This window comes from Panthera tigris, chromosome E1 (assembly GCF_018350195.1).
Source record: "Panthera tigris isolate Pti1 chromosome E1, P.tigris_Pti1_mat1.1, whole genome shotgun sequence".
NCBI lineage: Eukaryota > Metazoa > Chordata > Mammalia > Carnivora > Felidae > Panthera > Panthera tigris.
In genome coordinates, this window is record NC_056673.1 from 22,969,952 (window position 1) to 23,040,278 (window position 70,327).

At 44.8% G+C, this 70,327-nt stretch overlaps 3 protein-coding genes and 1 pseudogene across 3 annotated transcripts; all 4 read right to left on the reverse strand.

Moving 5' to 3' along the window:
• Positions 1–31,486: 31,486 nt before the first annotated feature.
• On the reverse strand, positions 31,487–35,004 carry CCL16 (C-C motif chemokine ligand 16). The gene is made up of 3 exons (XM_007096042.3): positions 34,847–35,004; positions 32,440–32,560; positions 31,487–31,786 (listed from the first exon to the last, which is right to left on the reverse strand). Exons 1-3 carry the CDS (start codon positions 34,914–34,916, stop codon positions 31,654–31,656), a joined length of 324 nt encoding a protein of 107 aa, XP_007096104.2. The 5' UTR covers positions 34,917–35,004; the 3' UTR covers positions 31,487–31,653.
• Positions 35,005–37,141: 2,137 nt separating this feature from the next.
• On the reverse strand, positions 37,142–39,795 carry LOC102960496 (C-C motif chemokine 14). The gene is made up of 3 exons (XM_007096043.3): positions 39,642–39,795; positions 37,769–37,883; positions 37,142–37,334 (listed from the first exon to the last, which is right to left on the reverse strand). Exons 1-3 carry the CDS (start codon positions 39,724–39,726, stop codon positions 37,247–37,249), a joined length of 288 nt encoding a protein of 95 aa, XP_007096105.1. The 5' UTR covers positions 39,727–39,795; the 3' UTR covers positions 37,142–37,246.
• A 4,060-nt stretch (positions 39,796–43,855) lies between these two features.
• LOC102969915 lies at positions 43,856–44,248 on the reverse strand (annotated as a pseudogene).
• Positions 44,249–50,049: 5,801 nt separating this feature from the next.
• Positions 50,050–54,275, reverse strand: LOC102959918 (C-C motif chemokine 15). Its single transcript, XM_007096041.3, has 4 exons — positions 54,036–54,275; positions 51,374–51,421; positions 50,778–50,889; positions 50,050–50,377 (listed from the first exon to the last, which is right to left on the reverse strand). Exons 1-4 carry the CDS (start codon positions 54,109–54,111, stop codon positions 50,290–50,292), a joined length of 324 nt encoding a protein of 107 aa, XP_007096103.1. The 5' UTR covers positions 54,112–54,275; the 3' UTR covers positions 50,050–50,289.
• Positions 54,276–70,327: the final 16,052 nt, after the last annotated feature.

The following is a 70,327-nucleotide window of genomic DNA, read 5'->3' on the forward strand; positions in this document are numbered from 1 at the left end:
GTCATAGGAAGCCTCTCCTTCCTTCCTCATGACTCATGAACTAGGTTATAATAGAAACACAGTTTTGAAAAATGTGGCCATCTCATTTAAAGAAATCCATTGCAAGTACTTTGGAAACATTCATCTATCTACATACAAATGGTCTGCTTGTTTGTTTGTTTTTTTTAAATTTTTTTAATGTTTATTTATTTTTGAGACAGAGAGAGAGCATGAACAGGGGAGGAGCAGAGAGAGAGGGAGACACAGAATCTGAAACAGGCTCCAGGCTCTGAGCTGTCAGCACAGAGCCCGACGCGGGGCTCGAACTCATGGACCGTGAGATCATGACCTGAGCCAAAGTCGGACGCTTAACCGACCAAGCCACCCAGGCGCCCCTGGTCTGCCTGTTTTAATTGTTCCCCTCACATAGTTCCCTTAGTTACCAAACATGTGGGGGGGGGGGGGGCTGTGTAGCCTGGTGGCCAAGAGCAGGGGCTTTGGTATTTTTCCCATTTTTTAGACAGTCTTTGGCAAATTACGTTATCTCTCTGGTTTTAGTTTCCTCATCTATAAACCAGGGATGATAATTATGGTCCCTCCACAGCTGTTGAGACAGTTAAGTTCCCATAAATGTGTTCATGCTTGTAAAGCTCTTAGTACAATGCCTGACACATTAAGTACTTAATAACATTAGCTATTATTATCAGGTTATTATTAAGAGTAAGAAAATGGCAGTCCCTTTGGGATATTCTATACTTCAGGCTTTTTAAAGTGTAGATCAGGCTCCCAAGTGATATGATTAGTGAGCTTTATCACAGAAACTGTGTATTTTGAAGCAGATGGGTCAATGGAGGCTTAGAGAGGTTAAGTGACGTGCTTAAGGTCACATAGTCTGAAGTGGTAGAACTCGACATTGAACCCAAGTCTTAGACTTTCTATCACACTGCACTATTTCTAGAGAAATCCTAAAACTTCTGCTAAGGTTCAGTTTTTCCATGTGAGTTCCATTTCTGTTTCCTTTTTCTGATCTCAGTTTCCCTTTTTGAGGAAGAAAGCAAAGTATTTTCCTGGATACCAAATATGCTGAGTTGGGACACTAGCTGAGGTAAGAAGTGAGGGGAAACCAGAGATGGACTAATATGATCCTCATCTTTATATCCTGATGACCCTTTCTGGTTGTGTGTGTGTGTGTGTGTGTGTGTGTGTGTGTGTGTTTGTGTGTAAAAGGTAGTGGGAATGGGTGGGTGGGTGGGTAGGGTGTTGTGTTGCTGAGCAGGAATAGGCAATGTGTATGTCAGGAGTATGTTTCTTTCCTTTTGGTGGTTCCAGTGGATTGTGGGGACCAGAGAGGGGGAAGACCTTAATTACAATTCTATTTCTACCCCTCACTACCTCCTGTGCAAAATCACATCTGGACTCATGGAATCAGTATATTCTTTGGTTCTGAGGTACTGATTCCATGAGGAAATCAAAGTGCCTATGGAAAGTAAATGGTGTGGTACCTGGTGCAGGGTGCGTATTCAACGAATGGCAACTATCCTTATGATTCACCCAGCATTTTATGTTCCTGAAAACTAGGGACGCCTGTCTGTGTAACCCACACACGGGTGGTTGAGAGGATCAAGGAGAGTAATGACTGTGGACGTGCTTAGGAGACTGTAAGGTGAGATACAAACATCACGAAGCCCTCTCTGCCCTTCCCCCACCTTCCGCCGGTATGTCTGGTCTACACCTGCTCAGTCAGTCCTTCTTCACCTGTAAACTGTTCCTGTGAACTGCTGTGAGCCAGGCACTGTTGTAGATGCTGCAGACAGCATGGTGAGCAAGTCAAACACCTGCCCTCTGGAGTGTGTGTGTGTGTGTGTGTGTGTGTGTGTCTGTGTGTGTGTGTGTGTGTGAAAATAACAAGTAAAAATATCCTCCTTTATTGTAAGTCACCTTGGCACTGGTCTTTTCTTAACTCCCTGGACACAGTAACATCTTACGATTTTTGATTTCTAGTCATTTTTGTATTCTCCCCCTGCTTTCCACCAAACTCTAGGACGTGATAGACGCTGAATTCATGCTGGTTTAGTCTTAATAACCTCTTGTAGCATCTTAAGTGAGTACCTGTGCTCTTTAGAGTCGGATTGCTAGATTCACACACAGTGCTATTGCTAATCAGGGCCGACCTCGAGCAGATTGCTTACCTTCTCTGGGCCTCAGTTTCTTCATGTGTGAAGTGAAAGATTGGTTCCAACCTGTGTTGGGCGATGGGGCCCTTTAAGAATCTGGTGAGTGGGGCGCCGGGGTGGCTCAGTCGGTTAAGTGTCCGACTTCAGCTCAGGTCATGATCTCATGGTTCATGGGTTGGAGCCCTGCCTCAGGCTCTGTGCTGACGGCTCAGAGTCTGGAGCCTGCTTCGTATTCTGTTTCCCTCGCTCTCTGCCCCTCCCCCACTCGTGTGTATGTGTGTGTATGTGTGTGCGGGTGCTCTCTCTCTCTCTCTCTGAAAAATGAATAAACATAAACATTAGGGGTGCCTGGGTGGCTCAGTCGGTTGTGTCCGACTTCGGCTCAGGTCATGATCTCACGGTTCATGGGTTTGAGCCCCGCATTGGGCTCTGTGCTGACAGCTCAGAGCCTGGAGTCTGCTTTGGATTCTGTCTCCCTCCCTCTCTCTGCCCCTCCCCAGCTCGCGCTCTGTCTCTCTCTTAAAAATAAACAACATTTTAAAAAAATGAATCAACATTTAAAAAAATGTTCAAAGAATCTGGTGAGAGCTGTGAATGCTTTCCATAAACATGTGGAGGCCTACGCAGACACACACACCTGATTTTGCATGAATGAGGTTCACAGACCCAACAGGCTCATTGACGGGCCTCTCGAGTCCACGGAGCTGGTTGTCATCAGCCCCCACTCCTCCTGCATGTGAGCACATTCCTCGCTACAGCTAGACACATGCTGTCTTCTGCCTAGCACAGCCCTCCCTCCCCCTCCTGGCCCAGTCTCCCTTTTCCTCTTTCATTCCCTCTTTCCCTGAGCTCAGCTGGCTGCTTGCCCAGCTTCACACGGTGACAGTGACGTTAGGAAACCAAAGGCAGGCAAAGAAAGTGAAACCTCATTCCCTCTGGATTCCAAAGTTTTTCTCAGACCTGGAATTCCCCTCACAACACAACCATGTGTGTGTGTGTGTGTGGGGGGGTGGTGCGGGGCGCAGCTCTGGTTTTTCTGGCTGCTTTAAAAAAAAAAAAAATGTCCAAAGCAGGGAATCCCAGGGAAGCCTGAGGCCAAGTCATTTCCTTTGATTATTTCCATCTGCAAATTGGAGAGTTGCTCCCTGGCTGCATCCCTCCTGTGTCCTTGTTTACAAATACAAATCCCAGTTTCCTCACAGGAGCCAGGTAGCTGCTCCCTCAGCCCTGTCTCCACAGGGCGCTGCCTGGGGGAGCTGCTCCGGCAGTGCTGTTGGAGGGTCTGTAGGGCAACATGGAGGACTTGCCCAGCTGGAGGCTGGATTCCAGCCCCTATCCAGGACTCTTTCTGCTGCACCTTGCCCTTGCTTTGGGTCTGGCTCTGGTTGGTTCTGTGTGATTCTATTCTACACCTCCCCCTCCTCTCCCCGTCACCTCCTGTGCATTTCACCAGGTCAGGGGTACTAACCGTGACAACTGTTTTATAGTTTCAACCACATTCAGGCTGGAGGGCTGCAGCTTGGCCTCCCCCCATGCTTCTCACCTCCACCACACAGAACAGTGTCTGTGTGCACCTGCTTGTTTTCTGCGAGCCGGAGACCGCGTGTGGTGTGATCGTTGATGTGCTCATCGCCTCAGGTCACTGGAAGAGCCCACCGCAAGATGCCTCGGGGATGGGGCAGCCCGGGGAGTGGGGCCCAGGGAGAAACACTGGTTCTTACAGAGTTGCTGAGTGACAGGTGATCTCAAGTCCTAATCCTCCTGATGCTTTCAAGTCGGCTTTTTGTTTTTGTCTTCCTCTGCTCATTTGTCAGAAGGGGCCCCTTTCTTTGCGCCTACTCCCAGAGTATAACTGCCTCCTCCTTTCCACTGTCCCCACCTCCAGGGGAAAGCCTGGTGGAGAAGGACAAACCTGGGGTAGAAGTCAGACAGATCACCTCCTCTCTGTATGGCTTTGGACAAGCTATTAACTGTTCTACAACCTCGGTTTCCTCTCTGGAAGTGGGGCAAAGAATGCCCAGCTCCAGGGACACCTCAGAGGATTAAACGTGCCAATCAGTTAACTGTCCAGCCCCGTTCCTGGCACAAGAAGAACGGGGGTAACCGTTCCTTCTGTTTCTTCCTCCAAATGTCCAGGCTCCAGTGCTTCTCCCCTCCACGTCTCCCCCTCCCAGTAGGGGTGTTCAGCTCAGTTCAGCGTTAAGGGACATGGGGGTGGGTGAGGGGGAGTTGACGGTGTTTTCCGTTAGTCATTAGGCACTGTGCTGGACACTGTAGGCATTATTTCACTTATTAGGAAGAAAACGTGTAGAAATCGGTGATGACTCAGGCCTGCCCTAAGCTTTCCCACCTTCTGTGCATTGGACTTCAGAGACTTCGCCTCCACAGTCTGTCCCTCACTGGAACTCTTTCTTGCGCCGGGCTTGGCTGTGGAGTGAGATACGCCCCACTCCCCTCCTTTTCCCTTGCTGGCTGTGTCCGCAGCCATCATGCAGACCCGTTTTCCAAAGAGTGTCACAGACAGGCTTACAAAGGAAGTGACACAAGTTTCAGAATCTTACAGGACTCTTGTGGTTGTGGTCTGAATTCTGCCCCTTTTTTGAGCTGGCCTTGGGAAGCCCCTTCTTGCCTGCTGCATCCATTCTCAGGGATGAGGGTCCCCAGTCTCTTGCTTCTCCTGTGTGCCACTTCCCTCAGTCCCTCCACCGGCCCCCCTCAGAACAGATGCCTGTACAACATTCAGGTTACTATAGGGACCTGAGAACTTCCTGAGGCATTGACATTTTTGAGGACCTCCAGCCTGGGTGAGGAAGTTCCCTTGGGGAATTTCCTTGAAATGGAATTTGGAAATTCTGCACCTTAGTCATTCCTTGTAGAGGCAGTTTTCAGCAGTGAAAACAGAAGGGACTGGGAATTAGGACCTCGAGTTTTAGTCCTAGCTCACTTGAAACCTAGTGAGATTTTTGGGAATCATTTTCCCTTTGTGGGCCTTGGTTTCCTCATGTAGGAAATGGAAGGCTTTCTCAGTTAAAAGATACAAGGCTAAAGGAAATCTAGTGTACCGGAGGAGATTTGGGGGTGGGTGTCCTGTTGCCCCTAATTCAGTTCACATCACTCCTCTCGCGGTGAAGCTGAAGGGTTATCGTGCCTTCTCTCCCTCCCATCCTTCCAAGGCCCGGGACTCAATACTTAGTTCATAAAGTCCTTCCTGAGGCAGAGCTGCATTTATCCACTTCTGTTCCACCCTACCATTCCTCCACCATCCATCTGTTGTTCATCCACTCATTCATCTTGGTGTCTGTGCCATTTAAGATTCATTGTTTATAAATACAGAAAACAACTTTGGCTAACATAAGCAGGAAGGTAATGTACTGGTGGGGGGAAGTTGAGTAGCTTGTGGAGTGGATAAGACATTGGAGAACCTGACTTAGAACAAGAGTGGTAAGAAACCAGAGAAGCTCTGGGTGTTGGGGCAGCAGGTAATACCTGCCAGTCTCATCAGGGTACCACTGTTGAAATCATCGTACTCCAGCCATTCTTCCTACCCACTTCTCAACCTTCACAGTCCTGGGGAGGCAGATGACCAGCCAGACTTGTGTCATTTGCTTGCTTTTTGGCTGGGGGAGGATAGGGCACCTGGTCTTCAGTACCACTGAGACTGTATACCATGGGGGAGAAGCAGTTCTGCTAAAGGTGATATTTGGAAGGCGTAATGGATGCTGTGTAGAAAAATTAAAACATAAAACAAATAATCAAAGAAACAAACTAAACCGATACTCCACCTACCCATTCACCCACTATTCATCCATCCATCTACTCATCCATCCACCTACCTATCCATCACCCTTCTCCCAACTCCCCATCCATCCACCCATCCATCCTTTCAGCCACCTTTATTGAGCATTCCTGAGGTCATGCCAGGCACTTAGATATACTACAAAGCCACCCATCTGAAACACCCCAAGAGTCTCCTTAAAAAGACTTCTCTGTGGAGCTGAAACAAAGCTAAGGATCTAGGGAAAGGAATTTATGTATATCCATGTATCACAGGGTCCCGAACAACATTGCTAGGGACAGGGTGACTCAGTCTAGATGTGGGCAGATAAGGGATGGTTTTTGTGGGTGCCTCATCCTGCCAGGAGATTGCTTATCATGGGGGCAGAACAGACTGTGGCCAGATTAGACACCAGAGAACCTGGATCAACCTCTAGTCCTTGCTCCTCTGGAGCAGTGGGCAAGTCATACCTCCCTTTCCTTATCTATGAAGTGGGAGGAATTAATGTAAGAGTCCCTACCTTGCCTAACTCAGAGCACTGCTGTGGAGGTAAAATGAATTAATGGATGTGAAAGCACTTTCCAAGTACAAAGACAGAGAACTGTTTTCACCATGCTTGCTTCTATTTCCAGAGTGGCTGATGATAACACCCACGGCTCATGTGTTACCCTCACTGTGTTCACGCCCTCACTGTCCACCACCGAGCGGTAACCATGGAGAGGGTCTGTTGAGTTTTTCAGTTCCTTAGGCTGGTGGATGAATGTCCACCCCAGAGAAGTGGAAGATCAAGGCTCCATGGGCCCCAAGTAGGCTGGAAAGAGCAGCTGGTGAGTGTGTATGTGTGGGAACAGGTCCTGGTTTCCTGTGGGTGGGAATGAAATGACAAGTGGAAGCCCAAACCATGTGGGTGGCCCAATTATTTTCGGCTCACAATAGGAAGGAACTGGGTTCTCCAAGTGTGGCGGAGTCAGTGCAGGAGGCTACAGCTGAAATCAGAGGGTGAAGCATGCATGGTCTGAGGGAATTGGCTCCAGACTGACAGGGTTCCAGGCCGTGACCCTGGGTGAGGCATGTCAGCTCTCTGAGCCTGTTTTCTCATCTGTGAAATGGGTGGCTTGCCCGCAGGGAGCCGCCTGTTGGGCGGGCCTGCCTGTCTGCCCCTCAGCCAATCTCCTCCAGCTAAAGAACTTTCCTCATTTAAAAAGCACTCCCTGTGCTGCATTTCATTGGTGGTGGATGACACGTTGCTGCAACCTCAATGGAGGGAGGGCAGTTTGGCAAAATCTATTAAAAACCTAAAAACATATTGTATTTAATAAGCCCTAGCAATCCTACATCTAGGAATTTATCTTACACATATACTCACATGTTTAAGGGACTGATTAATCCTGGCACTTCCGTATAATGGAGTATCAGGCAGCTACTAAAAAGAGTGAAGCTGGTCCCTACATGCAGCTATGGAATGATCTGTAAGATACACTAAGAAGCAAGGGACAGAATGGCTTGTGTAGTGTGTTACACATATAAAAAAAAAATAGAGTCAACTATGCTTATAAATGCATAGATTCTCTTTTGGAGGCTCCTAAGAAATTGGTAACAGTTACTTTCCTTCCTGGCTAGGAAGGGTAGTGGGAGGAGGGACAGGAGTAGGAGGGAGACCTTATTTTCATTGTATATTTTTTTGTATCTTTAGAATTTTATATCACGTTCATTTCTAATGTATTTATAGAGAGTCATCTGGCAGGCTGTGCCCAGATGTCTGGGGGAGAATTACCATGGAGTGTCCTTCCCAGTCGTAGTCTCTTTTATCCCTCAGTCCAGTGAGAGAACCAGTCCGTGGGGTTCTCTGAGATGGGTTGACTCACCCAGGGGCTCATCTTGGCACCTCTCTTACCCCACCCCTAATGACACCCTTCATCCCATCAGGGAAGTGGGTTTTAGAATCACATTTTGACACTTAGGTGCCTTCCCCAAAGAAGAGTGACATTTGATCATTATCTCCTCTGACAGAGGGTGTTTCATAGTGGAAACTCACGAGCCTTGGAGTTGCTCAAGCTTCGGTCCAAATTCTAGCTTCTGCTGCTTACACTGTGAAAGTTCAAGAGATTGCCACGATCTTGCTAGATGGTTCCCTCCTCTGCTACTGAACTCAAGGTGGGGCAGGGGGCACCATGAGATGAAGTCATTGTATACAATGTCTGGCACGTTATGAGTGCTCAGGAAATGGTAGCAGTTGTGTCTCACTGTCACTGAGGTCATTTCAGCCAGCTGGGCCCTTTACCATGAAGGAGGGAAGAAATAGTAGTGATTGGAACCGCACCCAGCTGGGCAAACACTGATGGCCCCTCTGGGCTTGGCCCCTTGCCCAGTGATGGTGGAAAAGGCACCGTGCCAGGGGTGCCTGTCAATCAGATGGTCTGGGAGGGCCTCAAGTTTGCAGTTAGAGAGAGAGAGAGAGAGAGAGAGAGAGAGAGAGAGAGAGAGAGAGCCTCTCTGCAGGTCTGTGGTCTGGAGACAGTGAGGGTAGCCCCAAGGTGACTGTTTTGCAGGATGGATTTGGCACTGGGGTTCTCTGTGGAGGCTCTCTTGTCAGAGAAGAGGCTGACTTGGGAAGGAGCAAAGGTCCTGGAGGATGGGATCTGGGACCAGTAGGGACCCTGGAAGCAGGGGTTCTTATCTTCTGTCTCCAGAGATGACCTCACAGTGTGGGGATCATTCTCTCCTGCCACATAGGAGTTGTTCGAGAAATGGATTCGCCTCCTTAGCTATGGAAACACAGTTCCTTCTCCCAGGATGAGCAGTGGTGGGGAGCTGAATTCTCGCCTGGTTGTTGATTCACTCAGTGACTGTTATTGAACTTTGCTAGGCCTTGGTTTCCTTGTTTGTGAAATGGGGATAATAATATTACCCACTTCACTGTGAGGATTCAAAGAAACATGTGAGGTGTCACAACAATGCTGTTTTAGTAGAGCTGGCTGGTCTAAAATGAGGGCAAAAATCTTAGTGAGGGTATGACTCTTTGGCTTCGGGGGAAGAATGTTCAGATGCATGTTTCATTATAAAAGGAGAGATGCGGGAGACCCCCTAATTCACCCCACCCTCCCCTGCATTGCTTAGAGAGGGCTAAATTGTTCTGCACAAGAAGGAAATAGGATTGGGAGTTGCTCCTGGTCAGTGTGAGAGCCGTTGTGGGGTTTTGAGGGAGAAGAGGGGAGATGTGCAGGGCCCCAGCCTTGGGAAGAAAAATCAGGCCGGGGGAGAGGAAGTCCTTCTGGCAGGGAATGGCCAAGGAATTTTAAGGCAGGGATCTTTATGGCTAATATCCTAGTTCAAGTTCTCACCTAAATTATTCTGTGCTACATTCATGCTACATCATATTTTGAACCCATCCTATTTCCAAATGTCCAGTAAACATCTTTTGATATCCAATAGCCTTACATCAGTGCTGTTCTGGGAGAATGAAGGAATGAGGGCGCCGGCCCATGTGGGGAGAAACAGCAGGTGAGGAAATGGAGGGTCAGTGGAGGTGGAAGTTGGAGAAAGGGGTGCCAGGTTAGAACGTGAGACTTCGGTTCTCCTTGGAGTGTGGATGGGGTCTGACTCATGACTGCTTGCAGCATCTGAGGTGGGGGATGGAACAAAGGTTTCTGATATTCTGGTGAGGCTCCGGATGGTCCCATAGTAGAGGCTGCCAAATGGATGCTTCAAGAAGGTGGAGGACATGCTGGGATGCAGGCACATGTGGGCTAGATGGGGCCGAGGCAGCAAGGGAGGAGCCACAGGCCCTGCCACACCCAGAGAACAGACCACAGGTTCCCCCAGCTGTGGCACTGTGGCAGTCAGGAGGGCTCAGGGGCAAGGCAACATGAGCCATACCTCAGCACAACATCAACTGAAGCCGGCAGGACGGGAACCACGTTCCTCACCCTCAGCCAGGGCCACGAGGCAGCTTAAGTGCACCCTGAAGCCATCTTGGGAGGTAAGCAACAGCCCCGATGAGAAGTCTGCTACTCCACACTGGCTGTGAATATTTCCCTGAAGTGCCACTGCTTTATTCCAGGGGAGATGGCTTCCCTTAATTGTCATTGTTGGTTTCGTCCACCATTCCAGTGTGATCATTTACTGAAAATAAAGAGAACAGCTTCTTCAATGTATGTAAGTTGTAACCCACACATTTTGACACGGCCACGTGATTGATGCTGAAGAAGCACCCCCTGCTGCCACATAGACCCACACCGCCCAGCGAGAAACCACTCTTTCATCTTACAGGCTCTGGCTGCTTTCTAGCCTCAGCACTGCAGACATTCAGACCACTAGGGTCTCTCTTCAAAGCCCCAGTTAACACTTCTGAAAACAAGGGGGACTCTCCTTTTTGTGTCCTGCAGCTGTCCTTAGGTTGCCTCAAACCCCTTGAGGAGACTTGATTTCCCCCCAGGGACCAGGCAGGAAATACTCAGAAAGTAGGGTGTGGAACTGTTTTCTCAAGAAGAGAAAGAAGAGAAATGGCAAACATGGAGGCTGAGGCTGAGGCTGAGTCGCAGTGAGGAAGGGCTGGAGTCCGGCGTTTGCTCTTTATTGTTCTGTAGTACTGGTCCTTCTATACTTCTGGTAAGTGGGCATAATATTAGATATTCTTCCCACAAGGCTCTTTGGGAGGTTTAAGTGAGTTGACAAAGAATTTAACAGTGCCCTGCACACTGGAAGCACTCCATACAACTATTGTGATTATTTTGATTATTCCCTCCCACCTTCGTCCTTTTGGTCCATTCTTTTCCCCTCTGCCCTCCACTTTCTCTATGAGTGCCGTTTTCTATGAGTGCTGTTTGTGAGGAAAGGGGAACTCTCCAGTTGGAAGTGAGGGGCTGGTATTGGAGGTAGAGAGCCTCGTGAGTAACACATCAGGGGCAGCCAAGTCAAAGCATCGTGGACTTTCTACCTCCCTCACCTCCTCTGCTCCTTGGAAACCAGCTCGACCTGTCTGATCCCGGGAAGATGGCTTAACTTTTCTGAGCCTGTTTCCTTGTGGGTATTATGGGGATGGTTCTGTACTACAAACTGTGGCTGGGATAATTAATTGGCAAGCTCTGTGTAATGGGCCCTGCAGAATGCCTGGACACGGCAAGCGCTCAATACGTGTAGCTGCTTCAGCTAAAATCAGTATTGAAGCTTGACTGGTCAGGCCAGCAGCCTGGGAGTCACTCTTGACTTTTCTTTCTCTTGCACCTTTCTTAGGTTAGGATTCCCCAGAAGTGACCATGAAATAAGGGTTTTAGTGCACGTACTTTATTGGGAGGTGATCCCAGGAAGTTCCAGTAGGAAAAGTGATAGCCAGGGAGGACTCTCAGGCAGAGTGGCACGTGCTTGCAATAGAGGGGTTGGCCAGGTGTTGCATGGCCTAGATTAAAAAAGATGAGCTGTGCCAGTAAGATTCCTCTGTTGGGGCCTTGGCAGTCAGGAATCAGAGAGACTGGGCAGTGGGGGGCATGGTACCCCTAGAAGCTGAGCCCGGAGTGTAGATTTTAGAAAGATAGCCCACAGGGCCCACAGGGAGGGCTGGGTCAGGCACGGACAGGTCCCATCTGGGGGCCTGGACTCAGACACAGATTTGGATTCTGGCTTGTTCACTTGCTAGTTGTGTGAGCCAGAGCAAGTTGCTTATACTCCCTGAACTCCGCGTGGTTTTCTCATATGGCTGTAAGATGCACCTGGCCTGCAAGGTGGAAAGTAGGATCAAGGTGGCATGTGTAGAGTGCCACTGATACATAAAATATAGCCAGTGAGTGTTTTCCCCCTTTTCATTTCTATCTGCCCCCACCTCTTGCTGCTTGGAGCTGGACAGTGACAGGGTTGCAGGGTCAGAAATGAGTTTGGGAACAGATGTTCCTCAGGAAGTGACAGGGAGAACTCCAGCTAGAAAAGGGGAAGCGGAAGCCCTTTCATGACTCAGAACTTCCACTTTCAGGGTCCAAGGCAGGGTTGAGAGGAGAGTTCCCTGCCATTGTGAGCTGTAGGCAGACAAGCCCAGAGTTTGTCACTCAGTGGGGGATTTCTGGAGAGGAAAAGTCCCCCAAGAGGCTGGCAGGGAGTCTGATCTGCAAGTAGGTGAGAAAGGAGGTGGGTGGGTACTCTACCAGTCCTACAGCCACAGACTGCCTGCTGAGCCCAGGAAGGAGGCGGCTAGAGGTCCCACTCTGGTTCAGCCTCAGGATTGTGTGTGGGATGTCTGTGGTCAGACCAGAGTCACAGGGAAGCCACAGTGGGAACACCCTCAAGCTGACTCCTGCTTCTTTCATAGGTTTCCATGCCAGGGACACGGGGTAAGAAAAACGTAATGATGATTATGCAAGTAAAACACTAACATAGAAAAGATACAAATCATTATAACAGATTCGATTAATGCAGAAATACCCAGAGTTGTAGCTGGAATCTTCTAAGTCTACAAAGTCAGGTTTATAGGAAAGAAAACTTTGCTCCTATAACTTAATTTGATGTGTTTGCATCCTGCCCTTCTGCTGGCCTGATGGGAAACTTTAACCTCAGCCTTTCTGGGGTGTGCCTGGGTGTTTGGAGGGCCCCTATGATGATCTGTCCCCACAGGTTACTGCTGAGCCTTCCTACCTGGGGTTACTATGGCCTATGGGTCTGATGACATTCTGAGAGTTTGGGGTCACACTTGAGGACATGGAGACCTTCCCCAGGGCTGCTTTGCCCCACCTGCCTGGACATTGTCCACAGCTCTTTCTTTGGGGTCCCCCTGCTCCCTGGCCATCCTGCTGGGATACCCGCCTCTCTCCAAACCAAACCAGGACTCTCTGGCTTGGAAGAAATCCACACTCCTTACTAAGTCTGGTGAAGACATTAAAAAAGATTACTTTGAATACTCTTTGGCCTTTCTGTAGAGGACTTAGGCTTTTAGAACACACAAGGCAAAGAGACTCATAGTTTTAGTCACTGCCCTATGTCATGTCTCCCCTGAGACATGTGGAGGAACTGCGTGGTGTGGATCACCTGTCTGAATGACGAAAGGGAAGAGGTGATAAAAATAGGAAAATACCTGAAAAATGTCCAACCAGAGAATGAAACTTGGAAGGCTGTCTTCCAGCAGCCCTCCCTTATCCAGAGGAAATGTCTGAGTAGTTTGAGCTGCATTTCTGCGCATGCGTATTTGGTACTCAGAATTAGTCTCTCGGAGTGCAATGCCCTCTATGTAGACCTAGTGGTATTTCTCTACCTCCTCCCCAGTGCCCTCCCACGATGCCCTTTAAAAAATGCCATGTTAGGGGGGCCCGTGGGTGGCTCATTTGGTTAAGCCTCTGACTTTGGCTCAGGTCACAATCTCATGGTTTGTGGGTTCGAGCCCCGCATTGGGCTCTGTGTTGACAGCTCAGAACCTGAAGCCTGCTTCAGATTCTGTGTCTCCCTCTCTCTCTACCCCTCCCCCCGCTTGCGCTCTGTCTCTGTCTCTCTCAAAAATAAAACATTAAAAAAAATTTTTTAAATGCCATGCTAGGGAGCAGTAGAGTATAGCCCAATAGTCAGGTCTGGTTGCATCAGCTCCCTCTGCACAATCATGGCTTTTTCCTGATAGATACATTGTTCTCAAAGGAGCAGCATAAAATTGCTGTCTCTGCTTTGCCAATGCTCTCAGTCTTCCAAACCTAAAGTCCTTATTTAAACAACAACAACAACAACAACAACAACAACAACTCTTCAGGGATAACTTCTATAAAGTGTACACAACTTACAGCTTGATGGGTTTTTAACAAACATGTATATCCTCATGTAGCTATCACCCAGATGCAGATAAAGAACATGTTTGGCTCCCCAGAAGTTTTCTTCATGTCTGTTGTGAATATCCCCCAAAGGTGACCACTGTCTGACTTCTAGGACTGTCCTGACTATCCCTGAACTTCATATAAATGGACATATATAGTATGTGCTCTTACAGGTATGACTCTGTTGCTCCAAATCATGTCTGTGCAATTCACTCACACTGTGTTTACTGGTGGTTTGCTCTTTTTCATTGCTGTGTAATATTCCACCGCATGGGCTACACCACAGTTACTAAAGCTGAACGCAAACTTCTCTGCTTTCAAGTTTCCCTTCCAGTCTGTGCTGAAGACAGAACTTCACAACACAGTTTGACTTGAGCCCTGCTCTCTGCTCCTCTGCTCACTCTTCTGGGAGTGAAAGGGGCAGGGTTTCCAGTTTCTCTACCTGGCTACATTAGACATTTCTCCTTCTGAGGAGGTGTTCATTGGCTCTGCCTTCTTTCCTGGGGCTATCTAACAAGGGGCAGGTTTACTGGGGAGGAGCTGTAGCAAGGTAAGCATTGCTGCGGAGTTTCTTTGGGACTCCTGATTGGTCAAGGAGGTTGGAGAGAGAGGATCTGGAGGAAATCTTGGGAGGGGCTCTGGACTTTCACAATGCTGTGGTATTGGGGTTATACCAAGTTTAATCAGATCTTCTAAGGGCTGGGGTCTTGGTTATATATAAGGATACCCAAAGACAGGAGTCCCCCTGGTTCTTAGCTCAGTTCAAAGCAGGGCAAGCTGGATTCACTTGGAAAGGACATGGAAAGGGCCGGCTGGACTAGTAGGGGAAGCAGGCCTGGGCTGCTGGACTGGAGAATAGGATTTCACTTGGGAGGTCCCTGTCCCTAGGAGGCCCTAGCCAGAGGGTACCTGACAGGCTGGGTGGCCTTCTGGGGACATTAGGGAGCTTCTGACGGTCCTAGAGCGGCAGACAACTATTTCTGGACCCCACTTACCAGTGGGACATACCCTACTGATACCTTCTAGAAGATACTGGGGAGGGAGGAGTTTGTCTGCAGAGGCTGGGATAACTGGACTGTGGTGGGTGTGGATACCTCTCCTCTCCAAAACTTTCTGCTTCTAGGCTTCTTCATTCAAGTGTCCAATTCAAGCCTGACCTCTCCAGGCAGTCCCCCACAATCCATACGTACTCTTACCTATTTTTCAAAACTTTCCTTTTCTTAGGATGGTATGAATGAACAATACAGCAAATGTATTAGCTTCCTAAACTTGCTTGCATTTCAAAACTGAATGCTTGGCCCCAAAATTGAAGCACCAATAGATGGATGATTGGCACATGACAAGTTGATATGACCCTGGTGAGGGATGGGTGGGAGGGCTCCTTATCATGACCACAGTTTCTTGATAACTCCCCCCCCATTCTCCCATGCAATCCCCCTGTAGCCCAGATTACATGATGACACTTTAACCTAGGTCACTATTTGCCTGAGTAAATGACTTAGCCTTGTCAATCCCAACTCAGCCTTTTCTCTGATTAATCTTCCTGTATATATTTGGGAAAGGTGGTTTGTTCAATATCTGCCCTTGTGTCATCTCCAAAAGAGGCTGCATCTCTGTGCTTTCAGCAATATGAAGGGTCATCAATCATTTTGCTGCTAGTCAAGGCTGTGATTCTTGTCCTCCTCCTCTCTCTTGAGGATCCTGTTACCTCCACTTGGGCATCAGTGGAAGGGCTTATTGATTTTTGGTTGAAAGAGGCAGAGATCCAATTCATATGAGCTTAATCAAAAAGGAGACTTAATGATTCATGTAACTGGAAAGTGCATGAAAGCTTCAGGTCTAGCTTGATCCAGAAGCTTAAACAATGTCATCAAGGGTTTCTCGCATTCCACTTTTCATCTCTCCTTCTGTGTGTTGCCCAATTTTCTACTCCTGAAGATGGGCTTCCTTTATGCAGAGGTGGGACAAAGCCTAGGTGGTTCAAGCTTTTCATCATCCTAGCTCAGCCAACCCCAGTAAAGAGTGTGCTTCTTTCTTCAAGTGTTTGTTACTAATCTTAGGTAGGGACTTGGTCTGGCCCTGTGTGGGTTGTGTACCCACCTCTTGGTCAAATCTTTATGGTTGGGTGTGGGAGATGTAGTGGAGACAGACAATCCCATTAATACCATGCAGTGGGTAGACAAAACTGTCCACATTTACTGTGAGGTGTGAATATGGGTAGGGCACACTTCTATCTACTACCCTGACCCTCTATTTCCCCTAATACTACTGTAACCAAACTAATGTGAGATCACTCCTTGGTGAGTCACAGATGAAAACTACACCAGGTAGACTTGTTGCACAAAGTAAACTTTATTTGTAGCAAATCAGAAAGTCGAAGAGTAACTTCCAAAGCTGTGACTCTCCAAGCAAGGGCGAATGGGTTCCTTTGATTTAGGAATGAACATTGAAATAGAGGAGCCTTGTCATTGCATGTGGACGTAGGGCATGAGGTGGCGCACGTGCCTTAAGGACACGTGTCTATACATTCATTACGTGTTATGTAAATGAGGCCTATGCTCCTCCTTGGGCAGAGATTTTAGTATTCTAATTAGGTGAAGGTAACCGTGGGTCACTTCTGACTTCTGAGTATAAGTCTGCCTGACAAATTGTATGATCTTTGATATTTGAGCTTGGCCTGAAGGGGTCAATGGCTTAGTCTTTGTTTTCCCTGAAAAGGTTTTCAGAATGAGCAGTTGCACTTGACCTCAAACCCACACCACAAAAATTAGGAACTCAATCCATGCCTGTTGCCAACTCCAACTTTTTAAAAAATTATTTTAAAACTTTTTGAACGTTTATTATTTTTGAGAGAAAGAGAGAGCAAGCAGGGGAGGGGTAGAGAGAGAGGGAGACACAGAATCTGATGCAGGCTTCAGGTTTTGAGCTGTCAGCACAGAGCCTGACAAGGGGCTTGAATTCACAGACTGCGAGATCCTGACCTGAGCTGAAGTCAGCTGCTTAACTGACTGAGCCACCCAGGCAGCCCTACCAACTCCCAACTTTTAATGCCCCTCCAAAACCTGCCTGCTTGTGTACGGTCTCTTGTGCTCTCTGCTGCATTTAAAAAATATTTTCTGGAGATTCTAGCTTTTATTTGTAGGACGATCAGCTTATTGGATGTGTTTGGTGCACATTTGGTGTGTTTGGTGTATCTGTTCTGCCTTGGTGTGGATTGAAAGCCTCAGCTCCCTGGAAAAGGGGAGAAATCAGGGAGGTGGAAAGGCGTGGGCACCAGGAGGAGCCATCTCAGCAGCTGGGTTTATGCATTATGCACCAGCTGATCTTGCTTCATAGACACAACCACGTGTCTCAGTGAGCCCTTGAAGGAAATCAGAGTCTAGTCATTGTCGTTCTCAACCACTGGGTGGCTCTGCCCACTAATTTTCCTAACACCAAGTCAGGCTAGAATTGCTTTGCAGTGGCTGCAAACCCTTACCCTCCAGGACCCAGCTTAAAATGCCATCTCCATGGTGGCTCTTCCTGTCCTGACTCACTGCCAGAAGGACTCATCACATTGACTTCTGAACACACCTTCTGCCCAGCCAGCCCAAGGCCTTTGTGTGAATTTTCACAAATAGACATTTAGTGAAGGCTACTAGGTGCAAAGGGTAAATCCAAAGTGGTGGCTCACGCCTCCAAGGCAGCCTTTTTCAACTGACTGCAAAGATATGTGTTGGATGTAATGGATTAACTTCTCTCCTTTGCATCTAGGGTGGTGCTAGTTATGCATCATCCTTGGGAGAATTGAGAAAATAGTCTCACAAATCATTTGTGTTCTGTGGTTCAGATGAGAAACCCTATGTTATAGAGTCTGTGGGGGGAAGGCTCCTTTTCTGGGAAGAACATGAGGGAGAGAGAAAGGGAAGCTCTGCGTATGTGCTTTAGGGTGAAAGCAACTGTCCTCACAAACCACTTCTTGGTCCTGCCATTCACAACATGGTTCCTTTCCCACCAACTCTTCCTCTGCCACAAGGGGCAGTGTGGGAACTGAGAGCCGTCATCTTTCCTTTACCAGCGAGAACCTCTGGATGCAAGCATTCTTTCTCTGGCAGAGGAGCCCTAAAGTACTGACCCTGCTATGAGCCAGATGTGAGACTGGACCCTCTGTGTATGTTAACTGGTGTGATTTGCATAATAACCTGAAATTGTGGGTGTTTTGGTCTCGGTTTTACAGCACAAAACCGATGCTCAGAGCAGTTGAATACTTTGCACATCAACACACAGACACGCTCTAAATTCTCACATTAAAAAAAATTCTCCCTTGAGCCCATACCCGTTTCTGGCTCCAACCCTGAATTTTGTTTCCTTTCACAAAAAAGTTCTTAGTAGAGTTCCTTATGGAGCATCCTAGTCCCTACTTCTACAGCCCCATTCTCTCACCCCCTTTGGTAGGGCTTCTGTCACTGCTCATCCAGGTCACCGGATATTCCTGAGTTGAACACAGTGGCCATCTCTCTATTCTTCTTTTATCTCTTGGTAGCACTCATCATGTTTGACCACTCACTCTTTCTTGAATTATTTTCTTCTCTTGGCTGCCAGATGACCACACTCTCCTGGACTTCCTGCTATCTTACTGGCTTCTCCTCCCTCCCATTTATGTGAGACTCCTGCTCTGTTCTACCTCTAAATGTCTGAGGGCCCTGGAGCCCACTGCTCATCACCTTCCTGCATGACCCCATGTGGTCCCATGGCTTTATATCTCCAGCTTGGCCTTTCCCTGATGTTCCAGACTTACACAGCCAGTCCCTTGCTCAGCGTGGCCACATGGATGGATAACTAACAAGTGTCTAAAAATTGTCATGTCCCTATCCTGATTCCACTCCTAACTTGCTTTTCCCCCAGACTTCCTCATTTCTAGAAATTGTGCCAACATCCACCTAGTTGCTCAAGCCCTAATCTTTCTCAGTATTTCTTTTTAATTCTGTCCCCCAAGCAGTTCTCTAATTTGCTCATTTTCCTCTACCTCCACCACTTCCTGCCTGGCCCCAGCCACCGTCATCTGTAGCCTGGGCTGCTGTGGGGCTGTGCTGACTGGTTTCCCTTGCCTCCAGTAATCCTTGTCTGCATAGCAGCCAGTTTTCTTTAAATAGGTGGATCAGATGATGCTACTTGGCTGCTTAGAAGCATCCCCAATGGCTTCCCACCTCCCAGTGTAAGTCGCACACTCCTTAATCTGGCTGACAAAGTACTCCTGACATGCTCTGCTTTCCTCGTTCCTCATCCCACTCTCCCGGCTGTATGCTCCAGACATACTGCTCTCGCGGACCAAGCTAGTTCCTGCCCAGCGTTTTGCACTGGTTCTGTCCCCTGCCCAGGAAGTTTTCTTCCTCACGCGGCTGATTCACTTTAGTCATTTAGCTGTTGGGTTACACACATAACCTCCTCGGAGAGGCCTTTCCTCACCACCGAGTCTGAAGTAGCCAGCCTGGCGTGTCCCTGGATCTTGAGAACTGCTTGGATCTTTCCACCCCCCACCCCAAGTTCTACTGTCTAGGGGAATCCAAAGTTTTTGCAAGACTTCTGTGACTCTCCAAGGACTTACTTCACACTTCTCAGTCTTTAATTCCTTGTTCTAGGGCCCTGGCCCTTTCTCACATCTATGTTAATCTTGACGGGGAGTTATCCCCCTTTGTAATTTCCTCCCAAACCACTCACATCAAGTATTCTGAGAGCTACATAATTGATGGGACTCTTGAGAGTGCCAAGGAGGAGAGGGGGCCCACTGTTCATTGCTCTGGATCCAGCCCCTCCCCCCAGGGCCCTCTCCCCACCACTCTCTGGCTCTCAAAGGTAAAACAGTCCCTCCCCTTGGTTTACTCCTTCCCCTGAAGTCTTGGCCCCAGTCTGTAGTCCTGTCCTGGGGGAGTTTCCTGCCTTACCTGGGCTTACTGACACATTCTCTTAACAGAGGTTGTTTCCTCCATGAAAGGGATTCTTGTTCTTGCTGCTAAGAGAATAACAACATTTCCATTTTATTATAGTGCTTGTTCCAGACCCTGTAGTTGGGGATTGTCACAACAGCCCTATAAGGTATCAGTTCCACTTTGCAGATGAGGAATCTCAGCTCAACGAATTAGAGGCTGATTAACACCAGGCTCCGGAGAGATTCAGTATCCCTCCCTGCATCTGCCTGTTGCTTCCTCAAAATCTTGGCGGGAGTCAAGGGGTAGGTGGATGGAGGCCAGGCTCTCAGGAGCCCAGACCATGGAAAAGGAGGCCCTCAGGCCTTGAGCTGTGGCTCTTTTTGTGGGATGGATCCATTTTTCCCTACACTTACACAATCCTCAACCTCACCTAGATCAGAAGTTTCTTCTGTTTAAAATATGGCTCTCAGTTCTAACGCCAGATCTGCCAATGACTTGTAGTGCAGCCTTGGGCAAGTCACTGTTCCTCCTCTGAACTTTAGTTCACTTATCTCACAGTGAGAGAAAGCTCCTTTCTGTCCTACGTCCTATGGTCTTAAAGAAAAGTCAGATGCTGGAATATATGACTCATCTACTGAACACTTGCTGTGTGCTATGTATTCTTTTAATCCTCTCAGCATCTGGAGGGAGGTCCTGTAATTGACCTATTTTTACAAACATCGAAACTGAGGGTTAGAAGGATTTAGTTGTCCCAAGGTCTGCCCCAAGTGGCAGAATTGGGTTTTGAACCTAGACTTACCTTTCTGAACTTGGAGCCAAAGCTTTTAAACCATTGCATCAGTTAGGTCCTGCTAATACTAGTTCAGGCTGCTGATGACTCTCAATGGTTGCTCACACACATGCATACACATATGTACTCTCTTGTGGGGAAACATGTGTACATCTGGCCTATCTTTGGAGGCCTCTCTGAAGGCCAAATACCATTTCTTTTTTTTTTTTTAATTTTTAAATTACTTAAATTATTTAAATTAAAAACATTTAATTATTTTTATTTTTTATTTAAGTCCAAGTTAGTTAACATATAGTGTAATAATGATTTCAGGAATAGAATATAAATATTTCAGGAATATGTAGTGATTCATTACTTACATATAACACCCAGTGCTCATCTCCACAAGTGCCATCCTTAATGTTCATCACCCATTTAGCCCATCCCCCCACCCAGCATCCCGCCAGCAACCCTCAGTTTGTTCTCTGTATTTAGGAGTCTATTATAGTTTGCCTCCCTCTCTGTTTTTATTTTATTTTTGCTTCTCTTCCCCTATGTTCATCTGTTTTGTTTCTTAAATTCCACATGAATGAAATCATATGACATTTGTCTTTCTCTGAGTTATTTCACTTAGCATAATACCCTCTAGTTGCATTCACGTTGTTGCAAATGTCAAGATTTCATTCTTTTTGATCGTTGAGTAATATTCCATTGTGTATATATATACCACATCTTCTTTATCCATTCACCAGTCAATGGACATTTGGGCTCTTTCCATACTTTGGCTATTGTCGATAGTGCTGCTGTAATCATTGGGGTGCATGTGCCCCTTCAAATCAGCACTCCTGTATCCTTTGGATAAATACATAGTAGTGTAATTGCTGAGTCATAAGGTAGTTCTATTTTTAATTTTTGAGGAACCTCCATACTGTTTTCCAGAGTAGCTGCCCCAGTTTGCATTCCCACCAGCAGTGCAAAAGGGTTCTTTTTTCTCTGCATCCTTGTCAACATCTGTCGTTTCCTGATTGTTTCCTTCCTTGCCAACATCTGTCATTTCTAGTTGTTAATGTTAGCCATTCTGACAGGTGTGAGGTGGTATCTCACTGTGGTTTTTATTTGTATTTCCCTGATGATGAGTGATGTTGAGCATCTTTTCATGTGTCATCTGGATGTCTTCTTTTGGAATCCTTTTATGCCTTTTGCCCATTTCTTTACAGGATCATTTGTCTTTTGGGTGTGGAGTTTGATAAGTTCTTTATAGATTTTGGATACTAACCCTTTATCTAACAGGTCATTTGCAAATATCTTCTCCCATTCTGTTGGTTGCCTTTTAGTTTTGCTGATTGTTTCCTTTGCTGTGCAGAAGCTTTTTATTTTGATGAGGTCCCAGTAGTTCATTTTTGCTTTTGTTTCCCTTGCCTCTGGAGACATGTCAAGTAAGAAGTTGCTATGGCCGAGGTAAAAGAGGTTGTTGCCTGTTTTTTCCTCTAGGATTTTGATGGCTTCCTGCCTTATGTTTAGGTCTTTCATCCATTTTGAGTTTATTTTTGTGTATGGTGTACAAGTGTTCCAGGTTCATTCTTCTGCATGTCACTGTCCAGTTTTCCCAACACCATTTGCTGAAGAGACTATCTTTTTTCCACTGGATATTTTTTCCTGCTTTGTCAAAGACTAGTTGGACATAGGTTTGTGGGCCCATTTCTGGGTTCTCTATTCTGTTCTATTGATCTATGTGTCTCTTTTTTGTGTGTGTGTGCCAGTACCATACTGTCTTGATGATTACAACTTTGTAATGCAGCTTGAAGTCTGGAATTATGATGCCTCCAGACTTGGTTTTCTTTTTCAACATTGCTTTGGCTATTCGGGGTCTTTTCTGGTTCCATACAAATTTTAGAATTGTTTGTTCTGTGAAGAATGCTGGTGTTATTTTGATAGGGATTGCACTGAATATGTAGATTGTTTTGGGTAGTATCGACATTTTAACAATATTTGTTCTTCCAATCCATGAGAATGGAATGTTTTTCCATTTTTTTTGGTGTCTTTAATTTCTTTCATCAGCTTTCTATAGTTTTCAGTGTATGGATTTTTCACCTCCTTGGTTAGGTTTATTCTTAGGTATTTTATGATTTTTGGTGCAATTGTAAATAGGATTGATTCATTGATTTGTCTTTCTGCTGCTTCATTATTGGTGTATAGCAATGCAACCAACTTCTGTGCATTGATTTTATATCCTGTGACTTTGCTGAATTCATGTTTCAGTTCTAGCTGTTTTTGCTGAAGTCTTTTGGGTTTTCCACATAGAATATCATGTCATCTGTGAAGAATGAAAGTTTGACTTCCTCCTTGCCAATTTGGATGCCTTTTATTTCTTTTTGTTGTCTGATTGGCGAGGCTAGGACTTCCAATGCTATGTTGAACAACAGTAGTGAGAGTGGACATCCCTGTCGTGTTCCTGACTTCAGGATTCCCTGTTTTTCCCCATTGAGGATGATATTAGCTGTGGGTCTTTCGTATATGGCCTTTATGATCTTGAAGTATGTTCCTTTTATCCGTACTTTCTTGAGGGTTTTTGTCAAGAAAGGATACTGTATTTTGTCAAATGCGTTTTCTGCATCTGTCGAGAGGATCATGTAGTTCTTATTCTTTCTTTTATAAATGTGATGTATCACAGTGATTGATTTACAGATATTGAACCAGCTCTGCATCCCAGGAATAAATCCCACTTGGTCGTGGTGAATAATTGTTTAAATGTGTTGTTGGATCTTGTTTGCTAGTATCTTGTTAAGAATTTTTGCATCCATGTTCATCAGGGAAATTGGTCTGTATTTCTCCTTTTTAGTGGGGTCTTTGTCTGGTTTTGGAATCAAGGTAATGCTGGCCTCATAGAAAGAGTTTGGAAGTTTTCCTTCCATTTCTATTTTTTTGGAACAGCTTCAAGAGAATAGGTGTTAACTCTTCCTTAAGTGTTTGGTAGAATTCTCCTGGAAAGCCATCTGGCCCTGGACTCTTGTTTTTTGGGAGATTTTTGATTACTGATTCAATTTCTTTACTGGTTATAGGTCTGGTCAGATTTTCTATTTCTTCCTGTTTCAGTTTTGGTAGTGTATATGTTTCTAGGAATTTGTCCTTTTCTTCCAGATTACCCATTTTATTGGCATATAATTGCTCATAATATTCTCTTATTATAGTTTTTATTTCTGTGATGTTGGTTGTGATCTCTCCTCTTTCATTCTTGACTTTATTTATTTGGGTCCTTTCCTTTTCTTTTTGATCAAACTGGCTAGTGGTTTATCAATTTTGTTAATTCTTTCAAAGAACCAGCTTCTGGTTTCTTTGATCTGTTCTACTGTTTTGTTTTGTTTTTGTTTTTTGTTTTTTGTTTTTGTTTCGATAGCATTAATTTCTGCTCTAATCTTTATTATTTCCTGTCTTCTGCTGCTTTTTGCTTTTTATTTGCTGTTCTTTTTCCAGCTCTTTAAGGTATAAGGTTAGGTTGTGTATCTGAGCTCTTTCTTCCTTCTTTAGGAAGGCCTGGAAGGATATATACTTTCCTCTTATGATTGCCTTTGCTGCATCCCAGAAGTTTTGGGTTGTAATGTTATCATTTTCATTGGCTTCCATATATTTTTAATTTCCTTTTTAACTTCGTGGTTGGCCCATTCATTCTTTAGTAGGATGTTCTTTAGTCTCCAAGTATTTGTTGTCTTTCCAAATTTTTTCTTGTGGTTGATTTCGAGTTTCATAGCATTATGGTCTGAAAATATGCACAGTATGATCTCGATCTTTTTGTACTTGCTAAGGGCTGATTTGTGTCCCAGTGTGTGGTCTATTCTGGAGAACATTCCATGTACACTGAAGAAGAATGTATATCCCACTGCTTTAGGAGGAAATGTTCTGAATATATCTGTTAAGTCCATCTGGTCCAATGTGTCATTCAAAGCTATTGTTTCATTGTTGATTTTTTGATTAGATGATCTGCCCATTGCTGTGAGTGGGGTGTTGAAGTGCCCTACTATTTTGGTATTACTATCAATGAGTTTCTTTATGTTTGTGATTAATTGATTTATATATTTGGGTGCTTCCACATTTGGCACATAAATGTTTACAATTGTTAGGTGTTCTTGGTGGATAGACCCCTTAATTATGATATAATGCCCTTCTTCATCTCTTGATACAGTCTTTATTTTAAAGTCTAGATTGTCTGATATAAGTATGGTTACTCTGGCTTTCTTTTGTTGACCATTAGCATGATATATGGTTCTCCATCCCCTTACTTTCAATCCGAAGGTGTCTTTAGGTCTAAAGTGGGTCTCTTGTAAACAGCATATAGATGGATCTTGTTTTCTTACCCATTTTCTTACCCTATTTTTTTTTTTGATTGGAGCATTGAGTCCATTGACATTTAGAGTGAGTACTGAAAGATATGAATTTATTGCCATTATGTTGCTTGTAGACTTGGAGTTTCTGGTGGTTTTCTCTGGTCCTTTCTAATCTTTGTTGCTTTTGGTCTTTCTTTCTTTCTTTCTTTCTTTCTTTCTTTCTTTCTTTCTTTCTTCCTTCTTCATCTTTTCTCCCCTCAGAGAGTCCCCCTTAAAATTTCTTGCAGGGATGGTTTAGTGGTCACAAACTTCTTTAATTTTTGTTTGTCTGGGAAAATTTTGTCTCTCCTTCTATTTTGAATGACAGCCTTGCTGGATAAAGAATTCTTGGCTGCCTATTTTTCTGATTCAGCACTTTGAATATATCCTGCCACTCCTTTCTGGCCTGCCAAGTTTCTGTGGATAGGTCTGCTGCAAACCTGATCTGTCTTCCCTTGTAGGTTAAGGACTTTTTTTCCCTTGATGCTTTCATGATTCTCTCCTCACCTGAGTATTTTGTGAATTTGAATATGACATGCTTTGTTGATGATTGGTTTTTGTTGAATCTAATGGGAGTCTTTCCCTAGGTTAGGAAAGTTTTCTGCTATGATTTGCTCACATAACCCTTCTACCTCTATTTCTCTCTTCCTTTTCTGGGACCCCTATGATTCTGATGTTCCTTTTTAAGGAGTCACTGATTTCTCTAATTCTTAAATCATGCTCTTTTGCCTTAATCTCCCTATTTTTTTATGCTTCATTATTCTCCATAAGTTTGTCCTCTATATCACTGATTCTCTGTTCTGCCTCATCCATCCTTGCCATTGCCGCATCCATTCAAGATTGCAGTTCAGTTACAACATTTTTTATTTCATCCTGACAAGATTTTACTTTTTTTTATCTCCATAGAAAGGGATTGTAATCTATTTTTGACTCCAGCTAGTATTCTTATTATCGTGATTCTAAATTCTGGTTCAGACATCTTGCTAGTATCTGTGTTAGTTACGTCCTTGGCTGTCATTTCTTCCTGCTCTTTCTTTTGGGATTAACTCCTTCATTTCATCATTTTGAAGAGAGAAAAGGAATTAATGTGGTAGAAAAAATTAAAATTAAAAAAATATTGAAGTTAAAAAATTAAAAACAAACACCCACAAAAAAAATCAAATAAATGATGCTAGATCCTAGGTGTGTTTTGGTCTGGGTGTTGAAAGCGGCTTGATAGATTAGAGAAAAAAGGGATAAAAAGAAAAAAAAAAGGAAATCATTTGAAAATTTGAAAAAATGAATACACTGAAGTAGACTAAAATGAAATGATGGAAGTAAAATAGAATTTGAAAAAATGTACACAAAAGTAAAAAATATAGTAGAAAAAAATAAGAAAAATATTTTTAATAAAGTTTGACAATAAAAATGAATTTTTTCTCTTTATGTATTCAAGAAAAAGAAAAGAAATGAAAAAGAGAAAAGAAAGAAAGAAAGAAAATTGAATAGTTGGACCAGCTAACAGACTGAAATACGACTGAAATTATTTCGTTTTCCCCTGAAGTCAAACTATGAAGCACTTTATAGTCCATAAACTAAGCAGGCAGTGAGACTTGTGTTCTTGAAGAGCGAGGTTGGCCACTCTTGAAGAGCGAGTTGTGCAGGGCTTAGTGTAATGACTCGGTTCTCCACTAGATGGCACTGCTAGCCTACTGGGGTGGATTGTTGTGGTGCTTGTAGGTGCATATGTGCATGTGTGGGAGTGGTGAAAATGGCACTAGTCTCTAGTATTGGAACTCTGTTCTCCCCTATCAGCAATCGTGCACTGTCCTTTGTCTTTGTCATCCATCCACTCCCCGCTTCCACACTGTCCATGACCAAACCCCAGGCAGCACCCCCCTTCCAAGTTTTGTCTCAGATGTGGCTGCCTTCCCCAGCCCCCCTTCTTAGGGACTGTGGCTTTGACCTGTTCTGCTCCTCTGCAGAGGGTCTCACTGAGCAATGGCTGGGTGCTGACCGCACCCAGGAATGCTTGCGGGACCGTGCTGCTGCTGCCCATCAGCAGACTATAGCCGGGTGCCAGCCCACCCCAGAAAACGTTTGCAAGACAGTGTAGCAGCAGTGCCTCAGGGATTATGGAAAATCACAACACACATCTGGCACCAGGCTTCATCCCCAATGACCTTGTTCCAACATCAGCAAATGTGGCCATTCTCTGGGGTCTACTGGGCCCAGGTGGCCTCACAGCCTCTACCAAATGTCCTTTCAGCAGTGGAACTGCTTCTCCCTGTGTGGCCCAAGAACCTCCCGGACCCCGCTCTGCTCCTGGGGATTCTCCCTTCCCACCAGAACACCACCAGGTATCAAGCTGCGGAGTTTCAGACTCTGTGCTCCCCCTGTTTACAGTCTTAATGGAATTTAAAACCCCTCCTTTCTCCTTTCTCCCTTTTTAGTTCAGTCCCTGTGGCTGTTTCCAATTTTCCACTTTCTCTCCAGCTGCTTTTGGGGAGTGGTGCTTTTCCCATAATCTCCCCCGCCCCCATCTCCTTCCTCTCTCCACATGCAAAAGTGGCTCCCTGCCCTCTGTAGCTTCTCTCTCCCCAAGTTCATCTCTCCACGCTGTGTACCTGCTGAATTCTGTGGTTCAGGTTGGGCAGATTGTTGTGTTAATCCTCAGATCAGTTTTCTTGGTGTGCAGGATGGTTTAGTGTTGGTCTGGCTGTATTTCATGGATGTGAGACACACAAAAAACTTCCATGCTCTTCCACCATCTTGAAAGATCTTTAATTTATTTTAAATTTATTTTTAAATTTATATACAAGTTAGTTAGCATATAGTGCAACAATGATTTCAGGAGTAGATTCCTTAATGCCCCTTACCCATTTAGTTCATCCCCCCTTCCACAAACCCTCCAGTAACCCTCTGTTCTGTATATTTCAGAGTCTCTTATGTTTTGTCCCCCTCCCTGTTTTTATATTATTTTTGCTTTACTTCTCTTACATTCATCTGTTTTGTATCTTAAATTCCTCATATGAGTGAAGTCATGATATTTGTCTTTCTCTGACTAATTTCATTTAGCATAATACCCTCTAGTTCCATCCGCATAGTTGCAAATGGAAAGATTTCATTCTTTTTGATTGCTGAGTAATACTCTATTGTATTATCAAGAAAGGATACCACATCTTCTTTATCCATTCATCTGTTGATGGACATTTGAGCTCTTTCCATACTTTGGCTATTGTTGATAGCACTGCTGTAAACATTGGGGTTCATGTGCCCCTTTGAAACAGCACACCTGTATCCCTTGGGTCAATACCTAGTAGTGCAATTGCTGGTTCATAATGAAGTTCTATTTTTAATTTTTTGAGGAACCTCCATACTGTTTTCCAGAGTGGCTGCACCAGTTTGCATTCCCACCAGCAGTTCAAAAGAGATCCTCTTTCTCCACATCCTCACCAACATCTATTGTTGCCTGAGTTGTTAATGTTAGCTATTCTGGCAGGTTTGAGGTGATATCTCATTGTGGTTTTGAATAGTATTTCCCCAATGATGAGTGATGTTGAGCATTTTTTCATTAACCCAGCTAGTATTCTTATTATCATGGTTCTAAGTTCTAGTTCAGACATCTTACTTATATCTGTGTTGATTAAATCTCTGGCTGTCACTTCTTCCTGTTTTTTTTCTTTTTGGGGGGGGGGTGATGGAGAATTCCATCCTTTTGTATTTTGGAGGAAGAAAACAATTAATAAAATTAAAAGTAAAAATTAAAAAATTAAAAACAAAACAAAAATCAAATAAAAGAAGCTAGATCCTAGATGTGCTTTGGTCTGCTTGTTGAAAGAAGCTTGATAAAATAGAAAAAAAGGGAAAGGAAAGAAAAAAAAGGTAAGAAAAAATCTAAAAGTTAAAAAAATTTATAGAATAAAATAAAATAAAGAAAGTTAAATAGAATAAAAATAAAATAATAAAATAAAGTAAAAAAATAATCATAAAGTGTCCTTTCTGTATCCAAGAAAGAGCAAGAAAAGAAAGAAAAAAGAAAACAATGCAAGCAAAAACAGAAGAAAGAAAACAAATAAGTTAACCAGCAAACAGAATGAAGCCTGAATGAAGTTACATCCAGTTTCCCCTAGAACTGAAACTATGAAGACTTTTATAGTCTGTAAACTAAGCAGGTAGAGTGACTTGTGCTGGTCTTCTAGGGGATGTGCTTGGAGGGCACAGTTGGACTGGGCTAAGTGTAATGGCCCTGTTCTCCAGTAGGTGGCGCTGCTTAGCCAACTAGTGGGTGGATCTGTGTGCGAGCTTATATGCGCTGGTGCGGCAGAGATGGAAATGGCTTCATCCAGCTCTCTAGTCTCTGGCACAGGAACTTTGCTCTCTCACCCACCTGTAATCAAGCACCCTCCTTTGTTTCAGGCCTCCGTCCACTCCTCGCCTCTACCCTGTCCATGTCCAAGCTGTCCACCTGCCAGGCGGCCCCTCCCTCCAGCTTTATCTCAGATGGGTTGTTTCTTATTTTATTTAAAAAAAATTTTTTTTACATTTATTTATTTATTTTTGAGAGACAGAGAGAGAGAGAGCATAAGCGGGGGATGGGCAGAGAGAGAAGGAGACACAGAATCTGAAGCAGGCTCCAGGCTCTGAGCTGTCAGCACAGGGCTGGACGCGGGGCTCAAACTCACAAACTGTGAGATCATGACCTGAGCCGAAGTCCGACGCTCAACCGACTGAGCCACCCAGGGGTTGTGTTTCAAAATCCCACATTTCAGAGACCCCCAGGGCTTGGACCCACCCTGATTCTCTGGGGGAGGATCTTGCTGAGCAATGGGGGGGGGGGTTGCCATCTTGCCCCAGAAAACATTCATGCTATCGACAATGGCAGAAGTTCAGGGATTATGGCAAATTACAACACACCTGGAGCCAGGCCAAATACCATTTCTTACAGGCCAGCCAAATCCAGCCCCAGGACATCTGGTCATCTGGTTCAAATGCTCATGGTGCAGCAAATGGCTGTACAGAGAAGGGACATGTGGCCAGAACTCTCACCTCCACATAAAATTCCCAGAATTTTTCCTCATGTTTTGCCTTCCTGTCCTACCCATTGGTTCCTCCATGTTGCTGTGTGTGGTCTCCTGTTTTGAGCTGAAGGCCTTTCTCTGATATAGCAGTGAAAACCACCTACTGTTCTAGGCCTTATTTTCCATTCCCTCCCAATTGATCACCCACGTCCCATAAGGCTGACAGTCAAGTAAGCTGGTTAGGTGTAGGTTTATGTGGATGAGGTCTTTGCTTTAGGATGACCAGGGTTAGAAGACCCTTGTGTGTCCTGATGAGGAGGGCCTTTGTGTGTGTGTGCATGTGTCTAAAGCCAGGCATCTATTTACCTTGAAAAGATGAGGAATAGCCCTCTTTGAAAACAACTGAACGTACCTAAGAAAAGTATGTCCAGTTCTGAACTGTTAGGAGTTTCTGGCAAGCTTTGTATTATGTGCTGGGGTGTGAATTTGACTTTGTATATAGATTTTCAATTAGGCTTTTAGACTGACATCTCAACTCTGAACTGTGATGGATCAAAAAAAAAAAAACAAGAAAAAAAAGAAAAAGAAAAAAGGAGAGAGAGACAGAGGCAGAGACAGAGACACACACACAGAGAAACAACAAACAACATTTCCTTTCTGGCTTGCCAGGATCCTGGCCCTGGCCTGTGCTTCCTGTTTTCAGCTCCATCCTGTCCTTTAGGCTTGTGAACTCTGGTTCCCTGGTTTTTGACCCTGGTGCTGGCTAAGGACTTTGAAACTTCCTGCTGCCTTGGTGTACATGCTGAATTTGTTCTGGTTCCTGTGTCAATCCAAGCCCTGACATCCCTCCATGTCCACTTTGGCCTCTGCAAGCAAAGATCTGAGCCTGACTATGTTGTATTTGTTAGTGATTCTGTTGTCCCTGGTTTGTGAGCTACTAGAGGGAGAAATTTGATCATGTTCAGTTGTAATGCCTCAGCTCTGATAGCAAGGAGGATGGAGAGAAATTTCTGGGTCAAGGAGCAGGAACCTCCAGGCCAGGAGGTTCTAAAACATGTACCACTTCCCTGCTGTGGAGGGACAAGGGCAGGAAGCCTGTGGGTCAGAGTCTTGGACCCTTACCTGTCTCTGAGGCCCTGGATGGTGACTGATGGGCCATTGTACAAGTTAAAGTGCTTTTGGCACCAGTAATGGAAACCAAGATCCGCTAAGTCTAGCTAATGTCAAGAAAAGGGGGTATGGATCCTCAGATGTCCACAATGGATGAATGGATACACAAAATGTGGTGCATACACACAATGAAACATTATTCAGCCTTAAAAAGGAATGAAGCCCTGATGGGGCTGCAGCATGAGCAAACTGGAGATACTGAGATCTATACTTCTCTTTTGTGTTGGGGATCTAACAAAACCTCTGCAACAGGGACAAAAATTATTAGCATGTGAATATTCCCACTCTGGTTGCTAAAAAAGAAATGTTTTAAGAGAAAAGAAGAAGAAAAAGAAATCTAGTAAAGGGATAAGGATGGACAGGAAAAGTCAGGAGTTCTATCAGGCATTTCATGAGTAAGGGGCCAGAGATGTGGCAGGTCGGAAGCTGGCCATAATTATTTAGGATGGCTGGTGTGCAGGTGGGAGGGGAGGCCCCAAAGGCAGAGCCAAGAGAAAGATGTGAAATACATATTTCTGTGTATTGAGAATGTATTTATCCCCACCTCCCTTAACTTTGGCATTTCCTCTGGAGATTGAGAAAGTGTTTGAAATACTTTTAATTACTTTTTGCATCAGGGGCCAACTTCTCTCAATACCACTGTCATCCAGACCACATGGCCACCTGCATTTTCACAGGGTTGCATTTTTCTTTCCGGAACCTGGACTCCCACCGAGGCTTCAGAGCTTCGAGCTGGGGTCGGCCTTCCTATGTTCTAATACTTTTAACCTGGGCCAAGTTCCTGGGAGGCAGCAAAGGTAGATTGGGATCCTTGATGTACTCTTGGACCCATTTGTTGTTGGGGTTGGCGCAGACCTCTCGATTCTTTTTGGTGACAAAACTGTGGAGGCAGAGTTAGAATGTCAGTGAGCATGGAGTAGGGTGGGGGTCCAGTCTACACTCCCCCATTTTTAGCTCACCGGGGGCTCACCTCATACTCTTTACTGCATCCCTAGGCCTCCCCCATCTGAATTCCCTCAGTAGGCCTCCCTCTCTGGCTTCTAGACCTGGCTTCATTGTCCCTGTTTCAGCCTGTTCCCTGCTCAACCAAGATGCTTAGGCATGGGTACCATTATGGCTGTCATTTATCAGTCCACAAAACTATAAGTGGCAACATCAAGAATTAAACTCAGGCCTGGGGCTCATGCGTGGTTCAGTAGGTTAAGCGTCCAACTTTGGCTCAGGTCATGATATTGCGTGGTTCATGAGTTCGAGCCCCGCATCAGGCTTGCTACTGTCAGCGCAGAGCCCACTTCAGATCCTCTGTTTCCCTCTCTTTCTGTCCTCTCCCACTCTATCCCTCTTTCTCTCTCTCCCACAAATAAATAAATATTAAAAAAATAAACAACCGAGGACTTCCCTGCGAGATTCGAAGCCCAAGCCCTTAAGCACAACTCCCCTGCTTCTAACATGGAGACTTCTTGGTTCTGTGCATCTCATTCTGGTCCCGGTTCCCCTTCCCCCTCCACAGAAATGTCTGCAGGGGATGCTTACATGATTGCTGGCAGGTAGCAGTTGAGGGCCTTTCTGTATCCCACCACCAATTTCTTTGGCAATACTTTCTCATGATACTTCAGGCAGCAGGTGGGAGAATTGTTCACCGACTCAGGAATTTCTGAGAGAATCACATTGAAAGCTGAACCAAGTAGGCATAGAGGGAGCCTGTGGTTGCCTACCTTCATCTCCCACCCATTGCATTCCATACTTCTGATGGCAAAACCATCTGTTAGCAGGGACTGATGATAGCTTTATGGGTAACAGAGAACATGAAAAAAGGAAGGGGGGGGGTGGACATACATCTAGAACCTTCAGCTTCTGAACTGAGTTTCAGCAAATGCAAGTGACTTGGTTATTCATGTTTGCTGGTGAGCCAGGGCTTGATTTGGCCAACACATATTGAGCTCTAAGGGGGCAAAACCCTGAGGAAGACACCATCATTACTCTGGAGCATCTCACTGTCTAATCAGAGTGAAAAGGGAAAGTGAAATGAATTGTGGAAAACAGAATGAGGGGTACCTACCCCAGCCTGGGTGGCTGAGGAAGAAGTCCCACAGCATGTAGTGCATGGCTTGCTTCTTGAAAGATGAGTGGGATTGAAGCAGATGAAAGGGTTGTGGGATCTGGAAGAAAGGCATGAAGGCGTGGGGGAAGCCGAGTGTCTGGGGAATGCTGAGCCACTACAGATGGCAGCAATGCAATGTGAGAAGAAAGAAGAGGAGACAGAATTGGAGAGGGAAGGGGAGACTAGCACACCTTCTGAGCTGTGGACTGTATCCTAGCAGCATTAGAGGGGCTGAGGTCAGCGAGGAGGGTGAGATGAGCAGTGAGCCAGAGAAGTTAGGGTGGGAAGAAAAGTGTTCTGTTTAGGCTTCGGGTCAGACATCTGGAATCGGTATCTTGACCAAATGATTTGAAGTATGGGCAAATTAAAAAAATCTCTCTAGGTCTCATCCATTAAATTAGGGTAAAAATATGCTTATATGTCCTAGGATCATCGTGAGGGTTAGTTGAGAAAATGCTGGTAAAACCCTTAATTCAGAACATAGTAAGGCTCAGTCAGTGCTTGTTACAATTAAGAGTAGATGATAGTAATTGACCATTTTTCTTGCCTGGAAATGCCACTTCCCCCCCTCTTTTTGATGCTGTCAGAATGCTGGCCTTGGTTGGTTGTTAGTGCTGTGTTTCTCTTGAGCTCCCCTGACTACTCATCAGTTGGGACATCAAACAAGAGGGCAGGTAGAGACCTCTCCCAGCCCCCAAAACTGCAGAGTGCAGATCCCTTTGCCGCCTGACCCTTTGCTTCCAGCTGGTGGCCAAGATTGGAATATCTCAAGAGTACCATTTGGCTGATCCATGCTTTGGGTGGGCCATTTTCCGAAACTTTTTTGAAGACTGAACCCATCGTAGTGGTCTGTTTGACCTTCCCTAAGGGCAATGTTACCTCCTGCCACCCACCAGATGCAGCTCTGCACATAGTGACGCCCATGACCCTGGTTCTCAAAGCAAAGATGACAAAGTCCAGGGGGCATCTTGAGAGCATGTGGGCAGAATATGTGGTGTGCATGACCGTTGTTCCCCTGAGAGTTTATATGCCAGAGTCCGACCAGACCACATGCTAAAGGTAGCCTTAGGGAGAAAAAAAGGGGCTGGGGCACATGGAAGTTGGTATGTGGAAAGTCTGAGTGGCTTGGTCTCTTTCTTGTTGCCAGGTCCTCACATATGATGGTTGAGGCAGGGATAGAGAGTGGGAAAAACAAACCTTGTTCTCCATAGGTCCCAAGCATCCTGTGGCTCCCAAAACCTTTCAACCCCTTTCTCTTTTCTATAGCCTTTATTTAAACCCAGGCTGGGGAATGGGGACAGAGGCCATGAAATCCTGCACTGCACACCTGGGCATCCCATTGGGCCTTCCTTTGGCTGCCATGATAGTCCCAGAAATCTGTGCCAGACACTACAAGGAAGAGTATCTAGGTTCAGACTCCCCACCCCTGGGCTTGGCCCCAAACATCACTTCAGCCCCCTTCCCAGTACCTTTTGTCCTGCTCTCTCAGAGCACCTGTAGCTTTTCTTATCCAGCTATCTTCCTGTCCTCCTTTTGTTGCTCATGTTTATTCTCGTATCTCCTATTACTTCCTTGGCTCCTCCTAAATGATCGCTCACTATTCTCCAACTTTGGGATTCCTGACATGACCTTGACCCAGCTTCCTGGAACTGCCTGATGACCCCAGAAGGGATCTAGATACCAGCCCAGCTCTCCTTGCAAAGGAGAGAGTTTGAGGAGTGTGCTTGCAGGAGGGGAGAGGGCCCATGGCTGATGACGGAGACCTGACAGGACTCTTGATGTCACCTCACTGCCAGCTGCCCTTTCTCATTCCAGCCCTGCAGGGACAGGTGGACTCACTTGACTGGCCGTACAAAGCCGGAGTGGTGATGAGGATGAGGAGAAAGAGGGCAGCCACAGAGAACTTCATCCTCTCCGGGGGACCCTTTAGCTTCAGGGGAGGCTGGTTGTCCACTCTGACTTCACAGCTGCTCTCTGTACTCTGACCACTTCAGAGTGGGTGGAGGAGAGAAGAGGTGCCTCCCTCTGTTTGCCAAAAGGAAGGGTGGGGCTTGGCGCAGAGTTGAATTAATAAGTTTTTTTTTAATGTTTATCTATTTTTGAGAGAGAGAGAGAGAGAGAGCAGGGGAGGAGTGGAGAGAGGAAGGGGCAGAGAATCCCAAACAGGCTCTGCACTGATAGCCGTGAGCCCAAGGGGGGGGGGGGCTCAAATTCATGAATCATGAGATCATGATCTGAACAAAAGTCAGACCTTCAACCAATCTGAGCCACCCAGGTGCCCTGAATTAATAAGATTTAAATTCACCAGGAAAGGAGTAGAGGAAGGGAACATGTGGTTCACGTGTGCTGTGTGTCAGCCACCTTATATAGACGCTGTTTGACTTAATTCTCACCATAGTGAAGCGGAGATTATTATTCCATTTTATAAATGAGGCCACTTGAGGCTTAGAGAGGTTAAATTCTCCCAGGTCACAGAGATGAGAGGCAGTTCTGCAAACCAGATCCGTGTGATTTCACCACATTACCTGCCACCATCTCTATTTTGGGGAAAGGGGGAGGAAAGGGGGTGGAACCACCCCAGTACCCTCAGGTGATCGGTCTTTGGGAGGGTGAAAATAAAGCAGGATTAGAGAGATCACAGACTGGAGTGAGGATAGGGTTTAGGCCTCTGAAAAGGATGCCTCCCATCCCCAGTCTAAGGACACATGGCTCAACTCACACCTTTTCCCGTCACAGATTGTGTTAGTAATACTGAGAAAAAACAATGTGCGATCCTTGAGTCCTCATTTATTGCTGAGGTCTTTGGCTTATTCGTTAACGTTCTTTTATCTCTTTGGACCTTGGACTCTGAACCACCTTTAGATCTAGTTGGCCAGCCCTCCTGCTTGCCTGCGGTATGGGTTTATCCAACCAGCTACCGCGGCCAATCACGGCAAGCAGAGGGCGCTCCAACCCCACGCACGTGATAATCTCTTCGGTGTTTCTGAGCTTCTCGGCCAGGGGCCTTGACTGGGGCTGACCTGCCCCTCCGCGTCTTCTCTCTTCAGACTGCCTCAGGACCCCATTCCAGGGATTGAAGGTAGAATTCAGAGAAGACATGGAAGATATAGGGGATTTTGGCAGGCGCTTTAGAGGCATAGTGGGGTGCGTTTCAGTAAATGAAAGTAGACTGAGGCAGGGGCGTATGAAGATCCTTATGGGGCTTGCTGTTTTGCATGACTGCTCATGAATAGGGAAAAACTATATAATGCATTTCGTCCTGGTGGGTTCAAGGCAGTGGTGGTGACACTATGGCTTTTTAGGACGGCAGTATGTATGTATTTGGGTACCCCCTTGACCATTGTTTTTGGAGGTGAGGAGGTCTGAGGAAGCCTGGTTGTACCTTTAGCATATAAGTATCTTCTTGGCCCTGGTGTGTGGAAGATGGTGGCCTGGGAAGGGTGGGCACTGTACCTACACTGGCCATGCTCTTACTCTGAGGAAGAGGATCTCCTCCTTGAACCCCGAAGATGGGTCTGAGAGCTTTTGGGGGCAGCTGGGTATTATTCATGGAGCATAGCATCCTCTTGATTCCTGTATCTTTCTATCCAACCATCAGTCCATCCATTTCCTGAGTACCTGGTATGGGCCAGGCTTTCTGTTAGGCCTTGGTGGAGGACACAAAAATGGGCATAACAATATAGTACAACCTGATGTATGCAAGTGGAGGGGGAAGGGTTGGATAAAATCATTCTTATCCCAGATAGCTGGGAACAAGGGCCTTGGGAGCAGCACAGAACAAAGGACTTTGAAATTTGGCTGCTACGAAGACTTTATGAAGATTTACCTGCAAAATCAGGTGATAGTTCTTAGCATTACACTTGTGTAGCTTATATAAATAAGATAATACACTTAGACTGTTTAGCAGACTGCTTGAAAGGTAGAAAGTGGTAAGGCAATGGTATCTGTTATCATCATGATGATCATTATGTAAAGGTGGCCTTAGCTTCCCGCCACCCCCATCACAGGCCTGACCTGTTTTTTTGCATCTAGGGCTGACCACATTTCTGTAGAGCAAAGCCTGATGCCAAGAGTGCTGCCCAGCTGGGCTCCAAAGAGTAGATCTGGTAGAAATGAATGAGGACAGGGAGGGCATAAATTCTAGGTCTTTAATTCAAGGCAGGGCAGCTCCCAGAAGGTGTCTGGGGCTGAGCATTGGGACTGAGAGGGGGACCTTGGCCTCTTCTTCAGATGGCCAGCTCATTTCTCCTCCAGGTCCTTGATGTAGTCCTGGACCCAGACGTCACTGGGGTTGGCACATATGGAATGGCCCTTTTTGGTGATGAAGCTATGGAGCGAAAGGGAGAAGGGTTATAGACTCAGGCATCAAGCAGTGAAGTGTGAGCCGGTCAGCCTCCCAGATTCCTCACCCATCTAGGCTGTTTCTCCTTTCTTTGTCAGAGGCAGCTCAAGACCAGTCTCCTCTCTGAGACATGCTCTCCAGCCCCTCAGGGCCCCTGGACCCATCTCCATGCTTCTCCTGCCCCTGGAAGTGCCCTTCTGCCTTCCCTTCCCCTCCCCTGATGCCTCCCCATGCATGGGCTCAGCTTCCTCCTGGTTCCCCACAGGCTCAGCCAGGCCAGAAAGCCCCCAGGTTTCCCCTCCACTGCCTATCACTGCACCTGAGAGGTGCTTTGGGGAGTCCCCACTCCAGTTCCTCCCTATCCCCCAGGGCTTGCAGGCTTCCTGTCCCCTGGTATATGGTGTGTGGGTGCCACCTACACCACTCCAGGCCTGGAGCACTGGCTGCTGGTCTCATAATAACCCATGATCCGATGACGTGCGATTGCCTGGGCAATGTAGTTGAAGCAGCACTCGGCCGGGTGGTAAGGTCCTCCTGAGGAGAGAGCAGGGAGGGAAGTGGACACTGGGTTCTCTGCTAAAAGCCAGAGCTGCTGGCTGCTTCTGCACTATAGAGGGTGGAAGAGGGAAAGGAGGAGGAGGTGGCCTCACAGAATTTGGAGGGAGGGTTGTGCAGACACTCGGTCCTCCGGCTCCTCTCTCTCTCCTCCTGCATCCACAATCACCCTCTTTCCTGTTCTTCAACCTCTCCTAGAAAGACTGGCTGATGACCTTCAACTCCAGATTGAAGATTAGCAAAGCCCAAATCTTCTCAGTGAGTACACACCATCCCTGTGGGGCAGGCTCGCACAGGTGTTCCAAAGAGGAGGGATATTCGGAAGAAATGCCAATAGAGACAGGGACACATGCCAGCTGGGAGTGCAGACCCAGCCCTTCCCAATCTGGGAGATTGGGAAAATGGGGTTTTGCCTGTGTCCCAATTAAACCCCTGTCCTGCAAAGAAGGAAGCCAACACCAAGGCCCAAGGACCCCAAGGGAGTCAGGATACCCAGGTCCCAACCTCTCTTGCCTTTGCTGGCCATATGCCCATGGTAACTTTGTTCCCCTCTCTGTTTCCTCCTCTGTCAATGAGCCTGTTGGACTGGATTGGTGGTTTTTACACTGAGTTTCTGGGGGTCTTGGGGCTCTGGGGACTATTTCAGAGGTACTGATGCATTTGGGAGTAGTTTTAGAGATAGTATCCCATTCAGCCCTTTTTTGCTGTGTCTGAGTAAGCTTTTGCTGGAAGAAAGGTTCCCTGGTCTAAAAAATGTTAGACATCACTGGATTAGGTGAACTTTTCAGTTACTTTCTGATTTCTAAAATTTCATGGCTCTTATAGCAGGTGCAAGAGAGTGACTGGAAATAATCCGTTCCTTCAAGCTTCAATTATGGAGGTAGCAGGAAGGTTACTTCAGAACGAGGGCCCTGGAGAAACAAGTAGGCACTGCAGTCACGGAGTGGAGTGTTGGGGGTGTGCATGTTATGTGCTCAGCCTGGACAGAACCCTGCGTGTGTTGGCAGTGGCCTCTGAGGTTGCAGAGGGGCAGCTGGATGCTTGGGTGGGAAGGGAACAGCTGGGTCTTTTATCCAGTTCCATTCCAGGTAGCATCCTCTGTCTCCAAAGAATGGAATAAGGGTCCACTGGTTCCTGAGACCAGTCTCAACCTATTCCTCTGAGATCCACACATCTTCTCAGAGAGGCAAGTCAAACTGTCCAGATTACCACTAATTTTAGACTGGCTTTATTTCAACAACCCCCTCTATTTCCTCCCAGTTTCTGAGAAGAAGCTGAGGTAAAGATGAAGGGTGAGGCATGGTTTTGGTTGTGTGTAAAGGCAGCTCATCCTAAGAAATAAGCTGGAAAAAGGTGACCGAGGCGAGACCCCCACTGTTGTGGTCGCCCTCAGCCCATACCTAAGCAAGGTCACACCTTTGGGTAGGGCTGACCCTGGAAGCCGGCAGCCCCAATCTCAGAGGGCAAGCAGACAAATGGCTCCTCTGTATCCCTGGGGATAATGTCCCCCAAATGAGGTGGGCTACTCTTACTTAATGGCAAAGAGAGATGAACTGAGGGAGTGGAGAGGCAGGTTCACTCCATGGCCTTGGCAGGAGGGGGGACTAGTCCCGGGAGAGTGAGGACAAAACCAATTTCAGAAGATCCCAGACCTCCTCCTTGTCTCTCCAGCAACTTTACTCCTGCTTCTTTCCTCACAGGGGCCAGGATGGAAGGAAGACAAGGTATTGCACTCACGTGAAGAGGATTTAGCCGTGGACACCAGGGCACCGGTGATGAGGAGGAGGAGGAAGAGGGAGATGGCAGCCATGGAGACTTTCATCCTCCTGGGTTGAGGGAGCTGCTGCAGGAGGAGAACTTGCCTGGTAGGGGCTTCTGAAGCTCCTGGGCTGAGGTGGTGGTGAGAAATGACCTTCAAGGCAAAGTATTTCTTAAAATAAGGGAACCAAGATTACAAAGGGAAGTAGGAAGCAGTGATGCCTCAGCAATTTCATATCCTGAACATTTGTTGAGGGTGGAGTGAGGGAAGCATGGAGAGCCAAGATTTCAGGGAGGAAATTGCCTTCTATTCCCAGTGGCAATACATTTAACTCCTTTGATATAAGCCCTTCCTTTGATATAGGCTACAGCACAGGGCCTGGGGGTACTGTTGCGCACTTAGTTCAAGATCTAAAGGCTGGGATGTGGCCTGTGACCATTTGGGGAGGTTCAGAATCTGTTTGTCTGGAGATCAGAGGTGATTTAGGGTACCAGGATGAGGTCAGGAGCTCCCCATGTCCAGTCTCACTCATCTGGACTAGGAACTCCTCACTTAAACATTTAACCAGAACCTCCAGCTCCCAGACTCATTGCTACCCTCTCACCGTACCCTGGGGTGAGGAAACACTGTGATGCTCAGTAGATAATTTATTTAACAAACATTACATAACAGCTACACACACCAGCCACTGTCCCAAATGTTTTATGAATAATAGCCCATTTTATCTTAAATAAGCAATGGAGGAAACTGAGGCACAGAGAGCATAAGTAACTTGCCCAAGCTTTGACAGTTGATAAGTGGAATCTGGGTTCAGACCCAGGTAGTCTGGTTCCCAAGTCTGTGTTCTTAACCACTATGCTGTGGAGAAACCTGGGGACCCCAACTGAGCTGTCTCTGAAAGTGATCTGGCTTTTCTACAAAGCCTCTAGTCTTAGCTCTTTCTGATCTCGGGTGTATCCCTTTAGGACCTTCTCCTGGCTTCTGACTTTTGTCACAGAGAAGCTTGATGAATACCTAGAAAATGCTGTGTTCAGGGATGGCCAGTAGGCTTCACTGATTAACAGTGGGCTGGAGTTCTGCGTTGCATAGTATTCCAAGGCCGTGTCCACACACCTCAGAAGAAGTGCTGTGACTAACACATGCAGCTCACGTGCTATGTATTTGCCATCCTTAGATTGGTCTAAACTGGCCATTTACTGAGGAGGAATTCAGGCTCAAGAAAGGGCCAGGGACTTGCTCATATTTATAGGATGAGCGGGGTGCAGAATAGATCCACCTCTGCAGACTCAGTCCAATGGCCTTTACCATGTTCAGCTCAGGGGCCATTTTGCTTACTGTTGCATTTAGAAGGCTGTTTACATCTCCTCTCCTTTCCTAGACTCATCAGGGCAGGGAACATCTGTTATTTATCTTTGCCCATTCATAAAGAGCCTAACACAATTTGTAAATACATGTTTTAGAAGAACCATGAATAAAGTACTTGAGCTGGTCTAAGTATGTGCATCTCACAGGAAATGGCTGAATTCTCATGCTGAGGTGCCAAGACAGCCATTTATTAGACATGTTCTGTATTTGTTATCATCAATAACAAAACTATTTAAACTGTTCAAATCAAACAATCTAAGGAAATAAGTTGTTTCTGGGGAGAATATGAGTTGGAAGGAAACAGTGTTTACTTTGTTTTCATGGCGACTTAGCCCACTTGCCAAGTTGTTGCTAGGAACCTTACAGGAAACCTCTTGATTTTTCAAGCAGTTATTAAGTTCCTACCTACATTAGTCTGTATATACTAATTGCTAATAAATAACCCCTAAATCTCAGGGGATTAATTAAATGAAGGTTTATTTCTTGCTCATGTCACAGTCCAATGTGTGTGAGCAGTGGAATGAGGGTGTGTGTGTTGGAGAAAGCTGTTTCTATTTATGCATGTATTCAGGGACTAAGGCTTCTTCTGTCTGTAATTTCCCCAAGTTTCAACAATAGGTCTCTAATTTTGCTACCATAGTGGAAAGCAGAAGAATTGGGAGGTTTTTATGTAACAGTTGTGGGAATGATATAAATTGCTTTCACTTATACTCTGTGGCCAGAATGAAGTCACCTGGCTCCAATTTAATGACAAAAGTATGGAAAAAATATATCGTCTGTGTGTCCAGGAGGACAGTGGGATGGGTTTCATGACTGCATCACTTCTTTGCCACAATATCAAATTCTAGGTACTGGGCTATACTTGCAGTGTGGGAATGAACATGACCCTGACCTCAGAGGAGTCATAGCTTAAAGAAGGACTCAAAAAAGTAAATGAAAACTGAAATGCAGTGGGATGAATGTAACTTGGTAGGAACATAGAGGTCCTAAATGTTCTGTTGCCCACTGGTAAGTATGCAGTACCTGTTTAAAAAATATTGAAAATAGTTCCCAAAGCAAGACATATACATTGATTTAAAAAATCAAATAATCCAGAAAGGTGTGTGGAACATAAATTCTCTGAGTTCTTGCTTGTCTGAAGAAGTCATTATTCATCCCTCATACTTGATTGATATTTTTTGCTGGGTATAGAATTCTACACTGAGAGTATGAGAATTTTTTCTGGAGTGGAACTTTATTTGTGGTGACCTGATTTTTCCTCTCTCTCTAGATTTTTTTTTAGGTTAATAGTCTTTTTACTGGAAAAAAAAGACTAGCATTTATAATTTGAAATGGACGTAAATTGAATTTCTTGAACAGCAGTGATGATGATTGTGCTGAAGTCTATAGCCACAGCCCACTTTGCTGGCTCCAAGTCATGGTTCAAAAGATTTCAAAAACAGAGTCCAAAGGTGCTTCCCTGGTAAAGGTTTCTTTTAAAAATTTGTGTGAATGGTGACAGCCTGACACCCATTTTGCTCTAGCACAATGTGGTCAATACTAAAGCAACACATGCAGCATGTCACCAGGATGTGTTTCATCATCACCATGGGTCAGGGCCCATGGAAGTACAAGAGGGCCATCCTACTAAGTGGGGCTATGTCTAGACAGTTTAGCCTTCACCCATATTTCTGCACAACATCCTGAAGTGAACCAATTTTAAATGTTTGTTTTCAGTGAACCAGCTATGACAATTTATACTAACATATTGAACTAGAACTTATTTGAATAGATTTATAAATTTTCCTTCCTTCCTTCCTTCCTTCCTTCCTTCCTTCCTTCCTTCCTTCCTTCTCTCCTTCCTTCCTTCCTTCCTCCCTCCCTCCCTCCCTCCCTCCCTCCCTCCCACTCTCCTCTCCCTTAACTTAGGCTTCCTGTTCAGCATGGAGCCCAATTCAGGGCTTGAACTCATGGCCCTAAGATCAGGACCTGAGCTGAGATCCAGAGTTGGATGCTTAATCGACTGAACCACCCAGACACCCTCATTTTTCATTTTTAACACAAATGCCTGACTCTGCTCAGTTGTCAAGCAGCATGTATGAAAAACTGGCCAACCCAATGTATTAGTCATTAACAAATGGAACTGCAAGGGCTCCTCCAAGTACTTTCATATTGTTAAGGTAGTACAAGTATTTATATTGTAAAACTGATGGGTAGATTGATCTTCAAAGGACAGGACCACCAACCAATACATGCAGATTTTGTGTGTGTGGACAGAAGGTACCTTTGATATTCAGTTTTGCTGTATGGAAACAGAACAAATAAATTAATTTTTTTTTTTTGGCAAGAGGTAAGTAAAAGATTCATTTTCTTCTAGAGGGGGAAAAGAAGTTGAAAGTAGATCTTCATTTGTAGTCCTCATCTGTATAAATTATTTATTTATTTATATATTTTTAATGTTTATTCTTGAGAGAGAGTGCAAGTAGGGGAGGGGCAGAGAGGAGAACAGAGGATCAGATACTGGGTTCTGTGCTGAAAGCAGAGTCCAATGCAGAGCTTGAACCCACGAACTGTGAGATTGTGACCTGAGGCGAAGTTGGATGCTTAACCGACTGAGCCACCCAGGCACCCTTTGTATTTTTTTATTTTATAGAGAGGGTGCAAGTGGGGGAGAGAGGCAGAGGGAGAGAATCTTAAGCAGGCTCCATACTTAGCATGGAGCCCAACTCGGGGCTCAATCCCAAGACTCTGGGATCATGACCTGAGCCAAAAACAAAGTCAGATGCTCAACCAACTGAGCCGCCCAGGTGCCCCGTACAAAATCTTCATAGTTGTTTGTCCATCTCCATCAGTATCTGGCTCTCTGATCATTTCACTGAATTCTTCATCTGTTAGTGTTTCTCTTAAGTTTGTCATGACATGACATAGTTCTGCCACACTGCTGTAACTATTGGCATCCTTGTCAAAGACTCGGAATACCTCATGAATTTCTTCTTTACTGTATGTATCTTTCATTTCTAACCATCAGAGTAAAAAATCCTGGGAAGTCAAGGGTGCTGTTACCATCAGCATCCATCTCATTGATCATATCCTGCAATTTGGGTTCTGTTGGGCTCTGACCCAACGACCTCATGGTGGTTCTAAGTTCCTTTGTTGTGATGGTGCCATCACCGTCTTTGTCAAATAGGGAGAAAGCTTCCTTGAACTCAGCAATCTGTTCTTTGATCAGCTGATCAACCATGGTGAGAGCGGAGGGTGGAAGAGCAGAGGGAGCCAGGGTGGCTGCCCCAGTGCAGGGGCTCTGACAGCAGGGGACGCCCCACTGCTGCTGCTAAGGTGTGGTGTGCACTCAATACTGAGTAAACCGGCTGTGCCTGTGAGGCTGCCAGCACCACTGCCCCTCTCTCTAGGAGATTTTAGGATTTCTTATTTATCCTTTTTTTAAAAATTTTATTACTTTTTGGCACAAGAAGATGATCCAGGCTCATCTTATACTTTGCCCTAGCTCTGGGAACCTGCCATTTCTCCAATGAGCCCTGGATCCCATTAGTGAAGGATGGTTTTGAAAACCCAGGATCTGGGTGCTTACGGTGCTCATTGCTATGGGAAGGGCATTACTTTTAGGTCTGAGCTCTTAGTGGACAAACTAGGAAATATATTGAAGTATATATGTGTAAATGTGTGTATAAACTTGTATCTATTTCTATTATATCAATTTCACACATTTGTAGCAATTGCTACGTCATTGGTCTAGGTAAATGAAAAGCCAAAAATTTATACCAATACATTCAATTCCAAGTCAACACACAGGGTTTATTTTAATCTTCCCTTTTTAAGTTTCTCTCCCTACTTTAGTAGTGAGAAATCTGGCTCCCATTAACCTCACTATGTTTACTTTGAACTGTCCCCTGTATGTAACAAATCTTCTGGCCATACTGGCTGTGTCTTTTGTCCTGGTCATATTGGCCTCAAGCATGTGGGTCATGCCCTCTGCCCCTGCCCTAGCTGAGTCCTCAGGTGAGCCCCCTAGTTCACACTAAGAGAATGAATACATGAAGAAAAAAAAAAAGAGAGAGAGAGAAAAGGGAATGAGCTATATATTACTTCTAAAATTTACACTGTGGTTCTAAAAGTAAAATAGTAAAAATATAGATGTTTCCATTTGCTATTTTATGCCTTGATGATTTCTATGCAGCTTTATTAAGTTTTTTTCAACTTTTAAGCACATTTTTTCTAGCTGCTATGCACAACTCCTAAGGTTTTTACTTTAAAAAATTCAACATTGGCTGTCAGACTTTTTTTTTTAGCCATGTTTAAACTTTCCCCAGTTGTATATTTCTTAAAAAAAATTTTTTTAGAGGCACCTGGGTGGCTCAGGCGGTTAAGTGTCTGACTTCAGCTCAGGTCATGATCTCGCAGCTTGTGAGTTCCAGCCCTGCATCAGGCTCTGTGCTGACAGCTCAGAGCCTGGAGCCTGCTTCAGATTCTGTGTCTCCTCCTCTCTCTGCCCCTCCCATGATCATGCTCTGTCTCTCTCTGTCTCTCAGTAATAAATAACTGTTAAAAAAATTAAAAAAAATTTAACGTTTATTTATATTTTAGAGAGACAGAGCACCAGTGGCAGGTGGGGGGGCAGAGCAAGAGGGAGACACAGAACCTGAAGCAGGCTCCAAGCTCTTAGCACAGAGCCTGATGTGGGGCTTGAACTCACAGACCGCAAGATCATGACCAGAGCCGACGTTGGATGCTTAACTGACTGAGCCACCCAGGTGCCCCTACTTGTTTTATAATTAGACAGCTCTGATGAGTTTCATCATAAAAAAAAAATCAAATATCGACACAAGAACTGGCCCATTTCGTTGTTTGTTCTTTTTTTTTTTAAAGCTTATTTATTTATTTTGAGAGGGAGAGGCAGATAGGGAGAGAGAATTCCAAGCAGGCTCCAAGATGTCAGCACAAAGCCTGATGCGGGGCTCGATCTCATGAAACCGTGAGATCATGACCTAAGTGGAAATCAGCATTTGGACGCTTAACTGACTGAGCCACCCAGGTGCCCCTGTTGTTTGGTCTTGAGAAGACCATAAAGATTTATTTTTTCAACTCTTTGAAATTATTTTTTGGTTACTAACAAAACATGTACTTTTTATAAAAGTTGCAAACAGTGCTCAAGTGACAAAGTCAGAAGTGAGAATTCCTCTTCAAATTCCCATTCCTCCCTGTAGCATCAGGATTACCTGGGAACTTGTTAGAAACACTGATTTGGGGGTGGGGCATTCCATCCTCCTGAATTAGAATTTCTGGGAATAGGATGAGGAAACTGTGTTTTAACAAGCCCTCCAGATTATTATTTTGCATGCTAAAGTTTCAGAAGGCCTGATGTGTAGTATAGCTTTGTAACTGGTGTGCTTATACAGTTGACCCTTGAACAACGTGAATTTGAACTGTGCAGATCTACTTACATGTGGGTTTTTTTTTGGTACCGTACATATTATACATTAAATACGGTTCGGTACTGTACATATTTTCTATTTCTTATGATTTTTTTAAACAACATTTTCTCTAGCTTACTTTATTATAAGAATACAGTATATGATACATATAACAAACAAAATATGTGTGAATCAACAGTTTATGTTCTCAGTCAGGCTTCGGGTCAGCAGTAGGCTATTGGTAGGAAAGTTTTGTAGAGTCAGAAGTTATACTTGGATGTTTGACTGCATGGAGGTCAGTGTCTCAAGACCTGCATTGTTCAAAGCGTCAGCCTTTGGGCTGCCTGTATGGGGCCTGAGGAGGTCTGAGCCCCAGGCTCGTTGCTCCCAATATCAACAGCCTCATCATTTTAATCCAGTGTTGCATAAATCTCGGAGATTTAGTGATGATGAATTATATATATGATTCTTGCACACAGATGTCATTGTTTATTCTTATTTTCAATCTTCTCTATATACTGAAATATTTTTGAATGGCAGGAATCTAGCTTGTTTTGTTCTCGTGGTTTTCCTGATGACTACCACAATGTCGAACATGAAGTAGCCACTCAGTCATTGTTTGAGTGACAATAAACATCTGTTTCAGGAATCCAGAGAAAAGGAGATGGGTGCTCTGGCTGCGATAGTGAGGGAGGGTTTTATGGTGACATCTACACTGAACCTTGCAGGCTGCACTGAGTTTAGCTGGGAAGAGTTGAGAGGAGGGGCAGAGGTGCCACAAGAAAGCAAGGAAGCAAAAAAGGAACATGCTGTTTCTGAGGACTTGTGAAAATAGAGTATGTGAGTTTTATGTAACTGGCCTAGACATAGCATGCCATCGTCCCCTCCAAGACCCCAAAGACCAGAATGACCAGATGCTCGGTTAGAAAGGAACATCTCAGTGTCTATCCCTCATTTCTGTTCAGCTGCCATTGTCATGACCCAAAGCCTTGACTAGGAGACACTTGGTCCTCTGCCATCTGTACTGCTCTGTGGGTCTATGCTCTCCATTTCATTCTACTGAGCTAACGACTTGGCCAGCTAGAGAACCCGATGACATCACACACACACTCCTCCTGGGTGTAGCACAGTTTCAACCCAACAACTTTTTGAGATTTTTCAATGAGGATTCACTGAAGCCAAAAAGTTGCTGTTGTGATCATTCAGTCATTGATTCTAGGGCTCAGTGGGCTGGTGTTAACTCAAAGGTGCTGAACCCAAACAGAATACAGTGAAGTGAAGAGAGCAACAGGAGAGATCATAAATGAATCAAAATATAAGCCGGAACCCTGAGCATCTGTGTTTGCCTCTTCCACCTCCCCAAGTCCCATGGAAATGGCAGAAGAAATATGAAAATGAAAATAAGTTTGTAGTAGCAGAGGAAATCAGAAAAGGTAACATCAGCTGACCGTAAGATGAGACATTTCTGTTCTATATAAAAGACATGTGCGGGGCGCCTGGGTGGCGCAGTCGGTTAAGCGTCCGACTTCAGCCAGGTCACGATCTCGCGGTCCGTGAGTTCGAGCCCCGCGTCAGGCTCTGGGCTGATGGCTCGGAGCCTGGAGCCTGTTTCCGATTCTGTGTCTCCCTCTCTCTCTGCCCCTCCCCCGTTCATGCTCTGTCTCTCTCTGTCCCAAAAATAAATAAAAAACGTTGAAAAAAAAAAAAAAAAAAAAAAAAAAAGACATGTGTCAGCTTGATGGCAAAATAAGGAGGCTGAAAAACTTGTTTCATCATACAGGTGAAGGAGATCATTGACAGAACATCTTCTCAGTGGCACCCTAGGTAACACAAAGGGCAGAGTCAGTGGATGTTGGGAAAAGAAACTACGACTTTGCCAGTCCCCGTTTCAGGACAGATGGGTGTGGGATTTGCCCCAGGATAAAGCTACAAGTACAGTTCTCTAAGTAAAGAAGGATATCTGCTTTGGGAGTCTTCCAGAGAGGACGATGGGCCCAAGAGAGAACTGGGCAGTACCCAGGACAACCTCTGGTCAAAGACAAGAAAGAAATCCCACTGCCCCACCCCCTAGAAACAAACCTCTCTGACAACCTCAGTGAAAGCCTGACCAGTCCCACTTCCTCCTCACCCACCTGAGCCAAGGCCCCCCATCATCGGAATCTGCATTAACAACCAGGGAACTAGGGATTTCCACTTAGGTTGAGAAAAGAGAAAGGCATCTCTGAAGGTGTGAAATTTACCAAGGCACAGGTCCACCAACTAACCTGCCTACCTTTCTTCCTGCACCTCCTAAAATGGTACCTTGAAGTGAGGTCCTTCCTAGGACCACCTGCATAAGAATCACCTGGAATGCTTGGTTAAATTGGGTACATCTGTGCCCTACCTCTTATTCTCCAGTCATCTTCTATCCACCCCTACTCCCAAATGATGGAGTAAAAGAAACTTTTCTACACTGAAGTCAAACCTTTAAAATGAGCTATTTTAGCAGAGAGGATAAGGTAAGACATAGTGTGAATGTGTATTTGATTGCTTTAGAGTGATAATAATTCCCAGCTTTAATCATTATCTCAGGGGCACCTGGGTGGCTCAGTAGGTTAATCATCTGACTCTTGGTTTCAGCTCAGGCCATGATCTCATAGTTTATCAGTACGAGTCCCGCATGGGGCTCTGCACCAACAGTGTGGAGGCTGCTTGGAATTCTCTGTCTTCCTCTCTCTCTGCCCTTCACATGCTTGCTCTCTCTCTCAGAAAAATAAATAAACTTAAAAAAATCATTGTCTCAGGTTTCTTCTTCTAATAGTGTTTATTATTACAAAGGATATTTGGTTATCGATTAGTTTTTTTTCCCTATAGCTTTTTATGGCAAATCACCCAAAAAGTAAGCATAGGTTTTAAACTTTTTTGGAATCAAAAACTGTTTTGTTGTTGTTTAGAGTTCAGTGTTTTCTTCTGAATTTTGAGACAGTTGACCTAGATTTATGAATTACAAATATAAACATATATGCTTTAATGGATATGAATGTAAAATTGATATTCACTCCAACTTTGAATGTTTGTCTTAATGTCCTTTACCTTTAAAGAGGAAATCTTTTAGGAAGTTATATCTACTGAGAGAAAACATCCAAAATGTAGAAATAAGGCAGGAAAAGGATGACTGCAGACAGCTCCTCCAATGTCATTTGGAACATTGTCCAAAAGTCCCACCCCAGGGTTCCTAAATCTGCAGGGGGAATGTCCTCTTGAGTGATGTTCTACTTACTATTGATGGGGCCCCAGACTTTGTGAAATTACATTAACATGCAAATATTTATCTAGCACAAATGTAAATGATTTTTGTCTAGTAGATAAGATAATTCCCCAAATCACAGTTGTATTGTCTTACAGGATATTACCCTGTTTTTCCCTGACTTAACATTTTAGAATGCCATCCCCAGTTAATGATATAAGTCTCTGTTCCACAGATGACCTTTGGCTCCAATTTATGGTTCCCTCATTAAATAGGTTAAGTACATTTTGGACACATATTCAATCTATGTTTGAATGAGTTTGAATGTTTTTAGCTTTTAAAAAATTCTCTTATGTTTCATTTCAAAAAAGAACGCAGAATCCAGTTTTCAGCAATTCCTATAGTTTGTTTTTCCTCTTAAAGTTCAAGGAAAGCTACATTGGATACTCTTTATTAATGCATTGCTTTTTATAACCAGAGCAGAAAGAACAGTAATTATTGCTTTTTAAAAAAATAGGCCAAGAAAATCCCAGGAGGTAGTTGGGACAGGAGAAGTGGAAATAGGGGTGGCTGGCACCTAGTATCCCTTCTCCTCAAGCAAGCTTCCTTTTTCTCAGGTCTGTATCATTAGTTCGACTTCAGGGACCTCACGCAATTCTGAACTCCCAAATCAAAGGGGTTGGCACAGACACGCTGCCCCTTCTTGGTGAGGAAGCTGGGGAGCAAGGTGGAGAAAAATTACAAACTAAGGGGGGTTCAGCAAATAGGGATGGGGAGCCCCATCCTCCCTGGCCCTGGGATCCCTCACTCAGCCCAGCCTGTCCTTTTCTTTCTCTGCTGCAGGGGCTCAGGGCACTTCCTCTCTGAGACCCTGCCTCTGCTGAGATGCCTTAGTGACTCATGGGAGTCTCCTTGGGCAGCCTTTCTTCTGTTCTCTCCTTCTGTCTCCAGCCTCCCTCTTCAGGAACATCTCATACCTGATGCCCTGCAGGATCCTAATTAGGACACGTGCCTATCATGACCTGGCAGGATCCATAGGGTGGGTGGGACTTTTCTAGATACCTGTCCCTCAGGTCCTCCCCTCCCAAGACATGGCTGGTGAGCTTGGTGCTTACATGACAGCTGGCTGGGAGCACCCGCTGCTTGTTTCATAGTAATCTTTCATGAATCCACATCGGATTTTCCGTGGAGTATATTGGGTGCAGCAGTCAGAGGGATGGTGAAGGCCTGCAGCAAGGGGAAAGGGTCATTTAGGGACTGGGTCTCTTTTTGAGGAAGACTAGATCCTTTTCCCCTTTCCTCCAAAGTCCTGGGGAGGGTGAGAAGGCACAGGACTTCAAAGGGAACCTTCTCTTCCTCAGCCAGCACTTGCTTCCCTCTCCTCAGGGCTGAGCTATGTGTCTGGGGACACCCAGGCAGGGCCACAACAGGGCCATGACCATTTCTGAAAGAAGAGGAAACTTCTGATGCCTGCAGGAGGCATTAGAGATCACCTGCTGTCCCAGGGGCTCCAACTCAGGAGACAGCTGGGTGGAATAGAGGTCACCCCTAAAATTCTATCCCAATCTTCCTTGGGATGTTCGCCACCTTCAGGATCTTTCCCCCCTTGCCCCCAACCCCCACCTCGTAAATGAGGTGTTTTGAAGCCACTGGGCAGACCTGTGCAGCTGCTGCTTTTAAACACAAGCTATAATATAACATATACTTTTACCTTGCAGATGTATCAAGGTTTCATGAGGACGTATTGCCACCATGGGTTCTATTTGGGAGAAACAAGGGAAGAGAAGTCACAGAGGCAGCATTGCCCCAGTATCTCCACCAGTCTCATTCCTCAGCCCCGTCCCCTGGTAGGGAGGTGACGATGCTGGACCACTGGACACTGTCTGGGTTCTAGGTCTGCCTCAGGGCCCATTGTCTCTCTTAGGGCCCTGAGATGTTTCAGGAAACTCTTGAAATTGTTTGGGATGTGAAATCATCCTGTTGACTTTGAAATACAAAAAGCAAACCGAGGGGCGCCTGGGTGGCTCAGTTGGTTAAGCAGCCGACTTCGGCTCAGGTCATGATCTCGCGGTCTGTGAGTTCGAGCCCCGTGTTGGGCTCTGTGCTGACAGCTCAGAGCCTGGAGCCTGTTTCAGATTCTGTGTCTCCCTCTCTCTGACCCTCCCCCGTTCATGCTCTGTCTCTCTCTGTCTCAAAAATAAACAAACGTTAAAAAAAAATTTCAAAAAGCAATTCGTAAATCTCATATGAATAAATCAGTTGAATTAGCTACATAATGTGATACAGCCCACAATACTTTCTGTATATTTCCGGAATCCACAGGGCTCAGGAAGCAGAAACATTTTTTATTAACTGATTTGGTGGCACAGTGCCACCCAGGGTGAAGAGAAGCTATTTATAATCTTTATTTATCCCATTAGCATAAATATTTGTACGTGTTTGCTGCAAAAGTACTACTATGTTTGATTGAAGTACACTTCCCCAGCTCTGCCAGGGATGTTAAGTAATGTCCAGGTATATGTTGCCTTTTAAAAAATGATACTTATTGCATTGCAAATGTGAAATATACATAATAAACATTTATAATTTTAAGCATTTTTAAAAGTGCACAGTTCAGTGGCATTAAGCATATTCACATATTGTGCAACCATGACCACAATCCATCCACAGAATGGTTTTCATCTTGCAAAACTGAAACTCCTTACTATGAAGCAATAACTCCCATTTTTCCTCCCCCTGAGCCCCAGGCCACTACCATTCTTTCTGTTCCTGAATTTGACTACTTTGAGTACCTCGTATGAGTGGAGTCATACAGTATTTGTCCTTTTGTGACTGGTATATCTCACTTAACATAATGTCTTCAATGTTCATCCATTTTTTAGCCTTTATAAGGCTGAATAATGTTTCATTGTATGTATATACCCCATTAAAAAAATCTCTTCATTTGTTGACGGACACTTGGGCTGCTCTTACCTTTTGACTGTAATGAATAATGCTGTTATTAGCATGGGTTTACACATATCTCTTCATGTACCTGCTTCCAGTTCTTTTGGGTATAATTTCAGAGTGGAATTGCTACATCATATTCTATTACTACTTAATTTATTTTTATTTTAAAAGTTTATTTATTTTGAGAAGGAGAGAGCATGTGAGCAGGGAGGTGCAGAGAGAGAGAGAGAGAGAGAGAGAGAGAGAGAGAGAGAGAGAGAAAGAGAAAGGGAGAGAAAGACCGAGAGAGAGACAGACAGACAGACAGAATCCCAAGCAAGTTTCATGCTGTCAGAGCAGAGCCCGACTGGGGGCTCAATCTCCTGAACCGTGAGATCATGACCTGAGCCAAAACCAACAATCAGATGCTCAACCAACTGAGCCACCCAGGTGCCCCTATATTACCTTTTTAAAAATGGAATAATTCTGCATTCCAAAACACATCCAGCGCCAAAGTTTTCGATTAGGGATTGTGGACCTGCATTATGCTAACTAGTCAAACCCAACTACACTTTTAGCTTATTTCTTATATAGTTACATATGAATTCTATTCAAGGAGGCATGCACTGAGGCATGCATGAATTCTGTTTAAGGAGGTATACTTGATATGTTTGCTATGAGGTGTGTGGTGCTTGCAAAATAAAATCTTCAGTGGTCTTGTCTTTCCATAGCAGCCTCCTAACTAGCTCAGACCCTCATTCTACCACTTAATAGTTGTGTAATCTTGAGCAAGTTGTCTAAATTTCTTATGCCTCAGTTTTCTCAACTGTAAAATCAGAATAATGATAATAATATATGCAAAACTATACAAGTTGTCGATAGTCTACCCCACAGGGTTGTTAGGGGGATCTAATGTATTAAGTCCATAAGACACTTAGAACAGTGCCTGCTTGCATATAGGAAGCACTAGATAGTTATTTGTTAAATACATAGAATGGTTAGGTGACTTGGGTGAGTCACTTTTCTGGCTTGTCCCATTTCCTCTTCAAAATGATAGTTTTACACTAGATGGTATGTAATCCTTCTAACATTGTAGAATTCTATGCTTCTTTCTACAAATTTACAATTTTACTACACTTCTTTTGATTTAGCACTTAACCACCCTAGTTCAGCTAAGAGAAGGTATCAAATAATTCTGGTCATGAAAAGGGAGAGGATTATTTCCCTTAGGGGGACCAGTCATTTGTACAGTTTTTCCCAGAGACCAAAGGCTGCAGAGGGAGGTCCACACCCTACTGCTGCTGCTTTTAAACAAGTGGCAAATTCACATCTGCGTCTGGGACAGGGAGCAGTCACAGGAGGACAAAGGTGTCCTTTTGTGTCTCCTCTCCAGATTGCAAGTTACCATGGAGCTTATCACCAGTGAGAAGGCTCACTGAACTCACCATGAAGGGCCTGGACCTGGGCTCCAAAGGCAGTAGCAACAATGAGGAAGGGGAAGGCAGCTGCGAAGACCTTCATTTTCCCAGTGGAAGGTGAAGCTGGTCTGGGGACTCCTGGCACTGTGCTCTCTGATTCCCTGGGATCCCAGTTCTGCTCTTGTTTTTATAAGAGAGGAGGATCAGGAAGTCACAGGGCAGAGGGTCAGAATTCTATTCTTTGGTTATACAATAGACAACATTCTATTTCTGAAAAACGGAACAAGTCTGAGAATGCAATAGGAAGTAGAGGGCAAAGGTGCCTTCATGCTTTCCCAACTGCCCAGTGGATACAGGCACAGAGAGTGACTATTTCATGAAGGACTCTTCCTCCAGGAAATTCATTTCATCCTTGATGTTGCAGTGTTTTCCTCAAGAGTTAAGTACCTTCAAGTGGGCAAATAGTTGGTAAACTGGTCATGAGATTCCTTATGCAGACTCCTGATCCTTGGCCCTTCTCTTTGTTTCATGCCCCATATCCAAGCCATTCATAAACACTGTTGATTCTACTTTCAAAAACATATCCAGAATCTCATTATTCCTCAGCACCTCCTCTCTCTCCACCTGGTCCAGGCTACCCTTGTCTCTCACAGAGATTCTTGCAAAAGCTTCCAACTTGTCTCTTTAATGACTTTATGCCCTTCAGGTCATTCTCAGCAATGCAGCTGTAGTGACCCTGTTAAAATATCAATCAACTCTGGTATCTTGTTCAAAACCCTCCAATGGCTTTACAAAAAAAAGAAAAGTGTTTATTTACTTTTGAGAGAGAGAGAGAGAGAGAGAGAGAGAGAGAGAGAGGCAGAGAGAGGGGGAGACAGAATCCTATGCAGGCTTCTCACTGTCAGCACAGAGCCCAATGTGGGGCTCAAACACAAGAACTGTGAGATCATGAACTGAGCCCAGACCAGGAGTTAGACACTTAACTGACTGAATCATCCTGGTGCCTCCTGTTTTTTAAAAAAGTGTTTATACTTTATTTATTTAGTTTTTAATGTTTATTTTTGAGAGAGAGAGCCTCCAATGGCTTTTTAATCCCACTCAGTGTAAACCCCAATCCTTTTAATAATCTGCAAGCTCCTGTGTGATATGTAGTTTGTAGTCGTGACCCAGTGTGAGAAGAGAGATGATTCATTTTCAGAAATACCAAATAAGAGCTGTGCTGTCTTGTTAAAATAGGTTTATAACCTATTGGAAATATGTACGAACCCTACCCCCCGCCTCCAACAATGGAGTCTCACACCCTTAGACACTTCACTTCCTGGTTCTTCTTCCCCTCTCCATTTCACAGGCTTATTTTCGTGGGCTTTGCAATGAGCATGTGCCAAAGAACTGAAGTCTCTGTGTCACCTCACGGAATGTGCATTTGTTCCAATCAGACTACTTTTTGCCTTACATGGGCATAGGCAACTTTGGGTAAGGATGTAGCCTCTGTATACTCAGCCAATGAGGAACCAGGGGAGGGACTTGCCTCTGTATACTCAGCCAATGAGGAGCCAGGAGAGGGACTTGCATGCTAGGAGATAAATTGCCTGCTGTAACCACCCCTGGTGTGCCTATCCATCAGACACCGGCTCTTGCAAGAACGTTGATTAAAGCCTTGCTTCACTGTGCTCTGAGTCTCTGTGTCCTTCCTTTGATTGGGTCAGTGGGCTTATTTCTCACACCCAGGCAGCCCCAGGTTGGCACACAAGCATTGGCTCTTTTGGATGATGAAACTGAGAGGTGAGAGGCAGAGGATTAGGAGTGAAACCTCCCTTCAGCTATCCTCCTCATGGAATCCTGTAAACTTCTAGATTAGGGCCAGTCTCCTTTCTGAGGGATTGTCCTCTATTCCCCAGGACCCCAGACAGTGTCTTCCTCAGTGATTCGTGTGCCCCTCAGCTGACTCCCCTCTTCATCTTCTCCCTCCCAGACTCAGGCCCTCTCTACCCACTGGGATAGGCACCCACACCCATCTCCCTGTGGGTCCAGCCCAGGCCAGAAGGCTACAGCCTCTCCCTGTGTCTGTATACTTGGCAGGTGTTCAGAAGTCTACGCCTCCCCCTGGAAAGTACCCACTCAAGCCTTGCTGGCTTCTTATCACCACGGAAGGTTAACTGCTTCAAGGCAGAAAGGACAGGTCTTAAAAGAACGTGTCACAGACCATGTGGGATTTTCTGAGAGACAGAAGAGAGACCATAGGTGCAACCTTTGCTTCTGCCTAGAGAAGGGTGGTGTGAGGCTGGGCCATGTCCACTAGGAGACCTGGACCTGCTTCTCTGTTTGTGACAGCATAGGGATGGAGGAAGGAGGAGGCAGCGGCATACCATGGAGAGGGGATGGCCTGGCCCCCTTCTGGATGCCTATTCCTCCTTCTATTTTTAAGTTTATCTTTTTCTTTTTTTTTTTTAACTTTGTTTATTTTTGAGAGACAGAGACAGAGAGAGAGAACCAGAGGGGCAGGTGCAGAGCGGGTGGTGGAAAGATCTGAACTGGGCTCTGTGCTGAGAGCAGAGAGCCCCATGTGGGGCTCGAGCTCATGAGAACTGTGAGATCATGATCTGAGCTGAAGTCGGATGCTCAACCAACTGAGCCACCCAGGAGCCCCTAAATTAATCTTTTTCTAATACCTCTCTTCCTTCTGTACTAACCCCTCCTGTCCACTCCTTCCCTCAGACCCTCCCAAAGGCTGGACTATGCCTCTGTGGGCACCCAGGGCAGGCCACAACAGGGCAGACCTGTCCTCCATGCACAAGGAAGCAGTCACTACCATTTCCCAATCCCTCCAGGCCTCAGGAAGATGCTGGGTTGGGAAGGGGAGGTTTGTCTGTATCCACCCAGCACAGCAGAGCATTCACCGTGAAGCAGGAAGACCAGGTTTGTCTTTGTTTCTGCTTCTGAAAGCTGTGTGGCCCTAGAGAGGACACTTACCCTTGGTGGGCCTCTGTCCTTGAAACTGTGAATCACACCAGACGGGGCATTGCATTGGGTATCAGGTGTTGGTCCATGTCTATTGACATAACTAATTGCTAAAATTCCCAACCTTTGCACAATACAGGCAGATGTTACCAGTATTACCCTGTTACAAAGGGCCTGATGAGCCTTTGGAAGTGTAAATGGCTCATGGAAGGTCACAAGCTGGTCAGTGACAGAGCATCCAGAATGGAAGCTCCCTGAAAGCATGTTTGGAAAATGGGTGGCACAGAAGACGCTCTGAACGAAATCATTGACCAGGTGTATAAACAAATGAATGATTGCTTGATCAATGAATAGGCCAGGAACCTACATCTGTCTGACTCTAAAGCCTATAATTGTCCTCTTATGTCTTATCTATACAGTAGTAGTTACTTTAACAATAGTTGCCATTTGTTAATTCCTTACTATGGGCAGGGATATAACTAGGGTGTGGTGAGTGGAGCACTGGTTTTGGGCACAAAAGAGGGCACCAAGAAAACTCGATACATCAAGATAACTAATATTAAAACATTTTAATGTTTGTTTATTTTTGAGAGAGAGACAGAGTGCGAGCGGGGAAGGGGCAGAGAGAGAGAGAGAGAGAGAGAGAGAGAGGGAGACACAGAATCTGAAGCAGGCTCCAGGCTCCTAGCTGTCAGCACGGAGCCCAACGCGGGGCTTGAACCCACGAACTGTGAGATCCTGATATAAGCCAAACCCAAGAGTCGAATGTGTAACCGACTGAGCCACGCCAGTGCCCCGAGATAAATAATATTTTAATAAGATATTTTAAAAATGAATATGCCAAAGAATCCACAGCGAATACAAAATCAAAGTTTTGAATAAAGACAGGATTATTAACAGTGCTGTGCTACAGCACACTGGAACCTGAGGCAAAAGAAAAATTAGTGGGAGCTTCCTGTTAGAATATTCACCCACCCATCCATCCATTAACAGACTGAGACACCCAGGCTCAGTATTAACTAAGTGCCCACTGTGTGTTCAGCCTTCTGCTTGGCACCAAGAATACCATGGAGGGCCAAAAGATCATGTCCCTGTTCTCCTGGAGACCTATGTTAAATAAATAATCACACAAATAGACATATACTTACACATTGTAATAAGCAACACTTTGAAAGGAATATATTGCTTCTCTAAGAAGAGAACTTATGAACTGAGAACTAAAAAATGAGCAATGTTAACTAGGTTGAAAAGCAAGGAAAAGAGAAATACAAGTAAGGGAAATAGTTTATGCAGAGGTCCTGAGGTGCAAAGTCCTAGCATATGTCAAGGACTGAGTATGGCTGCATAAGGAGTACCTGATGGGGCTGGAGAGGCAGACTGGTGTTAGATTGCACAGGGCAAATAGGCCATGTTGTGGATGTGAGGTTTATTCTGAGGCCAGTGGGAAGATTTTGGTGTGTTTTAGGCAGAGAAAGCATGATGGGTTTTACACTTCGGTGAGCTCACTCTGATAGTCTGTGAAGAATGGGTTCAGGGTGAACAAACCAGTGACAAGGCCATTGCTGTCACAGTCCTCCAGTGGGAAATGATCAGGGCTGGGCTCAGTTGCATCCATGGGAATAGACAGGACAGGGTCTCTTAATGATGGGGGATACTGGGTGGGACCCCTACCTCATTGCCAAAATCGGCTGGGGGTTGGGGACCAGATAGATGCTTCTTATGCGAAGAGGAGGTCTGGAGGAGGAGTGGTTCCACATTCCTGGAGAGGCAAGATCCATGTCTCTGTTCCCTCGGAGCTCATCACGCAGATACCCAATGGGAACAGCCACTCTCAGCTGCAGCTTTGTACTCCACAAATCTAAGTGCCTTTTCTCCCTCCTGTGACCCTGCTGTCCTCTGTCCCAGGTGGGCCAGGTGGCAATGGGCTGTCTGTAGGATTACAAGTCTCAGGTTTCTATTAGCATCCCTGACTGCCTTCCTGCCTTCCCAAGCCCTATTCTCTATTTGGCCCTGAAACATCAGACCTTTACCTGTGCCCAAGAGCTTACTGCCCCATTCTCCCCTGCCCTCCCTTCCATCCTTGCTGGAAAGCTTGGGTGGCCCCAAATCCCAGAAGCCACTAGCTGTTCCACACCTCATGTCTGATAGGATTTGGTTTTGGCTTTTCAAAACCTGTTAAAGCCTTGGTTAGTCATTCACACTTCAGTATGAAAAGAGACCCTGAGAGCTGATTTTAGGATGGTACCTGAGGAGAATACAATTGAAGACACTGAGCAACTAAGGACTGGGGGGCAGTGGGGATGCCCTAAAGAGGCCTAATGAGGGAAGCTGAGGGACACAGAGACAGATTCTACTGGTTTCCTGATTTTCCCCTTTACCAGATTGGCAACTTCCCTCCTCTTTCCAAAAGACATGTGGAAAAATATGGTAAATATCACTCATATGGGCACAATACCACCTTGATACAGATCGCAAAGAAGGTTCATTGTAACTTTTTAACCTTTGAACTCACATTGAAAGTATCAAAGTTGGGAGGGGGTGGAAAGGGGTAAAAGAAGGTTTCAAGAGGCTGTGTGGTAATGCAGTAAATTCTACTTCTCACAGGGCAGGCTGGAAGTGTTTTTTTCTCTACACCTAATGTTAGAAAGAGGGGCTTCAACCAGGTGACTCAGCAGTTTGCAGGATGCAGTGAACAGCTGTCTGACTCAGGTCTAGAAAATTTGAAGGAAGAGAGATGGTCTGGCCAGCTGCTTTGAGGGTGGTACAGAGGGAGAGCTGTGGCATTGGATGGTTTGCTCAGGGCAAGGAGTGTGGGTTTCCCATGGGCTAGGCAGGCATAAGCCTTGAGCCAGAGGAGGGGCCAGTGCAGGTCATCTGAGGTCCTGTCCAAGGGGACCACCTGGAAGGAAGAACAGCCGTCTGCAGGGAGAAGGAGTTAACACTGTCTTTCTCAGGGCTGACAGGTACCAGCTGTAAGTGGGTGGGTGGTGGGCATTATAAGAGAAAGGGTCAGTTTCAAATTCCTGCCAAGTCCAGAGCATCACAGCTAGATGTCCGGGACAGACCAATCAAGTAGGAACTTTCTAGTTCCCCTCACTTCATTTCTATTGAGTTAAAATTTACCCTTTTAAATCCAGTGGTTTTTATTCACAGGGTCATGAAACCATCACCACTATCTAATTCCTGGACATTTTAATTGCCACTCTTGGGAATAAAAACTTGTTCTCTACCGACTTAGGTCTGGTGATCAGGAGTCTGTGACCTAATTGACAAAAGACAGATTATCAGGTGGAAAAGTTTATTGCACCCGTGGGAGTGCTGTATCTAGAGAGAAGCTCCCCCACACAGCTAGGGATAAATGTTTATATACCAGCTGAAGGCGGAGGGGAAGGTTAGTGCTTCTAGGGATGGAAGGTTCTGATGAGGCTCATTTACACAGGTTTTAAAAAATTTTTATTAAAAAATTTTTTTTAAGTTTACTTATTTTTGAAAGAGAGCAAGCAGGGGAGGGGCAGAGAGAGAGAGAGAGAGAGAGAGAGAGAGAATCCCAAGCAGGCTCTGAGCTGTCAGTGCAGAGCCCATTGTGAGGCTTGAACTCATAAACTGTGAGATCATGACCTGAGCCAAAACCAAGAGTCAGATGCATAATGGACTGAGCCACCGAGTGCCCCTCCACAGTTTTTTTTTTTTTTTAATGACCTTGGAGGTGGGGTTGGTGGCAGCTGACTCTGATAAAGGTCCGCTTTAGTCAGTAAGGGACATTCAGATAAGATTCTTCCCGCGTCTGTTGTAGCTCAGATGTTTTCGCTTTGAAATAGTCTTTATACCATTTCTGGTGGATCACTGGTCCCTTCGCCCCCCCCAAATAAACCCTAGGCCCATTAGCACTCACCTTCATTTTCCCCTCCCCACAGCTCCTGGCAACCACTAATCTAACTTTCTGTCTCCAGAGATTTGCCTGTTCTGGGCATCTGATATAAATGGGGCCATACAAGGCCTCACCTTTTCTATCTTCCAGCAGGGGAAGCACAAGGGCTGGGTGGGGAAAGCCCTCTGGCCCTGACTACAGGCTTTCTGCCTGCAAGATGCTCACTGAGGTGAGATTGACGTGGAACTTTCTTTACATGGGACTTTAAATTTTATTCATTTATTTATATTGACACTGTGTTTTGTGACTTAAGAGACTGCAGAATGGTTGGTCTTATTTGAGAGCAACTAGGAAAATCATGGGGACTGCTGTGAGTTTTATCCAGGAGCTGAGGACAGACTAGCCCTTGGAATTCAAGACTGAGGAAGAGGCTGCTGTGTAGTTTGCTCCCCAAAGTTGTCCCCATTCACGGTATCCGTGACACATGCACAGGGGCTCTGATCTATGTATATCATGGGACATCTGTCTCTTCCTGGGAGAGAGACTGATGCCAAATGCTTCCCAGTGGTTCGCAGGTACCTCCTCATGGGCTGCTCCTGGGAAGCCCAGCCCCTTTAATGTCCCTGAGACCCTTCTTTGGGCTCACGTGGGCCTCAGCACCACCTAAACACCCTTAAGCAGACCTGTCCGCTTCTCACCAACATTTCCTTACCGCCCCTCCTTTCCCCCTATATTTGCCACAGCACTTCCTGTCTTTGGATCCCTGGAGGTTCAAAGAGGAACAAGAGTCCCAGACTCACCAGCCCCATCCCTGCCTGGGAAATTGGTGTTTCCTGACTTTTTGATAATTGTGTCCTTCCAGTTACATAAACCTCAAGATACGTGGTCAGATTATTGCTTTTGCTTTACTGCAAAGCTGTAGAGCAAAAGCCAAACCCCAGGATCTAGAGAGGAGTGATGAGTTTGAATCTTAGACTCTGGGCCTTTTCCCTTGACAACGAAGCAAGATTCACAGGGGGAGGAGGACTCTTATAGAATAGACTCCCCTGCCTCCCGAGTTAGAAAGAGTATGGTGACTCTCTGGACACACAGAGGGCAATAGTGCACAGTCCCTGCACCTGGTTTAACTTTAGTTGGGGTTGGAATTTACAAAATGTCCTTGAATGCCATATTGGCAGTGAGGGACAGGTGACAAGGGAATAGCATCCCTCCAGAACGTCGATTCCAAAGCTCAAAACTAACATTACTAACTTGTTTTGCTACAAGTGTCATTGAACCTCTCTGAATGAGCTTCCACAACCTGTGAAAAGGAGCTTGATGATTTCTCTCTGATTTGGTAGTTTTGTCTTGTTGGAATAAATGTATAGTCCTAGGATGGGGTTGCTCCTGCCCGCTGTGCCACCTCGGCAAACCAACTAGCCTGTTCCTGGAAATGCTGCGCTAATGCAGAATGCCCACTAAGCCTGTCCCATGCCGAGCCAACTGTGGTAAGGTAACTACTTCCCCATGCACCAAGCCTTTCCCTGTACTTCCCCCAGAGCCTCTCTCCCTGAACGTTGTCGGGAGAACAGCCGGAGAAGGAGCCTTTCCATTGCCTTATTCACAGGAGGCTCCACTCTGCTCACGGTGCTTCTTAGCCCTGTCTCAGCCCTCTCGAGCCTCACATAAGGAGCCGAGAACCTGCCGGATGTGAAAGAACAATTCTGTGGCTCCAACCACTGATTTTGGAGACCATAACACAGTTTAAGTTATAGCAGTGATGAGAGAAATAATTTTTTCAGGACACAAAGAATCTTCTTTACTTCAACTTTTTATTTTATTTATTTATTTATTTTTAAAGTTTATTTTGAGACAGAGACAGCACGAGTAGGGGAAAGGAGAGAGAGAGAGAGGAGAGAGAGAGAGAGAGAGAATCCTTGATGGGGGCTCGAACCCACGAACTGTGAGATCATGACCTGAGCCAAAATGAAACCAAGAGCTGGATGCTCAACTGACTGAATCACCCAGGCACCCCTATTTTATTTTTTTTAAATGTTTATTTATTTATTTTGAGAGAGAGAGAGAGAGAGAGAGAGAGCAAGGGAGGGGCAGAGGGAGAGGGAGAGAGAATCTCAAGCAGGCTCCAAGCTGTCAGCACAGAGCCCAATGTGGGGCTCTATGTTACCAACCATGAGATCATGACCTGAGCCAAAATCAAGAGTTGGACACTTAACCAACTGAGCCACCCAGGCGCCCCTTAACTTTTTATTTTAAAATGAATTTAGACTTACATAGAAATCGCAAAAACAGTACAGAGAGTTCCTGTGCAACCTTCCCCCAGCTCCACCCAGTGACATTTACCAAACTTTAGTACAACCACCAGAACTAGGAGATTGACAGTAGAATGGTATTATTTTTTTTTTAATTTTTTTTTTCAACATTTATTTTTTATTTTTGGGACAGAGAGAGACAGAGCATGAACGGGGGAAGGGCAGAGAGAGAGGGAGACACAGAATCGGAAACAGGCTCCAGGCTCCGAGCCATCAGCCCAGAGCCCGACGCGGGGCTCGAACTCACGGACCGTGAGATCGTGACCTGGCTGAAGTCGGACGCTTAACCGACTGCGCCACCCAGGCGCCCCTAGAATGGTATTATTAACTAAAGAGATCTTATGAACATGTCAGCACTTCTTACATGCACTCATGGTTTTTTCTTGGTGTGTAATTCTATGAATTTTGTCACATGCATAAATTCATACAAGCACCACCACAATTGGGGTATAACCCCATCATGCCCTTGCCCATCCCCTGTGATCTGTTCTCCCACCACTGGGATTTGTCCCCTCGAGATAAATAAATGGAATCATATGATATGTAACCTCTGATACTGGCTTTTCCCCTCCACTTAGCCTAAAATTGTTGAGCTCCATCCAAGTTATTGTGAATATCAATAGTTAGCTTCTTGTTTTGGCTGAGTAGTATCCCATGGTGTAGATGTGATGCAGTCCTAGCATTCATCCATTGAAGGACATTTGGTTTTTTTCCAGTTTGGGGATATTACAAGTAAAAGCTGCTATGAATATTTGTGAATGGTTTCCTTTGTTTTTAAGACTAATTGTAGCTACACCAAAAGCCTTTTCTCTCCCTATATGAATAAATTAGCCTAAAGTTTCCCATTGAAAAAAGTGCCAAAAAAAATCAGAAAAATAAACCTTCCCTCCTCTGCTAATAGTATTTAATATATTAAGTATAATATTAGCTATATTAAGCCCAAAATCTTCAAGAAATTTTATAAGCTTTTGCTTTTCTGTTATGAATCAGACATTAAATTCTCATGAAGCAAAATTTAAGGTAAACCTGAAACTGAAAACCTATTTTTTTCTCTCAAGATTGTGATTCATAGTTTATGATGACAACAAGGTGCTGGGGTAGAATTCGTCACTGATTGATTGACTGGTGAATTGATTGGTTGATTGATTAAATTTACAAACAGTTATTGAGTACCTATTAAAGCCCAGGACAAGACAGAATACAGAGGTGAGCAAAAAAGAAACATGTTCTCATGGTAGTAGATAGTAACGAAACAACTACCCAAATAAATCTCTAATTACAAATGTGGTAAGTGATCTGAAGGAAATCCCAGGATACTCTTTAAGAGAACAACTGGAAATCCTAAACTAATCCAGTTTAGGCATCAGTTTGGGCATCAGGGGAGGTGTCTACCTAGGAATTGCCATTTAAGCTAACATCTGCAGAGTGAGAATAAGCTAGGGACCAAGGTTCCTCCAAGAGGAATCTTGAGAAAACTTGTGAAAGATTTTGAAATGAACTACCCCCTCCCCCCAAAAGATTACTAGATATCCTCTCTGGGGTACTCTTTTGAGTTATCTGATTCTATATGGAATCATCCCTTTCATTGTCTTTGAATTATTTTTTGACCCTTTAAGTTAGAGAAAACTAACAGTGATGCAAAAAAATGATTACCTACAGAAATGTAAATGAATTTTTCGGATGGAATTTCATTGATTATTGCCATGTGGATATTAACCAAATTTGCATCTCTTTGTACATTTATTTCAGCTTTTCTGATAACTAATAAATGTGTGTGTTTGAATTCTCCATCGCATTAATTTCTGTGTATGGTGTAAGGAAGAACCCAACTTTATTCTTTCACATACTGGTGAAAGAATAAACCCAGTTATACCAGCACGTTTTGCTGAAAAAACTAATCTTTCTCCATTGAATTGTTTTGGCACCAGGGTCAAAAATCAGTTGACAATAAATATAAGGGTTTATGTCTCGACTTTCAATTCCATTTTATTCATCTGTGGTTTTGTCCTCATCCCAGGACCATACTGTCTTGGTTACTGTAGCTTTGTTGTAAATTTTGAGATCAGGAATTGTGAGTGCTCCAGCTTTTTTTTTTTTTTTCAAGATTTGTTTTCCTGGTCTTCTTGGTCTCTTGTATTTCCATATGAATTTTATGATCAGCTTGTCAATCTCTTCAAAAAAGCTAGCTGGGATTTTGATAGAAATTACATTGATCTGTAGATCATTTGAGGAAGTATTATTATCTTAACAACAGTAAGTGTCCTAGTCCATGAACATGAGACATTTTTCCATTTATTTGGCTCTTTAGTTTCTTTCAATGATATTTTGTAGTTTTCAATGTACAGTGTTGCGTTTCTTTTGTTGAATTTATTCTTAAGTATTTTATTCTTTTTGAAACTATTATAAATGTAATTATTTTCTTAATTGGTTGTTCATTGCTAGTGTACAGAAATACAATTGATTTTTGCATATTGATCTTGTAGCCTGCAATTTGGCTGAATTCATCTATTAGTTCTAGTAATTTTGTGTGTGTATGTGGAATTCTTTGCATTTTGTGTGTGAAAGGTCCTTTTTGAATCCTCTGAACTGGAATAGTTGTAATGTTTTACTCTTACCTTTATTAATTAATGAATGTCTAAGTTTATTTGGACTGCTAAAATGAAATACCACAGACTGGGTAGCTTATGCACAATTGAAATTTATTGTTTGCAGTTCTGGAGCCTGTAAGTCTGAGGTCAATGTGCCATCATGATTGGATGAGGTTCTTCTTCTGGGTTGCAGACTTCTTCTATCCTCACGTGGTGGAAAGAGCTGGGGATAATTAAACACTTTACATTTCTATTGTGTAAGGTAGGCAACCAAAGTGTTTCAAGCAGGGGAGTGATATGTTCTATTATGGTCTATAAAAAGATCACTCTGCAGAGAAAGGACTGGAAAGGATACAGTCAAGAGGTGATGCCATATGTCAGGTGAGAGGTGGTGCAGAAAGAACAAATGGGTGAATTTGATATATACGTTTTGGAAAAGAAGGCAACTTGGGGATTGATTACATGTTGATGAGGGATAGAGAAGTTGACTCCCAGGTCCCATCACAAATGTCAGGGTGGATGGAGATGCCTTTGATAGAAATATGTAGGGAGCCATAGCACCTGAGCTACAAAAAGTATTATCATGGTATTGAGGTTTTCACCTTCTTCCTATTACTAAAGAAAGACACAAAACTTGCCCTCCACCTCATATCTCCTCTAAGAACCTTTTCTTTGCTCAGCTAAACACACTTCCCTGCACAGAGGAGAAGTGATAAACTTATTTTTGTGTTCTGGGGGGAGATACACATCTCATTCGATTCACAAAGCAAACCTGGAGATGTTATTATTGTAGGTATGGAATCTGAAGGTCAACGAGGACAAGTAGCTTGTTGGGGTCACATGGAGTCCATGGCCAAGTTCACATATGAAATCAAAATGTCTGACTCCAATGCTCACACTAGGAATGTTCTTGCTAAAATCATTAACTTTGTAACCTTGGGCAAATCTATTTACCTTTCTTAGTCTTGTTTTTCACACCTGTAAAATGTGCCAAATAACCCCTATCTTACAAGATGTCTTGATGAGTAAAGCAGTATTTGTAAAGGATTAATATAAAATTCCTCTGTGTTTGGATTTCCAAAAAGCAAGAATAGACTATTGGCAAAGCTGCCTCTTTCTTTGCCTTTTGTCATTGACATTTCCATTGCTCATGCTTGTTTTCCCTTTCCTGTCTCGCTACAAGTGTGTGCCCACTCTCCTTGCCCCAGGGGCACTTGTTCTGATGTATTCAATGTGTACCTTTGTTGAGATGTGTATTCTTGAACACTAAATAATGCTTTGTGGGATTTTAATGTACATGGATGATGAAGTGTGATAATCTCAATCTGTCCTCTTTTAAACAACTCAGCAGTGGCTGGATAGAAATCCAGTGCGTTGAATTTTACTGCTTCCCACTTTCCATTGGATGCATACCCTTTCTGTTCTGCATTGTTTCCAATTTCTTTTTTTTTTTATTTTTTTTAATGTTTGTTATTTATTTTTGAGAGAGAGAGACAGATAGACACGGCATGATCAGGGGAGGAGCAGATAGAGGGAGACACAGAATCCGAAGCAGACTCCAGACTCACAGAGCCCGACGTGGGACTCGAACTCATGAACCGTGAGATCATGACCTGAGCCGAAGTCAGACGCTTAACCAACTGAGCCACCCAGGTGCCCCTCCAATTTCTTTTTATTTTTTTTAAAGTTTATTTGTTTATTTTGAGTAAGAGAGAGAGAGCAGGGGAGGGGCAGAGAGAGGGGAGAGAGAGAGAGAGAGAGAGAGAGAGAGAGAGAGAGAGAGAGAATCCCAAGCAGGCTTCCTAACACAGGACTCGATCTCATGACCTAGCTGAAATCCAACGCTTAACCGCCTGAACCACCTAGGGTACCCCTGTTTAGTACAATTCCTAGGGGTAAACTCTGGCCTGTGCCTGAGATGACCTTAATGCTATCCTCAGCTTTACCAAATCTTAGGTTTCTTTCTGCCTGTAATCCCCTGGCCTCTCCTTCTTAGAGCATTTACTTTAGAAAACTTGAAACTGTAAAATCATTCTCTGCCTCTTTGAAATATATAAAAATCTTCTCCCAGGATCTTGTCAGTTTTACTATCCTGGTAGGACCAAGTCTCAAGGACTTAGAAACCATTGCTTTGAAAGGTAATCATCAAGGAAGACAGCACCCCTGTAATCCCAGTCTCTGTGGGACTGTGGGAGCCTAACTTCAATAGGTGTCAATTAGCAAACACTGACTAATCACAGAGAAGCACCTTTACAAACTCAGGAACAACTCCATGCGCTGGGTGCATCCCACAGATCCATCTCCTGCTAAGGTCCTTCACTACTTTTCTTAGCTCACCCCAGTGTTTCAGAATCCTCCTGCCCTTTGTTTCAGTTGGGCTTGAGTTCATTCTCTCTCCCCTATTGTAACAGTCTTGAATAAAGTCTTTTTTTTTTTAATTTTTTAATGTTTATTTATTTTTTTTTTGAGAGAGAGTGAGAGAGCGAGAGAGCATGAGTGGGGGAGGGGAAGAGAGAGAGACACACACAGAATCTGAAGCAGGCTCCAGGCTCTGAGCTGTCAGCACAGAGCCCGACGCGGGGCTCAAACTCATGAAGTGAGCTGAAGTCAGACGCTTAACTTTTTTTTTAGTTTTTTTAAATGTTTATTTACTTTTTTCTGAGAGAGAGAGAGAGAGAGAGAGAGAGAATAAAGTCTTGATTGCTTGTTTAACTTTGTCTAGGGCAAGTTTTTACTTTGACACTGCAAGTCCCAGTGGTGGGAAAGGGTAGGACAAAGGCATCTGCCCATAGTGGCTCACTGACCCATCTCCAGGACTCCCACCCTCCTCTGGCTCCTGCTCTCCCCACCTGCCGCCCAGAGCCCCGTGCCTCCACCCCTGGTTCCTCCTGTGTGTGTCCAGGGTTCTGGCCTCCTCTGCTATGTTTGATCTGTTCATGGCACTCTGTTCATTTTCCATCTTCAAGAAATTTGATGAAAACCCTAGACTATTCACCTTTCTTCCTGCCATACTCTTTGATTTCTTCAAAATTATTATTTCAGTGGTGTTTGGATAGGAGAAATTCTAAATTGAGGAGTTCTTGTCTGCCACTTTGAGCTGAAACATGCTCTTGATTTCCAAACTGGCTCCAAGTGTTCTTTCCCTTTGTAAAGAGATCTTTGAACCCAAATTCCTGCCAAGCTAACAAGAGCCTATCAAAAATATCAGAAAAAGCAAACAATTACCCATCACTACTGGTAATGAAATAAACTAACAGCAAAAGAAAATAATGGAAAATTTGGTTTGCACAGCTTTTCTCAAAAAAAAAAAAATGTTGGTGTATGAACTTCCATAAAGCAAAAAGGAGTCCAAAACCCTCAGTGAAATCCCAATTCCTTATCTGATGGTGAGATACTAGAGCCACCTGCAGGTCATTTACCCATGTACTCATTTCTCCTTCCTTATTGTTGAGTAAGGGGGTGGAAAGACACATTGTGCAGCAATACATCATGCAGGCACAAAGCTAGGTTATGGAGGAAAAACTTATAGTGCCCCCCCAACCCCTTTGTCCCATGGAGAAGCATTATTGGACCAGTCACACCACTGGATGCACCATGGAGAGTGTTGCTGGAAAGATATTCTGCTCCTGAGTTTCTTCACCAATTTATAAGGAAGTTAGGAGGGGTCAGGGAGAGCCAGCTGTTTATACATAATCGGAGCTGTCTGGACTGGTCTTGCTGGGGAGAAAAACATCTGGAGCTTAGATGCTGGTTGTCTAAGGACACTTGCATAGGTATCATCTTATCCTAGAAAGTAAATATTTTAAGCTTTGTGGGCCATGCAAAGTCTCTGTCACATCTGTCCAGCTCTGTACTTATACAACAAAAGCAGCCACAGGCAATATGTAAATAGATGGGCATGGCTGTGTTCCAATAAAACTGTATTTGCAAAAATAAGCAGCAGGCTGATGGCCTCTGACTCATTACCTAGTATCTTGGTAAAATCCAGCTCATTTTTTAGAGTAAAAGTGGGGGTGGAGACATGCTGCTTAGGTCATCATCAAAGGGTTTGCCACTCCTAGTCCACCCATCCAGTACTCCTTTGCCTCATGGGACTGATGGTCTTGTGAAGGAGAGAAACATTAAAGAAATTATCATGTATAATAAATATGTAATTAAAAAGTATGATAAGAGCTATGAAGGATTAGTTGTGGGATTTTATGAAACAGTGTGACTGGAGACCAAACTTACAGTAGGGGCTAATGCAAGTCTACCCTAAGGAAGAATCATTTAACTAGTCCTAAGTGATGGGTGAGGGCTGGCCAACTAAGGGTGGGTGGAATGGAAGAGGGAATAACATATACAAAAGCTGTGGGGCAACACTGAGGATAGTGCATTTGAGGTAATAAAAGAAAGTCAAGTGTGGCTGGAGCACCAAGACAAGGTAGAAAGTGGTGCAGGATAAGCCTCAGGAGACAGGCAGGGGCCCCATTGTGGGGATATCTGGCAGGATATGTCATAAGGGTTTTGGATTTTATTCCAGTTATAATGGGAAGCTCTTAGAGGATTTTCAGGTGGTTGCAGTGGAGAATTGAGGGGATGGGGAAAGAATTGAAG

Excerpts from the sequence above, each read along its gene's own strand:
- CCL16 (XM_007096042.3), bottom strand. The coding sequence starts at position 34,916 with ATGAAGTTCTCTGTGGCTGCCCTCTTTCTCCTCATCCTCATCACCACT. Across the intron at positions 32,561-34,846 it reads GGCTTTGTACGGCCAGTCAA|AAATTCCTGAGTCGGTGAAC; the intron begins GTGAGTCCACCT and ends TGATTCTCTCAG. Across the intron at positions 31,787-32,439 it reads TGCTACCTGCCAGCAATCAT|TTTTGTCACCAAAAAGAATC; the intron begins GTAAGCATCCCC and ends CTGCCTCCACAG.
- LOC102960496 (XM_007096043.3), bottom strand. The coding sequence starts at position 39,726 with ATGAAAGTCTCCATGGCTGCCATCTCCCTCTTCCTCCTCCTCCTCATC. Across the intron at positions 37,884-39,641 it reads CACGGCTAAATCCTCTTCAC|GAGGACCTTACCACCCGGCC; the intron begins GTGAGTGCAATA and ends CTCTCTCCTCAG. Across the intron at positions 37,335-37,768 it reads TGCTCCAGGCCTGGAGTGGT|CTTCATCACCAAAAAGGGCC; the intron begins GTAGGTGGCACC and ends TTCGCTCCATAG.
- LOC102959918 (XM_007096041.3), bottom strand. The coding sequence starts at position 54,111 with ATGAAGGTCTTCGCAGCTGCCTTCCCCTTCCTCATTGTTGCTACTGCC. Across the intron at positions 51,422-54,035 it reads CCAGGTCCAGGCCCTTCATG|AACCCATGGTGGCAATACGT; the intron begins GTGAGTTCAGTG and ends TCTCCCAAATAG. Across the intron at positions 50,890-51,373 it reads AACCTTGATACATCTGCAAG|GCCTTCACCATCCCTCTGAC; the intron begins GTAAAAGTATAT and ends CCCTTGCTGCAG.